This window comes from Vigna unguiculata, chromosome 11 (genome assembly GCF_037176805.1).
Source record: "Vigna unguiculata cultivar grain cowpea cultivar isolate G323 ecotype 2 chromosome 11, ASM3717680v1, whole genome shotgun sequence".
NCBI classification, from domain to species: domain Eukaryota; kingdom Viridiplantae; phylum Streptophyta; class Magnoliopsida; order Fabales; family Fabaceae; genus Vigna; species Vigna unguiculata.
In genome coordinates this window covers 31,642,425-31,714,513 of record NC_140802.1, presented here as the reverse complement: position 1 = coordinate 31,714,513, position 72,089 = coordinate 31,642,425, and the positions used below count along the sequence as shown (strand labels likewise).

The 72,089-nt window shown below is 33.2% G+C and overlaps 1 protein-coding gene, 1 long non-coding RNA gene and 3 pseudogenes across 2 annotated transcripts; 3 read left to right on the top strand and 2 right to left on the bottom strand.

The window, feature by feature from the left end:
• The first annotated feature begins 19,414 nt into the window (after positions 1–19,414).
• Positions 19,415–22,162, top strand: LOC146881778 (uncharacterized; annotated as a pseudogene).
• Positions 22,163–23,127: 965 nt separating this feature from the next.
• Positions 23,128–24,034, top strand: LOC146881777 (uncharacterized). Its single transcript, XM_085669339.1, has 3 exons — positions 23,128–23,325; positions 23,391–23,495; positions 23,582–24,034. The coding sequence occupies exons 1-3, from the start codon at positions 23,128–23,130 to the stop codon at positions 24,032–24,034; spliced, it is 756 nt and encodes a 251-aa protein (XP_085525465.1).
• Positions 24,035–32,102: 8,068 nt separating this feature from the next.
• On the top strand, positions 32,103–35,020 carry LOC146881776 (uncharacterized). Its single transcript, XR_014986463.1, has 2 exons — positions 32,103–32,775; positions 33,249–35,020. It is a non-coding gene; the product is annotated as an uncharacterized LOC146881776 (long non-coding RNA).
• A 16,990-nt stretch (positions 35,021–52,010) lies between these two features.
• On the bottom strand, positions 52,011–52,597 carry LOC146881775 (putative UDP-rhamnose:rhamnosyltransferase 1 pseudogene; annotated as a pseudogene).
• Positions 52,598–52,605: 8 nt separating this feature from the next.
• Positions 52,606–53,478, bottom strand: LOC114170287 (putative UDP-rhamnose:rhamnosyltransferase 1 pseudogene; annotated as a pseudogene).
• Between the last annotated feature and the right edge of the window lie 18,611 nt (positions 53,479–72,089).

The window sequence follows — 72,089 nt, the reverse complement described above, 5'->3', positions numbered from 1 at the left end:
ATTTCTATGAATTTTATTTTTTCATGATTATTGTAAATGCATATACATACTTGATCAGTAATAAGAAAGGAAATTATTTGTTTTTACTAAAAGAAGCTACTTGGACAAATAGTGAGCCCAAATGCATGATTCTGAATCTTTTTGTGAACCTTTTTTAGCCTTAATGAATTGTTTTGTGATCCCTAAGCCTATAAAAGAAAAATATGGGGGCCTATAAAAGAAAAATAGAGAGAGAATGAGATAAAGGCAAAACAAAAATGTTGCTTGAAATAAAAATGGGATTGAGTTATAAGAAGAATATGGGGGCCTATTTTGTATATGGGGTAGAGGATATTGATGAATGACTTATGTATATATTTGTTCTCCTCTTCTCAAAAGATTTCTTTGAATGCATGAAAAACCACGTTTCTTCTAGCCAAGCCATGCTGAAACGTTTAAAGATCTTTTGATATAAATCAAGTTGTGCGAAGTTTGTGTGAGATGATGTGCGAAGTAGTTTTATGACATGTTGAGTTTAAGTTATATTTGATAAACACTTTTATGCTGAGTGAAACACTGACATGGTGTGAGCTTTAATGATTCTCTTCTCTGGTTCTCATATCTCATTTTGGGTTTCAGGATTTGTGTTGACAGAAGCACCATGCCATGCCATTTTAACTCTTTGAAATGCAAGTGAGTTTTCTCTATTTTGTGAAAGGGATAATGGATTGGATATCATATGCGTCTCTATTTCTTTTGATCAAACTGACCTTAATTCTTTTTTTGATTACCTTTGCTTTTCATGAGGACATGAAAGAGTTTCAGTTTGGGGGAGTTGATAAGTTAGATAATTACCTATTATTTTTATCATGTGTTTTCTATTAGTTGAATGAAAATATTTTCTATTACTTTGTAATTATTTTTCAAACACCGATTTGAATTGCTGTTTGAGGATAATTTTGTAGGAAAAATGGAAGATTGGAGTAGAATTAATAGTAGTTACCTGGAGTTGCTCGTCCAGTCGCTAAAATCTCTCGCCTAGTAAGAAAGACTTGACCGTCTAGTGAGGATACCTAGCCAACGTGTCATGAAAGCTAAAGCTCCCAAAGCGAGAGGATCTTTTATCTCAACGTGAAATCAATTTTTGGAAAACATTAAAAGTGTCAAGACTTGAAGAGAAAAGTAGTTTTTGGTAGGGAAACGCTATTGAGACTCAAGACATGGGCTGAGGCGCTTCTAAAGTTCAAAGGATCCATCTTTCTTCATCCATTCCACCATTTCAATTCCATTTTCTATTCTATATGTATAGGAGTAGCTAAACTCCATGTCATTGGGGTTGGATGTAATGTACCTAAACTCATTGTAGTTTCTTCTTTGCAATAGAATATCTTTTGTTACTTTTGTGTTCTATCTTCATTATTTATGTGCATGATGGAATATCTATGCATTTTTTGTGGTACCTAATCATTGGAAAGTGTTTTGGAACCTAGGCATGGATATAACATCTAAGAGATTTGGTTTTAGATATAGACTTAAGCTCTTGTCCATTCTAAACATCTTTTATTAATGTGTATCTTATGTTTAAATTTCTAAAGGATTAGTATTTTTAGATAAAGGTTTAAAACTTACCTCTAAGGGATTAGGGCTTCAATACCTTTGATGTCAATGCTTAAGTATGTTACAGATATATTGTGTAGATGATTGCATAGAGTTTTGGTCATGAAATCTAACCCTAGTGAGTCTTTACCTTGATCATTTTATAAAGTTTGCATTTAGTAATTTTATACGCTTTCAACTTATTTCAAATCAATATGTTCATATTCATTGCTTAAATTACTAACTAATCATAGTTAGCTAAATAAAACACAAATTCATTGGGAAAACGATACTTGGACTTACTACTTTTACTACATGTACTATTTAGTATACTTGCGAAAAAGTTAACACTATTGTAATTTATCGTGTTGATTATGATCACCGAGTATAACAAATTTTAGGAATTCCACACAATTTTCCTCATAGATTGCCTACTTGAAAAGTTTGAGAGTTCTCATTTCCTTTCATTTCTAAATTGACCTTTATGATTGTGTTGTTGTTGGTTTCCCATTTTATTTGGAGTTGATCATTAACTTGGTTCGCTTGGTTCGCCGAGGATAACAAAACCAAATCACTCTTTTTCTCCTCCCCCTCCTCCCAACATGAGTCATCACCCAAAATCAAATCACTTGTTGCATGCCTTTGTTCTTTGTTCACACTCCTTTCAACAATGGGCTATATAGTGGAAAGCCATTTTCTACATTCACACTCATATATTTCATTTTGCACTTCTGCTTATGCCACTTAAAATTCTCTCCACTTTAATAGTGACAAGTGTTCTTACGTTTTCTCTCTCCCTAACAAACTCTCACCTTTTCTTCGCTCCACTCTACACACAGGCCAAAAGAAAACACACATTGACCTCACAAGTTTCTTCCACACCTCCATCAACTTCACTCTTGCACACATAAACACAGATTGGACTATAGTGGGCTAGACGACAGTGGGCTGGACTAGAGTCGATTGTTGTTGGGGCGGTGTTGGGCTGGACTAGTGTTGTTGAAGACGAGTGTGGCCATTAAGAGGCAAAAAGGTCATGAAAAGATTTTGGAGGATTTGAAACTCCTAGATCAAATTTTCATAAGCCTGATCACGTTCTTCTGTTCGTTGTGTGAATCAATTCACGACCTCCTCAACACTAGTGGAAGAAGATGCTTGTTGTATGTGGATACCTCTTCCAGCAGAGTAACTTTTGCTAAGTTATCTAATCCCATAAAGTTTTCATTTATTTATCCACCGACAACGTCAACCCAGGAATGTGTCCCAATGATGTCTTCTTGATCAACATTATCATTATGCTCTAACGCATCAGCACCTGCCCTTGGCTCAAATCTGTCCTGTGAAAGTCTAATTAAAAATTCTTCCTTTTAAAGAAAACAATGAGAAATTAGTTAAATATGGTATAATATTTAACTTTTAAGGAAATAATAGTAAAATTATTTGCTTACATGTGTCCTTCGAGACCTTTCATAAATAAATTGGCCAGATCCCTTGCGAAGACAACTTTGGTAAAATACCTCATCAAATATGCCTCCCGCCCCAACTCTTTTGCCTTTAAAAAAATAAAGGGTTATATATATACATGGGTTTTAAAAGACGTAATTTATATCATAATATGGAAATAAAAAGAATTAAGGTTTATATCATACGAAGGGCATGCTCATAAGTGGTAATGGAACCACCTATGTGTAGGGTCCCACCTTTTCTAAAGTTCTATTCCTTTAGGTTGTAGCACATTTTTTGTGACAATTGGGAGAATTCTAATGTTCTCACAATCTATTCCAGATATGGTCCCCAATCCAAAAAGGATGCTCTCTTGCAATCTTAACATCTCTAAACATCTTAGATAGCCTATGAGATGCTCTACTATGTAAATTTTTTCTAATTTGAGCTTCGTGCTCAGATCTCCACTGAACCTTTATTTGTAAAAATAAATAAATTACAATTCATCTTGACAACACAATATGCATGGTAATTAAAGTCTAATAGTAGTGGACATCTATTTTGCATTAGAGTTAAATACATGAAAGTAAATTTGTTATTTCTCTCTTTTATTTCCCATTTCGTATTAAGTGATTAATTATCAAAAGTAAACCCAGTTAATTTGATAGGTAGACTTAATTATATGCTACTAACACACTTTACGAAATTATGCTAGTGTATTTGAGATAGTTGAGTTCTTATAACTATGTTTGGGTCCAATCCTTACATAAATTTTAAAATAGATAACACTTGTTTTTGAAAGCTCTACCCTTTAAATGATAATTTTCAACCATCAAGTGGGAAACATCGAGCGTCGAGGCAAACATAAATATTTGTGCATAAGGTCTCAGATCTAATCACTTGCATAGTGGCCTGTATGCTTACATACGTCGTTGTAATGAAAATTTTCAATGGCCCATATTTCTCCCTAACAATGTGACATCCTATTTAATAGAAATTTCTTATAAATAAAACATATTTTAAGGTTTGGGATTGATAAAGATGGACTATATTAAGGTTGGTCAAGGTTTAGGCTTAGAGCGGGGATACTATAGGGGAAAGATTGAGTTTTATGAAGAATGAATTGAAAAAAGACATCCCAAATTTAGCTTAATTGCTTGATTGCTCATGCTAATTTTGAAGCTTTGAAAATATCTCTGAACACACTTTTTCAATCTTTTTTTATCATTTTTTTTAAAACAAACATATTAGTAAATCAAAATTTTCCTCGAAATTAAAACTTTCGAAAGATAATAACCAATCTTTGATTTGTGTGAACTTTATTAGGCTTGTATCGTGGTCAAGGCTAAGGGTGTGAAAGAAAATGATAGTAAAGGCCCAAGAAAGTGATGTAAGGGTTGTTTGGAACAAGGATATATAGATAATGTTTCATTAAATATTGGTTTGACTTCTTTTTCTTCATAATTTTTTTTTATATTTTTACCTTCTATTCCCATTCTCAAACTTTTGCTTCTTTTCTTTTTCTTTTCTTGATATGACCATATAATTTTATTTAGTTTTCTTCTTCTTCTTTCGTTTGATATTTTGTATTGGTGAACTACTAGTTGAATGAAACAAATGCAAACATTATGTCAAATCTCAGTGTGAGGGTGACCCTTATTTAGGGTAATTTGAATGAAACATTTTATTTTCCTTTTTCAAAGCTCAAATGGGGTAGCAAAGGATAATAATTTTTTTATATAGAAACAAGTCCACACATCATTCAAAACATGATTATTTAGAAAAAAATTAATTTACAGGAAAATAATTTATTTCATGTGACAAGATGTCCCTTGTTTTGTTCTCTTTTTTTTTTCTTTTTTTGTCTTATGTTTGGTTAGACTATCCTTCAGAATTTTTAGTCTTGCAGACATTTCTTCATTTTTTTTTTCGTTTTGTTGTGTGTTAAAAGAGTTGTTTGTAATCATCCTAAGGTAGTGTCCCTTTTTGTGATAATCCTTCATGAATAATGAAAACATGGTTGATGGTGGAAGAGAGATGGAAAGGGAGATGGATTCGAGCAATTTCATGTATGCAAGATTAGATGGATGTTTCAAAAGAAATGATAAAAAATAATATTTTCTTCCCTTATTCAATCTACTGTTTTGACCAAAAAAATGTTTTATTATTTTCTCATTTGTCATAAGAAAGATTCTAAGAATTTGATGATAAGGAAAGTGAAACACAATTTGAACTTATTGTAGTGCAATTTTTTTGCTTTGTTTTTAATTATGTCAATGCATGTTATGTGTTTGAAAATATGGATAGGGTACCATGAAGGACCACAAAATGGTAATGCAATGCATGTTTGTGCATCATAGGGAATTTATTCACTTGATATGCTAATGAAATGCATGTTTAAACCTTTGGGAGAATTTTTCCCTTTTTTTTAAATGGTGTGATGATAAAAATTGTTATGAATTTATTATTATATACAAGGAAAGGTGAGGGTAAAGGATGCAGATAGTCTCCCTTTGGTGCCTTAATTTAACAGAGGTTTGATGCTTAAAGTTATAAAGCAAAGTATACTTACTCATAAGGATAGTTCCCTAATACCTAAAGATCAAGGTCACTAGAGTTATGACCCAGTTCATGGCATTTCCCACGATAATTGGTAAAAATAAGAAGTGAGAGTACCAATGAAGCAAAGAGAATCTAGTTGGGATTCTCATAATGACCACTTCGGAAGTACATACATTGTGGCACTACTACACAATCCCGTCGAATTCTAAGCAACTTAGACCTGGGTATAGGGGCCAACTAATGTAATGAACAAAATGTGTGTGTGTGTGTGAAGGGAGAATGCAATGTATACCCCCACCTCACACTCATTCCAAATACAAAAATAAAGAAGAAAATACACATACAATTATTCCAAATATGAAAAAGAGATAAAAATATACATACCCAAAAAGAATAAAAAAGGGAAAGAAAAAATATAAAGAAAAACTACATTAATTTTCCAAAATCAAATAAATGGCCTAACTCTCTAGCATTTCCTAGTGGAGTCGCCACCTATCGCAACCAAAATTGCGACGAGACAACGAACCAAAAGTAAAATTTGCAAAAAAAGAGTTTGAAGTTGCCACCCATAATTTATTTTGGAAAACTACGAAAAAACCAAGAAGATAACACAATGTCTGCAAAAAATCAGATTTTGGTTCCGGGAGTCAGTTACGCGTAGGGAAGGTGTTAACACCTCACAACGTCTGTCCTAAGACTGTACCTTTAACTAAACATGGAAAAGGATGTGATTTTAAAAAAAAATGTTATTTTTCCCAAAAATAATAATAAAAGAATGTACAAAAGGAACAATTTTTTTTTGTTTTTTAGGCACGACAAGGATTAATCCTCGCTCCTACTTATCTCCATTCACAATGGAGAATCAGGGTTACATAGTTCTTTTTGAAAAACCTATTTGAAAAAAAAATAGATATTTTTTTTTTTTTATAATTTTGACAACCCTTTTATGTTCTTTTGGAATTTTTTAATTATTTGAAAAAAGGTGTCATGGGACGCGAATGGCTAGATAGACAAAAAAAAGTAAACAAAGAAAATTACATTTTATTTTTGGTTATATATATATATATATATATATATATATATATATATATATGCATATATTTTAGAAAAAAATAAATTTGAATATGGGTGTAATGCAATGCGATCTGCCGGATAAACACGGAAAGAAATAAGAAAAAATATTTTTTAATGATTTTGTAAAGTAAAATATTTGTAAATAGCAGAAAATAATGTCTTTAACAAAGAAAGGCCAAAGTTATGTGTAAAACAAATACGTACAATATTAAAACAAAATGTAATAAAAATTAAGAATTCACAAATAAAAGAAAAAAAATAGGAGTGTCGTACCTTCCAAACTCTTCAATTCCTCTTCTTCCTTATCGGTCTCACTCTTTTGCTTTTGTTTTTTTTTTACAAAAGAGAGATAAAAGGGAGGGAGGTGTGTATGTGGGAGTGGTGATGGGAAAGAATTAGAGAAGTATAGAGAATATTTTCTTTCGATCCCTTTTCATATGACAGACGGTGTATTTATATCCACACATTGCAATACCATTGTAATTTTAGCCTTAACTGTAATGAATAATATAAGGAAGGAATTGATCCTGATAATAGTACATTACAGGAATCAAATAACAACAAATCATAGCATAAAATCAATCATCATAATCAATAAAATTGATTCTAATCATTATAAGAAATATTGCTTCTAATTATTAAAATCATATCACTATTTCCTCTACCAGGAACAAAGGGTAGATAAAGAAAGAGTGAGGGTTCAAATATGTTAGGTTGTGGGGCTCAAAAGAAGGAGTGCGATAATTAAAAACAAATTGGATTCTTCCTTCTTCTTTTTATTTTTCTTGTTTTTTTCATCTCTTTTTGCTTCCTTTTTTGCTAAAATTAAGGCTTGAAAATCTTTGAAGAAAATTTTATTTCACCTTTTTTTATTTACCATTAAGTAAATTTTTTTTTTCTTTTGAAAATAAATTTATTCACCCACACGAAATTGGATGTTAACATATATATATATATATATATATATATGTTAAATCATATCACATATATTTGACTTTACTTCGAGAAGACTCGTTTGTTAAATTAAACTCAAAGATTTGCATATGTCATACTCTTCACTAAGTTGTCACTATAACAACGCTATACAATAGGAACTCAATCCACTTATATGACATGGTAAATCTTTATGATTCATCAAAAACGTTTTCTTTCACTCCGTAGACTAGGTCAAAAGAACCCTTCTTCATGTAATAACAGTGTTAGGATCATCTCCTTCAAAATCTCAAATTGAATATCCAACCTAAAACATCTAACCGTAATAATTCATGCGTAGAAATAACCATGTTCATCAAACACCACATGTCATATCAGAATCATACCATCATAGATTTTTATTTATACATATTAATCAAATGTAACAACGCATCAACAATTCAAATACATCTAAAATTCTTTTGTAACAAAAAATATCCTAATCAATACTATTGTACATTTGAATTATAAATTTGGCACATGTTATCCTACCAAACTTTATGGACTTCGCGGGAATTGGTGCAGTACTCTTAAATGTCTACAAAATAAGACATTAACTTAAGTTAGTATATAGAAAGACAATATTGCAAAGTATTTGTTTCAATCCAAATATATATTACTGTTTTCTAATTAGTTGTAATACGAGCACTCACAATGGTTGTCATCTATTGCATTATATAGTATCCACACTCATAAGAGCCGGTTTGTCTATTACACCACATTATATCAAAAAATATTACAATTAATTAAGGAAGAAAATAAAATCAAACAACTATACATATATGGATGAAAATTCCAAACCTGGAGGGAACACCATGCAAGAAATTTTTCCTTAGCTATTGATCTCTCTAACAACATGTTATGTCCAACAATTGAACTATAATAAAAGGAATGTGTTAAGATATTGTTATATAACAAAGAATATTCATAAGATTGACATTGAGGTTCTTACAATCAATCACTTGTCTAAGATGGTTGGGGGGAGGGCGGTGCAAAGAGCAAAACCACTCAACAAGTTTTTCTCCCTTAGAGAAACCACAAGTAGCTTCCAATGATGCCTAAGAAGAAAATAAATTCATTGTTATGCGTTAAAATGACAAATTATATCCATAAGTTAACAAAGATGACTTACCCAACAACAAAAGGGACAAAATAAATTTCTTTTCCCCGTTGAAAGCCTTTGGTCCCATATGCCTAGGTGTCATCAAACTTGTTGCCTTCATGAGTGAGTTGATTGTCTATAAACCCATATAGATCATTCAACCCCATATTTTCAATGACACTAGACATATACCTAGACAATAAATTGATATGATATAAGTAAATATATAAATACATCAAATAACTATAAATAATGACTGAAAGGATTACATCATCCATAACAAAATAATGGTAATATTCAATTCCTCTTGTCCTTGTGCAAGCTCCAAGACATCTTGGGAATGCAAGTAAAGTGGGATCTCAAGGTCTCGCCGAAAAATGTTAAAATCTTAAAGATCCTGCATAGGCTTATCATTTATGATTTCAGCAAGTTGGAGTAATGCACCTGGATCGTCCAAAGACAGAGGAATCTTCTTTGGTTGAGGATTTTCCTATCGATGCAATTTGATTTAAAATAGAATATAATTTAAGGTTGAATATAATAAACATATAAACTTAAAAATTTAGTATATGGTAGGTTTGAGAGTGCGTATCGAGGGGTTAGAATCAACCAAATCTCCAGGCCATGGGAGGAAACATTGGAATGCTTGTGCTATAGTATATACATCATTTGTTGACACAAGAACTAAAGTAAATGGCACAAGAACCTCCTCTACCATGACCTTAATCTCATCCTCTGATAACTCCATGCCATCAAGAATTGTGGTTGCCTTAAATGCTTTTCCGCGAGCCACTAGTGTCTTCCATGTACCATCCCAAATATATAGCTGACATGGATGTGTGTCGTCCATGAACACCTCCCCTTTCAGCTTCTACCTGTTAAAATCAATGATTTATTAATGTTTGATTAAATATCATTTATTCAATTCATAACTTATAGAAAAAAGTTTGTTAATTTTATCTAACGGATGCCATAACTCTCGAATTGGCGCATAACTTTTACAATCACCTTCTTAGTGATTTCTTTCGTTAGTCTTTTTTCACAATCAGCATTGTTACTGCACGAAGACTGACAAGAGGAAAAAAAAATTTGGCGTATGCCGACTCCTGATCCAGCACCACGCACACGTCCAAGGTGCTTAGGCCGTCCAATTACAACAACAAGTATGTCATGATGACCTTTTAGAGCGAATATTCTTTGGGAGCTTTGCTTAACCAACGAATCCTGCAATAGAACAAAGAAAATTTATAGAAAATCCTACATAATAAAAGACAAAAGAGCTATTTAGAGAAAAGTTGTATCTTACAATTTTCTCAGAGATTTCTGGTGTAAATTCAGAAGTGTAGCTGCCCGATATGCGTAGACGAGCTAACTTCCACTTTTCATGACGCGATGATAGCGAAGGAGGCTCTAAATATTCATCCTCAAAAGGTGAGGGCCTAGATTTTTTCTTTTCTTATATTATCTTCTGTACTATAAGTAGGCGGTAAGGATCGACACGAACTTAGTACCTAGCTTTAGTCGTTGTACTGTACTGCGTAGATTGAACTAGTAAAGTGTTCGGCCCTGACCACCAACTTATAATCTTGGCCACAATGCACCATTGATCAAACTATATAGAAAGACAATGCATACATAGCGGCTAAGATTACATGCCAGTAAAAGCTGCCTACTCCAAACTTAGAAAATAACGGCTAAAGTAACAGAATCAAGTCATAAGTTTGATGTTATATCTCTAACCACATTTGAACACTAGAATAGTAAACATAGTATAATCAACCTCCTATATCTCTTGTATTACACTATAGTATGTCATTGATCCAAATACAGGATTTTGATCTTTAGATGTAGAAAATTGTAGTGACTCAACTTCAAGATTGACTCCATTATTTTGTACTGTGCTTTTATCATCTAAAGACTTCGTATAGAATGTGCAATTATTAAGTTCATAACCAGTACAACAAATGACATCAAATTTCAACCCATTCGCTAACCACATCAAAGTCTACATTTTTATCATCCAAAGACTTCGTATAAAATGTGCAATTATTAATTTCATAACCAGTACAACAAATGGCATCAAATTTGAACTCATTCGCTAACTACATCAAAGTTTGCGCTTTTATCATCTAAAGTCTTCGTATAGAATGTGCAATTATTAATTTCATAACTTGTACAACAAATGACATCAAATTTCAACCCATTCATTAACCACATCAAAGTCTCAGAAGATTGCGAATCTTTCAAAACCTTATATTTAAACCCATGCATGAATGTTCTTGTTATGCTCCATCAATTGCCATTTCTCTAATTACCTACGGATTAGAAATTACGTCAGTAATTACCGACAAAGATATTCGTCGATAAAATCCAAAAATTTGTCCATATTTTTTTATTATAATTATTTGTTTAATCTTGTACTGATATTTATTTGCTTTATTTTGGAATTTTAGATTTTTAATGTCCAATCACTGAATTGATTTTTATTGATTTTTTTTCCTTCAATCTTATTTCTATTTTCATCTCAAAACAAAATTGTAAGAAAATTAAATCACATAAACATAAAATTCATTTCCTCATTCAGAATTACAAAACAAATTTCAACAAAGAAGTTTCATCACCATTCTTTATTTTTGTCATATTTGCCTTCACTACAAAAAAATTCATAATTACATAGTTACATACAAATTTAGGATAAATTTCGTATGTAAGAATATATGAATCTGCACATAAACAAACACATACATTACATATAAATTTTATATACGGATTTTAAATAATAAAATATTAAAATATTAAATTTTGAAAATATCTTTCTTTTAACTTTGAAACCCTTTTTCTCGTGCTCACTCTACATTAATTCCTTTCGCGCTCTCACAGTCATTGAACTTCAGTTGAAGGAGATGAAGCTTGGTGGTAATGGTTCGTTTTTTTCTTTTTTCACTATGTAGAGGTACGTGAATCAAACCCAATTTTAGTTCCGAAAATCTGTTTATGAAGAACAATGTTGTTGTTCTTTATTTGTATCAATCAAAAATTGTTATTCGTAAGTTGTATTAGTAGTTCTGAAAATCCCCAATTTCCAAACCTAGGGCACTGATAACTCCAGCTATTTGATTGTTGGACACAATAAATTCCTCTAATGAGCGCATCTCTTGCAAAAACAAGGTCAATCCACGAATGAGTTTGTTATCCAAAGGGTTCGATTCTTAAAGGTACCATATGTGGTTTCTCTAATGTAAAATCCATTTCAGATTTTCACTTTCCATATAAATTCTTGTTCGCCACTTCTAATGCTAGATACCATTTTGTGGTTCAGGGAAAAAAATCAAGATTGACATCCACCGGACCAAGGCAAAGTGGAAGGGCAAGTATGATAAGATTTGAACTCCGCTGAACTCCTCGATCCAGAGTTGTAGATAAACAAAAGGTACACTGGGTTGGTATAAGTATTTTTTTGAAGTTGAATGTTGGACTCTAAAATGCGTGTTTTGGTTTAAATATATTGATATGCAAAATCTAGAAATCAAGAAAATGATAGATCAAAAGAAAGATGCATTTGGCTTCATAATATGCTCGAAGAGCAACACTTAGCCAATGGAGCTACTGTTAATATTGTATATAACGAATTTTTATATAACTGGTTCTACATAATTTTTCAGGAAGACAAAAGTCTTTTATATAATGAATTTTTATATAATTGGTTCCAAATTTATTTTAATTTTTTATCATTTCTTGATTCCTATGGCATATATAATATTTTTGCGAACAAGAGTTGTATATATATACATTAACATATAGTAATTTGGAGGTCTGGCGAAGGGATTGAAGTGTTGGTGAGGAAAGTGTAGAATGGAAAGTTGTGTTGTGATGTGAGGAAGAAAAAAAGGAGTTCGTAGGAGACGCAGACTTGTAGATAAAATGATAAAATGCTGCTAAAAGAAAAATAGTGAAAATCCTGAATTCACCTTTAATGCAAAGCGCTACAATGTAATGAAATTATGCAAAATAGTCTTCGTGGATTTAGATTTTATCTATTAAAATTCTAAATTTCTTTATTAATTTATTTGTGATCTGATATGCAAGACCAACTTGGGGGCCTTTGATTTTGATTAATGGAAGCATAATTTATGAATTAAATGAAGATTACAGAGTGAGTCAAAATGAAAATTACAATCCATTCACTTCTTCTCAAATTACTACAAGTGACACTTATTCTAGCTTTTGAAATTTTAAGAATTTTAAATTTATTAAGCAGTTTCATGAATACCTTTAATGCACTATAACCTTGAATCTATCATTTAAAGCACCTTTCAGAGTCACTTTAATTAGTGAAATGATTCTTCATCCTAAATAGTTACCGTAAATGTAAAAAAATCATATGTTATTATTATTATTCAATTCTTTTATATTTTAATTAAACAAGTGTTTTCAATTTAAATTTAAATTAGATAACTAGTGTTGTCATGGACGAGCATATCAATTTGAATGAAGATGTTTTTAGTAAACATGATAATGTGCAGGGGAAGTGTATAAAGTTGTTTCTAATTAAATGTTCAGGGTGATGATTCTATTTTATTGTAAAAAATCTGTGCAACCAAACTTTGCGTTTACAGCTGTTTTTGTTCCATGATTTGGCATAAGAAAGGTCTTCATAACTTTGATGTAATTTAACATCTTAATATTTGATGAACTCTACTGCAGGAGTTGGCAAAGATGGCAAATATATATACATATATATATATATATAACATCTCGAACATGTATGAATGTATAAATGAAAAACTTTTTACAGTGAGAACTATTAAGAACTAGTATGCGGATTACAATTAAAAAAATGCCAGTTAAAATAAAAACATATTTTTAGATTACAATAGGAAAAATTATAGTGTAATATAAACATATAGTGATGTAGTTTTAGATGTACTAATGATAACAAAATGTTAAGGATAATTAAGCATTAGCGTATATAAATACAATATTCTACAACACAACATTATTCACTTTTGTTTTTCTAAGAAAAGAATAAGATGATAGCCACTTTAGTGGAAAGTTTGATAGTTCACAGATTCGGGAAGCTTCTATGTATGAGATGCAGCAAAAGAAGGAAGTGTTAGGTTCATAACAGCTATGGGGGAGGCTAACCATGACCTCCTATAGGTAATGGAAAACCATGGAAGAGGCATATTTGCGTATGCGGTTCTTCATCGCAAACACCATGTGTTCCAACTCATGCATTGGACTATTTTTACTCTCTAAAACAGAACCATGGTTGGTCATTGGTGCTGTATATGGCCTTTTAAATTCAAATTAGATTTTTTTTTCTTGGGAAAGACTTCAGTTCCTTAATCTTGTTTTTGAAGAGTATAGAAGTCAAACATGTGTTTGCTGATTTATGCTTTGATCTTAACCTTTCAGATATACATATATGTTAGTGTTTCTATATAGTGATTTCCTTTAATACATGTTTTGCATGTAATGATGCTCATTTTTTGTGTTAGAATTTAAAAGTGGTCTGTTGAGAGGCAAAAGAATTTGCTTTGCATACTTTTATGAGGTTGAAGAACTTATAGCTTGCATTTGAAATGATTTTTCATGACTTTGATTTGGTGATTGCGTTGGATCTTTTTGTGCTCTATATATAAATTTTGTATTATTATTATGGGTTTTAATCATACAAAGGGATTAAACAGTCAAACAAACATTAAGGACTTGCACAATAGCTAAGAATTTAGGTTGGTTCATCCATTTCCTCAACGTTGACTTTGAGTTAAATCTTAAATCATTAGGACACTACTCCAAGACAATTGCACCTCTTATCTTTTCCTCCATCAGCACTGGATCAACTAGCACCGACAGTTGTTGCTCCTATATAGGTACTTGAACTTAGCCAAAAGAGTTGTTTAAAATACACAATTACGAATAGTTTTAATTCATTCTTTTGCACGCTTTTTAAAGTGGATTAATTTGACTTTTAATTGCATTTTGTAAATCTGTCATTACAGTAGATTTGGTGGGAGGTGGAACAATCATATACGAAACAATAAAGTCATGTTCTCAATCTAAATTCTTTTTGCCTTCAAATCACAACATTCACCATAATTCATCTTCTCTTGCCACGGTATGTAAACTTCTCAAGAGTTTGATTTAATTTACAATATTTAAGTATTTTCTTGTTTATGTCAAATAATCTTCAGCATAAAAATTCATAATACTAGTACAATGACTTAAATAAGATGATATTTTAGTACAACCTTTTATGTACAATATCATTAAATTTATGTTCCTTAGGTGCATAACTAATGTGTAATTTAAGCTTTATGGTTTAAATACACAGAATATGAAATGGTTTCATACCAATTGAGATTGGATGTATGATAGATGTTATATTGGTAGAAGGGGTTTGAAAGAAATTTTTGTAAGTGGAGTTGAGGAGTTTGTCATCAAAGCTTGTCAACAAGAGTCTTACATGAATGAAAGGAAGACTAGATGTCCATGCAATAAATGTCATTCTACGCATATTTTTCCAATTGAAACAGTTAAGCTTCACCTTTACAAAAATGGGTTTATGCCTAACTACTATGTTTGGATTGATCATGGAGAACAAGTCCCAAATGCTAATGACAATCGTATGGGTGCTCCAAATGAAGAGCCTCCAAATGAATAAGCTCAACGATTTTATAAGCATTTGTTTAAAGGGGCATCTGTAACATCCCTAAAAGATATTACTTAATTAAATATTTAAATATATAAAAAGAAGCTTGAACGTCGCAACTTCATTAATATCCACCGCGGAAATAAAACAAAATTTAATGTTCAACTCGACAATCGTTTAATAAAGAAAAATAATTCCAAAAGCTTTTACAAGTTTCAAATAAAACTTTAAAGCATGGTAAATCCCTAGCTCTAATTCCCAGCTAGTCCCTCTCTCCATCTCGAGTGTTAGCAGCACTACCTGTATCATCAACTGCTCCCGTGTAAAATTACACGATCATCGCCAAGCACATACAAAAAGGGTGAGCTCAACAATATATATAAAAATCACATAAATTAAATAATAGAAAACACCCAATCTTATTATCATGATTACATCTTGGTTACATTCTCAACACGCCCCAATGTTGTTCAACTACTAACATACAACAAGGTTAGTCATGCACTCAGGATTCCTGATGCTCACACGAACCTGCCCGCTCGTGGTCCTGCCTCTACGAACCTCCCCGCTTGTAGTACTACTCTACGGACCTACCCGTCCGTAGTCCAACACATGTGATCCACAAGCTACGTACCTCCTCGCACGCAGCATCTCTCAACTGTGAGCACGGAACATACGAACCTACCTCGCTTGTATCCCCACAAGAGAGTAATCGAGTATGAACCTCCCCGCTCATACCACCACATGTTATCCACCATCCATGAACCTACCCGCTCATAGCACAACATCTCCATGTTTCATCAAAGTGTACAAACAATACACATAAATTGCACTAAACTCGTTTGGGCTACAAGCCTTAGCTTAAGCGACCAGGCCTGTCTCGCTCAAGCTAAGATTCCTCGCCTGAGCTAGCGTGCAAACAGGGTTCACGTGCGAAGGCTCGCTTAGGCGAGTTCATCTCGCCTGGGCGAGATCCCACTTCGCTCAACACAACAACACTCGCCTAGGCGGCGAGACATCAGATCACACAAGCATCAACCACGATTTCTCGCTTAGGCGAGTACCTCTCGCCTGAGCGATGTACTCTATCGCTCAAAACATGGGCTCCTCGCCTGAGCGAGACCCTCGAGCACAACCCCACGTTTTCACGAATCCTCGCCTAGGCGAGCAGCTCTCGCTTGGGCGAGATGTGCAGACACAACCCAAAATCTCTTTTATGCTATTCTCGTCTAGGCGAGCCTAGTTAGCTCGAGCGAGAATAGAGGACCTATTCTTTGTCACACACACAAAGAACAAAACCAATTGCCAAAAATCACACTCCACTATGCTAAGTAATTCATCACTGATTGCAAATGTCAAGAGCACGAATTATACACCAAATTGATCCCCAATCAAGCGAAATTGAACCACAATCCATGAACAATACCACCAAACCCCAACATTTCCATACACTCTCATAAGGGTTTAATTACATTACAACAAAACAACCCAATACCCCAATTAACAGCACAATTGTTAAAAAATTCACATGGAAGAGTTACACAAATCAGTGCACATTACAGAATACACCAAGTTTCTCAACAAACGTATAAATGCATGGAAAGGAGCTCCCCTAACCTGGAAATCCTTACTTCTAATGGTTTCTCAACTTTGGCTTTGTGGTACCCAAAACCTTTTCTTTTCTCTCCCAAAATAAAATGCAGTTTTACTCATAATTCCCAACTCACCTTTTTCTCTCAAGTTCGTGCTCCTTCCCTCTCTCACAATTTTCAATCTCCAAAACCCTCTAATTGCTTTGTTTTTACCCTTTTATATGACCCCTAATTGTGACTAATAAAAAGAAACCGAAATTAGAGTTAGGGATGGTTTGATTGTTACTCAAGGCTATTACTTAGTGACTTTTCAGCCCCTCTTGGTTTCTGCTAGGGTTTTTAATGCCCTTTCACTTGCAACCCACAATGATATTTACCAAAAATAAAGAGATTAATTTCGTTTTAAACAGGATTTGAACACACACCCCTGAAGTTCCAAGATCAAAGCATAACCACTTCAACCAAGTCATGTTCGTGTTAATTCCTCAAATTCTATAATTATGTTATCACACATTTCCATACACTCTCATAAGGGTTTAATTACATTACAACAAAACAACCCAATACCCCAATTAACAGCACAATTGTTAAAAAATTCACATGGAAGAGTTACACAAATCAGTGCACATTACAGAATACACCAAGTTTCTCAACAAACGTATAAATGCATGGAAAGGAGCTCCCCTAACCTGGAAATCCTTACTTCTAATGGTTTCTCAACTTTGGCTTTGTGGTACCCAAAACCTTTTCTTTTCTCTCCCAAAATAAAATGCAGTTTTACTCATAATTCCCAACTCACCTTTTTCTCTCAAGTTCGTGCTCCTTCCCTCTCTCACAATTTTCAATCTCCAAAACCCTCTAATTGCTTTGTTTTTACCCTTTTATATGACCCCTAATTGTGACTAATAAAAAGAAACCGAAATTAGAGTTATGGATGGTTTGATTGCTACTCAAGGCTATTACTTAGTGACTTTTCAGCCCCTCTTGGTTTCTGCTAGGGTTTTTAATGCCCTTTCACTTGCAACCCATATTTACCAAAAATAAAGAGATTAATTTCGTTTTAAACAGGATTTGAACACACACCCCTGAAGTTCCAAGATCAAAGCATAACCACTTCAACCAAGTCATGTTCGTGTTAATTCCTCAAATTCTATAATTATGTTATCACACATTTCCATACACTCTCATAAGGGTTTAATTACATTACAACAAAACAACCCAATACCCCAATTAACAGCACAATTGTTAAAAAATTCACATGGAAGAGTTACACAAATCAGTGCACATTACAGAATACACCAAGTTTCTCAACAAACGTATAAATGCATGGAAAGGAGCTCCCCTAACCTGGAAATCCTTACTTCTAATGGTTTCTCAACTTTGGCTTTGTGGTACCCAAAACCTTTTCTTTTCTCTCCCAAAATAAAATGCAGTTTTACTCATAATTCCCAACTCACCTTTTTCTCTCAAGTTCGTGCTCCTTCCCTCTCTCACAATTTTCAATCTCCAAAACCCTCTAATTGCTTTGTTTTTACCCTTTTATATGACCCCTAATTGTGACTAATAAAAAGAAACCGAAATTAGAGTTAGGGATGGTTTGATTGCTACTCAAGGCTATTACTTAGTGACTTTTCAGCCCCTCTTGGTTTCTGCTAGGGTTTTTAATGCCCTTTCACTTGCAACCCATATTTACCAAAAATAAAGAGATTAATTTCGTTTTAAACAGGATTTGAACACACACCCCTGAAGTTCCAAGATCAAAGCATAACCACTTCAACCAAGTCATGTTCGTGTTAATTCCTCAAATTCTATAATTATGTTATCACTAACATAATCCTACATATTAAAACTAGTATAACTCAAAGAACACACAATTAACATACATAGGACTCGAACCCAAGTCCTCTCACACAATCAAAGTACTCTTAACCACATGAGCTAGCACTTTTCCACGTCACCATAATTAGCATTAAATACCATAAAGGTTTATACTACCCACATTTATTAAATAATTATTAATTTAATTATTTAAATTTCTCGGGTCTTACAGCATCTAAATCAAAATTATCAATATGTGTGAAATTATTAGCTTGGAAGTCTAATTGGAATGTCCCTAATCAATGTTTGGATTTTATTACAAAAATGCTTTTAAATGTAACACCCATGAATGAGAATTTGCCAAAAAGTTATTATAATGGTAAGAAGTTAGTGTCAAAGTTGGGATTAGAAGCTAAGAGGATTGATTATTGTGTGAAGGGTTGTATGCTTTTTTATGACAATGAATATGGGAAAAATGATGGAGGTCTATTTCAATGCAAATATTGTAACAAACCGAGGTATCATGCCCCAAAAGCTGGAAAACATAGAAACAAACCAATCCCAATTAAGTCAATGTTCTCTTTCCCTATAATTTCAAGGTTAAAGAGATTATTTGCATCCATGGAGAGAGTAGATCAAATGACATGGCACTATGATAATAGAAAGGATTCAGATGTCTTACGTCGTCCATGTGATGGTCAAGCCTGGAAACATTTTGATCGAGTACATGCAGATTTTGCCGTTGAACCGCGTAATGTACGACTTAGTCTATGCTCTGATGGATTTAACCCATATATTCAAGCATCTGCCAAGCCTTATTCTTGTTGGCCAGTAATTGTTACACCATATAATCTTCCTCATGAAATGTGCATGTCTAAACCATATATGTTTTTGAGTTGTCTCATTCCTGGACAACGTAATCCAAAAACAAGTATTGATGTTTATTTACAACCTTTGATTGATGATCTTAAGAAGTTATGGAGTGGTGTTGAAACATATGACATTTCAAGGAAGGAAAATTTTACGATGAGAGCAACTTTGATGTGGACTATTAACGATTTTCCTGCATATGGCATGTTATCTGGTTGGGGGACTCAAGGTAAATTTGCATGCCCATATTGCATGGAGCATACAAAGGCCTTTAGATTACATAATGGAAGGAAAAATAGTTGGTTTGACTCACACCGTAGATTCTTGCCCCATGATCATACATTCAGGAGGAATAAAATAGCTTTCAAAAAGGACAAGTTGAATTGGGTGGGCCACCATCTTTCTTGACCTTTGAACAAGTTTGACATGTAATTAGGGATGTGCCTAAAGTTATTGATAATCCTCCTCTATCAAAATTACTAGGATATAGAGAGTGTCATAATTGGACGAAAAGAAGCATATTTTGGGATCTTCCATATTGGAAAGATAATCTGTTAAGACACAATCTTGATGTTATGCATATAGAGAAATTTTTTTTTGAGAACATCTTGAATACTGTGATGGATGTTAAAGGTAAGACAAAAGACAATGATAACGCAAGGAAATATCTAACATTGTATTGTAGGCGACCAAATTTAGAGTTAAAGTTGCATACTAATGGAAAGATGTTAAAACCAAAAGCGAATTACACTTTAACTACTGAGGATGCAAAATCAGTTTGTCATTGGATCAAAGAGCTTACAATGTCCGATGGTTATTCTTCAAACTTGTCAAGATGTGCTTATGTAGATAAGGGGAGGATGTTTGGGATGAAAAGCCATGATTGTCATGTGTTCATGGAGTGTTTACTTCCTATTGCATTTAGTGCATTACCTGCTCATGCTTTGAACCCACTTATTGAAGTCAGTAATTTCTTTAGAGATTTGTGCTCTACAACATTGAGTGATTGTTACTTGGCAAAAATGGAAGAAAACATTGCAAGAATTATTTGCAAGTTGGAGAGATTATTGCCCCTTGCATTCTTTGATTCAATGGAACATCTCCCTATTCATCTTGCACATGAAACAAGGCTTGGTGGACTAGTTCAATATAGGTGGATGTATCCATTTGAAAGGTAAGATCAATATCATAGAATTTGTTTAATGTTTATTAATTCGTTCACACAACAATACACTTATCCTCTCTAATTTGATAGATTCATAGGTGATTCTAAACGATCAGTGTAAAATAAGGCTCGAGTTGAAGGATCAATTTGTGCGTGGAGCTCTGCCCATGTTCAGGGAAGAAGTCAATTCATTGGTTAACCCATAAAGAGTGGAGCTCTGCCCATGTTCATGTATTGATCAATTGCACTAAAGTTAAGCCATACCTTGAGTGAGTATTCAAAACATTTGATTTCATTTTAGTTATCAATTTACATCACTTAAAAAATTGATCTTCAATATACTATTAAAAATTTGTAGCTCATTCTTACAATCTTAACAAGTACACGAATCAAATCAATCAACTCATATACATGTACATTTCCCCGAGTGGTTCAAAGTTCAAGTATGTATCTTTCAAATTCAAAAAATAAGTTTTGTATTACATGTGTAATAAAATTTCACAAGTAATGTTTGTTACATTGTAGGTTAACAAAGAGCTTTTAAGTGTACGAAACATACACTTACGAGAATTATCACATGGTCCTTTTACATGTGTTAATGAATGGCACACATATTTTGTAAATGATTATAAGTTTCACACTCATGCATGGAACAAGGGGAAAAAACCATAAATATTGGTGTTTATATCAAAGGACTTATAGAAGGAGGTGAAGATGATTTTTATGGCATCATTCAACATATATATGAGTTAGAGTATAATAGTTCAAGTTCTCCTAAAAGAGTGGTTGTATTTTATTGTGATTGGTTTGATCCATCACGTAGAGGTACAATAGTGGATCTTAAATATGGAATGGTGGAGATTCAAATGGATAAAAGGTATTTACCTTTTGACCCATTCATTCTTGCGAGTAATGTAAGACAAGTATATTATGTGCCATATCCCACATCAAGAAAGGACAAACAAGGTTGGTGTGTTGCAATCAAAACTAAGCCAAGAGGTCGTATAAAAGCTATTGATATGGAAGATGATGTTCCTTATCAAATAGATGAAGTATCACATTTAAATGAAGTTATTGAAGTTGAAGGTATTTCGGGATTCCAACATTCACAAGTTGGTCTTGTAGAAGTGGATGAACTGGATCAGGAGTTTGAAGGCAATGATCTAAAAGATGACAATGAAGAGGAAGAGTTTGAAAATTATGAATCAGAACAAGACTTTGACATTGAAGATAATTATTTTGAAGTAGATAGTGAAGAAGGGGAACTTGAAGAAAATGATTTTCAAGAAAACAATGAAGAAGAGGAATTTGATGATAATGATGATGATGATTGAAGAAAATGTTGTTAAATACCTATTCCTTAAAGTTATGATTGTTATTGAAAATGTTTATACACTATGTTGTTTGTTTATAATCTTGTTATGTTGCTTTCTTTCATGATTGATAATTGTTTTCTTATTCCATTTTGTATTTATAGATATTTTGTATTCATAGATATGTCAGCAGGAGGTTGTAATCCACCACAACCGTCGTTGCCATATGGCAATAAGAGAAAAGTGGTAACAAAAAAGAAAAGGCCAAACTATGTACTTAAAATAGATGTCCCACCACCAACTCCAACACCTCTACCTTCACCATCCCCAATTGTGGTCAATAGACCCACCCAATTAGGTGTTGATGCTACAGCTATATCTTCCCCATCCCCAATTGTTGCATCAGCACCTTCTCCATTACCTATAGGGCCTTCGACATCATCAGTACCGTCACCATTGCCAGTGTCTTCACCATTGCCAATGCCTTCTGGAGTCCATCATTCACTTATTGAGGAAGGTCTTGAAGTGTCTACCAATCAAGCTGATGTGCAATCAAACATCCAGGAGGAACCCATACGTCGTGCAGACCTTCCTATGATTTCACCTCAAGCTCATGGGTAATGATGAATATAACAAGTTGTTTGTATTATTTGTTTTATCAATTTATTATATACTAATTTTTTCACAAAATTCTCTTCTTAAGGTTTTATCTAGGTAGGTTAGCAACCAATGCCATCACAATGACCATTAGGCAACAATACAGTAAGCCAAGGCCTACATGGGGTTCACTAACTAGTGAAGAAAAAGAGAGATTCTTCCAACGTTTTAAAGTAAGTTTTCTCATATTTAACACTCAAACATGCAATTGTCACATTGTTGATATTTTTTGAAATTGTCTTTATATAGAGGACGGTCAACTGGAGACCTGAAGATGAGGATCACATAAAAAAAACTTTCACTCAAAAGCCTCACATAGGCTATCTGAGATGCTTATGATAGCGCGAAAAAATGGAAAAAAATTTGAGTGGATGTTTGATGATATTTGGAATTCTCTACTAGCAATTTGGAATTCTCCTCAGTATCATACAAAGTGTTTACAAGCCCGACAAAATCGAGCATCTGAAATAGGTGGGAGTTTGCATACAGGTGGATCCATTACTATACATGAGCATGCAATTCGCATGGTAAGTGTAACAAACAAAGTTTGTTTTTCTTTCTTTATAACATATATTAACCATATTGTTTATAGGAGAAGGAATTGGGTCATCCACCACATATTGATGAAGTTTTCAAGCAAACTCATGTACGAAAGACTAATGGAGAATTTGTGGATGAACGATCTAGGAAAACACATGTAAGTCTAGTATTTCAATTTTTGTTGTTGTTTCTTTTATTAGGTTATGAATTGTATATATGAATAAAATTGTCTTTGAATAATAGGACGAATTTAAGAGCATATATGCTCAAGCTAGATCAGAAGCTACATCTTGTGTTGGGCAATCTGAATCATCCCCCATGGATCCTATAGAAGAAGAGAGAATAAGGACTGATAGTTGGGTTCTTGCTGCAGGTGGAAAGAAAAAGGGTTGGATCTATGGGATTGGAGTGGTTACTCGTACCAAACATGTGGACAAACTCACATATCATGGAAGTTCAAGTCACTCTTCAGAAGAGATTGTCCAGCTAAAACAAGAAGTTTTGAATTATAGGGAGGATAATGAGAGGTTAAGCCAACGATTACAACAACAACAACGACAATTTCAATCCTTTGTTAGTGTTGTCCTCCCTTTCCTTCCACCAGATGCACAAACTACATTACAACAACAACAGCATCAAGAGCAACAACACCAACCACAACAAAGCCAACCTCAACAAGACCAGGAGCAACCATAACTAAACAATCAACAAGAACGACATGACCACTCTGAATATTAGGCCTTCAGATGTTTGTACTTCTTTATTATGTTAGCACTTTTAGGTTATGTTTTGTTAGAGTTTGATTACCATTATATCTGTGAACACTTTTTGGGGACTACATTAGATTATGTTATGTTAGCACTTTTATTAGAACTATATTAACACTTTTAGACCGAATTGTTGACACTTATTTTGTTTATAACTTGGATTTGGATTATGTTATTATCTTTGATTTGGATTTTGTGTTTTTTATAATTAACTTGGATTTGGATTAAGTAAATATTGCTTGTTGGTGAAATTTCATTGCAATTGACAGGAAATGTAAAAAAAAATTGAAAATGAAAAAATATAGTTTTCAATTTAAAAAGTATATTATTACATACAGATTTACATATGGAATAAGCTGTATAAAATTGCACCATTATTATATATGGATCATTCCGTATGTAATACATTTCATATTACATACGGATTTGGTTCGTATATAATTTACATACAGATTATTCTGTATGTAATATACACATATGTATCCTGATCAATTACATACGAATTTTTCTGTAAGTTACATACGAAATTTTCCATATGTAATTCATCGAGAATTACATACGGAATAATCCGTATGTAAATTACATACAGATTTTATTTCTTACGAAAAATTTCGTATGTAAAGTTACATACAAAATATTTTCTGTATGTAAATTTTTCGACGCCTGGTTTACATACGGATTTGTTTTCGTATGTAATCCGTAGATAATATCTAATTACATACGGATTTTATTCATTACATATAGATTTTGTCCATAGAAAAAATTAATTTTTTTTGTAGTGCTTGTGTTTTAAACCAAAATCATTGACACAAACCATCTCCAAAAACATTTTTATCCAGAAAAATAAAAAAAAATACAAAAATTCATCCTAATCCCATCACTATTCACCTACACAAATCATCATCAATTCATCCCCTAAACCAAAAATCAAAAACTCAAATATCTCTGTTTATTAATCTTCACTACTATACAAGAAAAAAGTCACACAATATGTAAGACCCGATAAAAATTAAATAATTATTAGATAAATAATTATTTAATATAAGTGTGGGTAATGGAATAATATGACACTTAATGCGAGAGTTATGTAAGGAATAGTACTAGCCTAAGTGGTTGATAGTACTTTCTCATGTTGAGAGGACTTAGGTTCTAGTCCTATGTATGTCATTATTGTGTTAATTTAATTGCTTGTTATTTTTAATAATATGTTTGACCATGGTACGTGATATTATATTCCTAGATGTGTAGGAATTATCATAAAACATGAATTGGTTGATTGGTTGTGTATCTGTTTGATAATTGAGTGGACGTGGGTTCAAAACCTTGTTGGTGCGAAGTTGATTTTTTTATGCGTTTGGAACATATGTTGTGTGTATCTTTTCTATTTACAGAACTCTATGCTTCGTATTTGTTCTGTACATATGGTCCTCATTTACTTTATCTTTTGCGCTATTTTGTTTTGTTTGTGTGCTTCCTTGAAGTCTATCACGTTTTGCATTTTAATGGCCTATATATATGAAAAATCATGGTGGTTATCTTTTTTCCTTTTTTCTTCTGAGGCTTGTGCTTGTCACGAGTATCAATTAAGAAAAAAAAAAGTTATGGAATTTAATCCTCACGATGAGACCCACAGTGATGCAACCAAAGTGTTGTTTGGAATTAGGTTTTGCTCATGGCTTGGTACATTGGAAGGACCCATTGCATTCTTTTATTTTTTTCTTTTTGTTTCATGGTACAGACAAGAAATCCACCTTAGCTTCTTGTTTTAATATTATTTAATGCACATATTTGCTTTTCATGGGACTTTTGTACATTCTAGTGTGGTGCAGTACACACCTTAAGTGCTTAGCAATATATTCTTTTAGTTTAGTTGAAAGAAAATTCAAGAAGTTCAATTGGTGGATTTTATGCAAACGAAAGTGACTAAAATAGGAGTATTAAAATAAAGGTTCAAGTTTGGGTGCCAATTCGTTTGAAGTTTAGGTGTTTTTGGCAGTGTGTATTGCTGAATTATAAAGTGAAACGAGTTTTATTTAGTGGTACTAAAATAAGGATTATATAGTATATGGAATGTTTAAGTCATGTATTTTATAAATGGTGTTTAAGCCATTGGGAAATCTGGTCATGTTCGGGAATTTTTGTGGCATTTACGCCGTGACGTTGTCTTGCTACTGTAACTATGATTTTGTTCTCATAATACCATGGAAAATATAAGCGATTGCGGGTTAATAATTTTGTATCTTGTATTAGTTTTGGGAATTTGGAGTTGAATGGTTAAGTGTGAATTAGTGAGGTACAATTCTAATTGGTGCATTTCCAAGTTAGGGGTTTAAAGATTCCTAAAATTGTGCTGTTTCATGTTGATTTTTGTATTCAAGAAACGTCAGTGGTCGCTGGGCGAGTCACTTGGTCGTTGGGCGACTACGTTTATTTCTGATTTTCGTAGTTGTAGTAAAATTGACTTTCCCAACTCTTTAACCGTTGGATTAAGCTCAAACATGGACACTTGGTCCATAACATGCTATTCTTTGTTTTGACAGATCGGATTGTCGATTTGAGGTCTGTAGTTTACAAAATATGTAACACATTACTACAGTATTTTTGGTTTTATAATGATAAATTTTCTTAGAAATTTTGGTGTAAGAATTATGGTTGTGCATAGTACTTGATTGCATGGCATTGCAGGTACTTAAGTGTTGGCACTCACTCATGTGGGATGAACACTATTTTGTGTTGCATGTATGTCATGCTATGGTGAATGCCTGTACACTTATGTGATTATGTGAACCATATGTGCATATGTATGGGATGGTATGATGTGATGTGGGACTTGGACCAGGAGGTGCTTGTTTGTGTCATGAGCGGGTAGGTTCATGGCTAGTGGTGAACACTTGATAATATGAGCGGGGAGGTTCATATTATGATGCTCTCATGTGAGGATACAAGCGAGGAGTTTCGTATGTTCTGTGCTCACACTAGAGGGCTGTTACGAGCGAGGAGCTTTGTAGCCATTGGATCACATGTGTTGGACTACAGGCGGGGAGGTCTGTGGAGTTGGACTACGAGCGGGGAGGTTTGTAGAGGTAGGACCATGAGCAGATAGGTTCATGGATGCATGTTTATCCTAGGTCCGTGGTCAAGTAATTGTGCGACTTGTATGTTAGAAAACCTTCGGCCAGTAAGGTTTTTGACTAAGTATTAACGAAAATTAGGTAGTTGGATGAATTTCTATTTTATTAATTATATTTTTATATTATTACGAGTTCACCCTTTTTGTTTGTGTTCGGCGATGATCGTGTGACTTGTCACACAGGAGCAGATGATATTCCAGATGATGTTGTTGATGCTAAGAGATCGAGAAAAGGCTAACATGAGACTTTTGGCTAAGGATTCTGATTATGTTTTTTTTAAATTCAGTCGATTTATTGGAACTTGTAGTATATTTATGATTTGGCTTATTTAAATTTAAGCGTGTTGAATAATAAATTATAACGTTTGAGTTTTAATTATAAATTATTATTTTTATTTAAGTAATTTCCAGTAGGGACATTACACAATAAACCATAAAGGGATCACCAGCTTCAAGTCAGGTCTGCGCCAAGTTATAGTATTGCTTCTTCACTACAGGCCCTTAATTGAAGATGCTCACTATCTTGTTCACCTTGCTTTTGTTTTGCCCCTCCATGGCCATGAACATCGGCCCCTTGCAAATCCTGCTCTATGACGACGTTTAGTTGAAAACCCCCGTTGATTAACAAAGATCGAAGATTGAACTCGTTGACTTACGAAGAATGCAGCAACATCATGGTGGTTGTTCACCGAAGAAAGAACAAGCTCTCGTATAGGGATGGAGATGCAGACAAAAGAAGGGCTCCCGAAGCGACAACTTTTTGAACGAGGAAGGCGTGATCGAAGGCGAGGAGACATTAATTTCCTATGCAAACATAATTGTGATGTCTCATGAAGTGTTTGTGGTGTTGGTATCGCGCAGCGGAATGACTAGACAATGGTAAAAAACCAAAAGGGGTGAGTATTTATACTTGTTTGGATGAAAAGACCCTATGTCCAGTTGTTAATCTCTCAAAAATGAGATTAACTCAATCACTAAAATAAACCAAACTTACAATCAATGATAAGAAAGATTATGGTTTAGAAAACTTAAATCACACAAGAGATGAAAACACCTCCCTTGAAATCCACAAGGGATGAAAACACCTTCCTTGAATCACACAAGGAATGAACACCTCCTTTGAATCACACAAAGGATGAATGACTTCTCCTAGCAACAACATGAGTACTCAATCACTCAAGATCCCACGTGATGAAAGTTATCGCTCTACCTACACTAGGTTTTTCAAAGTCTTCCCACAGAGACTTCTCAAGTACTTAGACTTCTTTAAATTTTGTATTTGATAATGAAAGCCTACCACTCTATTTATAGAAGCCTATTTACAAAAGCTTGCCTCACTGTCAAAAGAGTCATGGTAAACAATTAAACATAGATTTGCTTCCTCATCAGATTCATTAGAGCTGGATGAGCTTGAAGAAGAACTTGAATTGTTATCCTCCCATTTATTTTTCTTGAAAACATTTTTGCCCTTCTTCTCTTTACCCTTTTTAGCATTTGGGAAGTTCGCTTTTACGTGACCTACTTCCCCACATCCATAGCAATTGAAATTTGAAACAAACTTTTGGTTTTCATTTTTATACCTTTTGTGATGTCCTCTATCTTTGCTTTTCATAAAATTTGTGAACTTCTTTATCATGAGACTCATATTCTCATCATCAGAGTCATAATCTTCTTTGGGGCTTTTGCTTTTGACGACCTCAAACTTAAAGGCAATAATTTTCTTTCTTTCTTGGTCTTTTTCTTCGTTTAATCTGCCCAGTTTAAGCTCGTGCTCCCTCAGTTTTCCAAAGAGAGCCGCCATGGTCATTGTTGCAAGATTTTGTGACTCAGTGATGGTTGTTACCATTGGCTGCGAAGTCCTATTCAAAGATTTAAGAATTTTTATGTTAAGTTCATCAGTATCAAAGGTTTTACCTAGCCCACTAAGATAGTTGACGATGTGTGTGAATTGCTTCTACACATCGTGGATGGTTTCTCCCTACTGCATGAGAAACATTTCATATTCTTGAATCAAAGAGTTATTTCTAGCCCATTTGACATCATCAGTTCCTTCGTGAGTCACGTGTAAAATCTCCGACATTTCTTGGGCACTTGTACAAACTAAAATTCTATAAAATTCATCAAGAGTTAGTGCAGATGATATTATATTTCTAGCCCTATAATTATATTGAGCCCTTCTATTTTCTTCCATAGTCCATTGTGTAAAGGGCTTAGGTTCCTTCAAATTATTAACAATAATAGTAGGAACAAAAAGACCATTTAAAATAGCATCCCAAATACCTCTATCAATAGACTCCAAAAAAATTTACATCCAAACTTTCTAGAAAGGATAATTTTCACCAGTAAAAAGAGGAGGTATGTCAATAGATGCACCTTCAGCAAAAGTTTGGTTTAACCCTACTATTTTCGAAAAATTTGAATAACGAAGAGTGACTAGACAATGGTAAAAAACCAAGAGAGGGTGAATTGGATTTTTATAAAACTTTTCCCTTTTAATATCACAATAAAATAAAGAGAGTAAGGAAGAGAAAATTGCACACAAAGTATTTATACAAGTTCGGATAAAAAAACCCTACGTCTAGTTGTTAATCTCTAAAAAATGAGATTAACTCAATCACTAAAATAAACCAAACTTACAAGCAATGATAAGAAAGATTATGGTTTAGAAAACACCTCTCTTGAATCACACAAAAGATGAAAACAACTCCATTAAAATCCACAAGGGATGAAAACACCTTCCTTGAATCACACAAGGAATGAACACCTCATTTGAATCACACAAAGGATGAATGACTTCTCCTAGCAACAACAGCAACACTCAATCACAAAAGATCCCACTTGATGAAAGTTATCGCTCTACCCACACTAGGTTTTTCAAAGCCTTCCCACAAAGAGTTCTCAAGTACTCAAACTTCTCTAAATTTTGTATTTGATATTGAAAGCCTACCACTCTATTTATAGAAGCTTATTTAGAAATTATGTTAAGAATATGAAAAGTTAAGTCACAATTACCAGTGGTAATCAATTATTTTGAGTCGTTTTTGAAGAGCCAAGTTATAACTGCCAGTGGTAATTGATTATCGTTCGTGGTAATAGATTATCTTAAGTGGATTTTTGAAAAATCAAAGTTTTGAGTTGGTAATCGATTATCATAAGTTTTGATTTTTTCAAAAATTTAGTTTTTCTTAGAGGAGTTGCGAGCTGGCTGTTGTTCTAACAATCTTACAACTAACTAAAGAAAGTTAAGCTTATTACAATAAGAACTTTAAATATAAAATGTACTAGTCTTCAATGTATCTCTTGAATCCAAGAATTCTTTTAAGTCTTCAACATTTTTCCATGAATCATCATTAAGTCTTCCATACTTTATAATTCATCATCATCATCAAAACTCCTTATTGAAGGAAGATGTCCATCTTCTTCCTTTTGTCAACAATCTCCCCCTTTTTGATGATGATCAAAATTTGTTGAAGACTTGTGATATGTAATAAACTTTCCAATAATTAAAATTTGAATAACTGCTCTTATAATTAAAGTTATTTTTACCAATAAAATTTAAATAAATTAATTAATTGATTATAACAAAAATTAATGGTCAAAGAATATTTTATTGTAAAAAATGAAATTTGGTACAAATGTTTTTCAAAAATTAAAATTATTTGTATCAATAAAATTAAAAAAAAAATAATTAATTAACAAAAAAATTTGACAAAAAATAAAATATTAATAATTGGTGATTAAAAAATTATATTATAAAAGAAAGGAAATTTAGGATAAATGTTTTCTTATAATTAAAATATTTTTATTAAATATTTAAATGAATCGTAAAAATATTTTATATTTTCACGGATTGGCTCACCACGAGTCGAGTTGAAAATGAGTGAATCCAGCCCGACTCACTTCATGGTGAGCCATAAATTTATCAACCTGGCTCAACCCATCATGGGTTGGTAGGTCAACCCACATAAAAAAATTATTTATGTGTTTATTTTTAGGTATTCAAATATTTAAATAATTTTTTAAGCAACCCATAAGATGACAATCATAATAACATCAAGAACGAGTGTCTTCATCATGCTCACCACCAATATATGATGAATTATTTTCAAGAAAGTGTCCACATAGTCCAAGAAAACATGACTAACCTTACACATTTTCCATCATTACTATTCAACAAAATATAAAGAAAAAAACTTCACATTTTTGTCATGCTAATTTAGAAAAATTTATTTATAAGACGATTGTTCAAGTAATTTACTATAAATATTATAGTTAAAGATTAAAGTATCAACATATATAACTTGACAACCAATTAATTAAACATTAAAACTATTCAAATATTATTGAAAAACATTATAACATTTAAAAATATGAACTTGTGAACCTATATAATTAGAAGGAGTAAGTAATTATTAAAAAAATTTAAAAGAAAATATAAATGTTATAATTAAATAAAGTTATTTTTGACATCTTTATTTACGATAAATATTGTTATAATTAAAGTTATTTTTGCCAATAGTGAGAAAATATCTAAAATATATGAAAACAAACACCTTTGGAAAAGACCCTTATATACCCATATTTAAATTTTTGATACCTGTCCAATTTTTTGGTTTTTTTGTCATTCTCCTCTTTTAACCCTTTTAACTTTTCCCGCTCTCCATAGATTGAGATTCATCTTTTAGGCTTTTTGACTCAATTTGAAATTTCCTGTCTTTTCTTTCCTTTACATACTCTGCTCCTCATTAGGTAAAATATGAAAGTAGCCCTATCTATTATTTTGACACGTGTCCAAACTTTGGGTTTTTTCGTCATCTACCACTTTTAAGCAATTGATGATTTTAGCCTTACTGTTTTGATGGTCAGCCACTACTCTACTGATAGGACAACAATGAAAGGATTGATGGACGTTCCCAAATCGGTTTCCCGCTCCTTTGGCATTTGCATAACCCACTCAAATTCCCAATCTCCTTTCTAACACAAAAAAACCAATTATCAATCTTCGCGCATAGAACCCCTCACCTTCCATCTCTTTTTCTCCCCAAAACCAATCTTTCTCCTTCTCTTCTCCAATCACACCTTCATCTTCTCCACTTTACAACCAACAATGGAGAAAACCTCCTCTCTATTCACTCAAACGCCGACGAGAGTCCAACGAGCCTCCACGGTCAGTCGAGGTGACGACTTCACCACGCGACCACCATGTTCACTCATCTTCTACCACAATCGACTCCATCCCTAAAATTGCCCACTACCAGACCTTTGTCGGACAGAGACTCCTTTAGTTTCACCTCCATTATCCTTTAGTTTCATTTTTTTTTCTTTATTTTTTGTGCTTATTTTTCCATTATCCTAATTCAAAAATCGTTTCATCGGCCGCAACACGGGTTTGCTGCGTTGCACATTTCAACGAAAAGGAAAACGATGACAATGAGCAGTGGTGGTTCCTTTTGTGAGCGATGATGGTGGAGAGATCGTGGTTCTATGGCAACAGTGGTTCGAAGGGGAAGAGAAGAAAACCCTTTTCTGATTAAAATAAGGTTTGGGTTGGCTGTTATGAAAACCCTTTTTGAAAAACCCTTTCTATTTCGTATTTGTGTTTTCTTAGTTTTGGACGTTGGTGTTTGGTGCTTGGTGCTTGGTTTCTCTAGACCATGTATGTATCTTAGTGTTATGTTTTTAACATTTGTATGTGTTCTTTTTGTTAAAGGTTTGTGTTGGTCAAATGTTTGTGCTTTATATATATTTCTTAAGGGATATGGTATTTAGGTGTTAAAATAGCATGTAAAGGTACATTTTATAATTTATTGTTAAAGTTCTTAACTTTTTAGTTGCTTCTTGGTTCTTTTTCTTTTTATTTTTCTTCCTGTTTGATGGCTTTCATGTACTTGAAGAGTAAAACTTTTTGGGAGATAGTTTTTGAATGTTTCTATCATGTGTTTAGATTATTAAATTTTAAAGTTCTTAACTTTTTCTTTGTTGTTTCTTGGTTATTCTTCTTCCTGTTTGATAGCTTTCATGCACTGGAAGTTTTAGGAAGACAATAGATGCCATTATCGATTTGATGTCATCGTTGTGGACGAGAGTTACAGAGTTATTGATTCTTGATAAGAATCTAAAAATGGAGGTTTATACTGATTATAGAGCCAATGGTTTGTTCTAGCGATGTTGTAGGGGCAAGTTTGCTTGAAAGCAATTTTATCAACAACACATTAATGGTGTTTGGCTTATGCATAAAAGTATGTAGCCTATATCTCAAGCTATGATTCCAGGTTATTGTTCTTTTAATAGTTATACATTTTAATTATCTTTATTATACTATTAACAAATTTGAAAACTTTTGAATATATACTTTAGTTGTCATTTACAATTCTTATATAATAAAAATAAGCTAGAATCTTATTCATTTTATCTACTTAGGAGTCTCTTTAAGAACATGAAATAGGGAAGAGTTAGTAATTAACAAATTTGATTTTGTCTAACGCTACTAGAGTCAACCAGGTACCTGCAAGATTATTTGGAGGGCAAGAAGTGTATGTCCTTGGTATATATGTACTACTTTCAAACTTCATTTTTCTCCAAGCTGATCAAAGTTATACTTATCATATGGGGTTTTTCTTTCATGAGAATCCTATATATGTATTTGTGGTATATTTTTTTTTTCAAAATCATGAATTTTACTAATTCCTTTTGTTAACCTTTACTTACTGTTTTCATAGATTTTAACACCAAAACCTGGAGAAGAAGATTATCTTGATACTTCTTATCTGATGTTTACGCTTTATATCCTATGGGTAAATTTGGTTTAGTTGAAAATATATGCATTTAATTTGTTACTGTAGTTAATTTTTGCTTTCTAATAATGTCTTTAGATGTTTCATATAATATATCAATTTCATATTGTGGACTTTTGATGGTGATGGTAGCTGGTATAACTTCTGGTATTTAACTTACTTAAGTTACTTGATATTCAAATTGTTTGTAAACATATTTAGGTAGAAAAATGATTTCATTTTGGTATTCTTTTCTAATATGTTTTGTCCTTAAATTTGATACCAAAAAATTCACTATTTCTCTCATGTTGGATTAGTCTAGAGTTATTTACTAATATCATTGTTGTTTTCAAGGTGGAAGGGAATCTTATGTGGCTAAAACTAATGAATTGTACAAGTTTGTCTTTGTTGCTTTTTCTGTTTTGCTTCTTTTTTATACATCTAGCAGTGGAGGTAATATATGAATAAGATTTCGTTGATCACATAATATATTGAATTTTAATGTTATACCATGTGGATACATTAACTCCTGGCATAGTGAATTCATAATATTTATGCTATTTGTTTGTTGTTTGTTTCAATGGAGTGGAACCATGGATAATCTGAAGATGGATCATTATTGTTTTTCCCTTGGTTACCACAAATTATGTAGACAATCCTTACCCCACAATTTATTATTCAATGCTTTTTGTGTCAGGTTTATTTGCAATAGCACAAGACCAACCATTCCATTTTCCATCTACTTTTGCCTTTATTCTCAGGGCTTTTTAGGTGTGCATCTTCCCAATTGGCAAATTATCCAACCATCCCTCTCTCTTTCTCTCTTCTCTAGGGGTAATTTCTACCAAATAAATGAACTTTATAGTTATGTTTAAATTGAGGATTGAGATGTTGTAACTAATTTTTGAGTAAAATTATATTTAAGATTATAGTTATGTTTAAAATTGACTCTTTTATATTTCTCTCATGTAATATAAATAATATAACGATAAAAATAAACTTCTACCGATTATTTTTTCGTTGCTTTTAATATTTTTTAAGATTCAATTATCCAATTCATCAAAATTAAGTAGATTAATTTTATTATTAGATTTTGCAAACAGGACTCTAAAATAATTTGATAAACATGTTTCCCTACGCAAATAGCCTTCCAAAATTCCTTTCCAAAAATGCAAAATCATAATAAGAACTATTTACAGTTTTGCAAGATTTATATTTGGACATTCTGCTCTTTATGCTTTTTCTTTTCTTTTCGTAGCCTTAGTATTAATGGGTTTATTTCACGTATTTTGACATGGTCCATTCATGGTTATTTTATATTTTTGTACGTTCTATTATTTTGTATTTTCTAGAGAGCTTACTTTTAAATTTTGTAAATACATATTAATTTTTTAAATTTATAAATTATTTTAAAGTTAATTCTATTTGAAATTTAACTACAAGTTAGGAATGACAAATAAACCTGTTCCATGGGAATTGCTTGAACCTGTTTCTATTTTGACGGAAAATCTTCGCATTAATTGAGTATAGGTATGAAGAATCTCCGATATTTTCAATTAGTCATGGGAATGGTTACGAGGATGTACATATATGTCCCATCCCAACCAAAACCAACTAAAATTATAAAAATATATCATTTATACAAACCAACTAAAACCAACAAGGATCAATACACACGTTAACATTATTATTATTATTAGTTTAAGTATTTTTATAAGTCGCTACTATGAATTTAACTTAAACTTTGTATTTGACAGCTACTTTCTTAACATCAATTTTATGATGTATTTATTATATACGAGACCATAATACACAATATGCCTACATTCTATTTTAACAACAATGGATACACATTTAATTTTAATATAATATACATCTATTTATTTCTACATGTGTTTTTATTTTAACATTTTAACAAATATCATGTACTTATTTTTTACAGGACCATATTACATAATCTACCTACATTGTATTTTAACAACGACTTTGCATGTATATTTTATTTTAATATAATATATAACTCAAAATTATAATTGTAAATTTTAACAATATAACAATATTATTTTATTACACATTACTAATCAATTAGTGAGTTTTATGATATAAAACAAACAAATTCATATTTGATTATTATTTTTTAATCTTATCATTATTATTAATAATATTATTAGCATAATCTATTATTAATATTAATATAACAATAATTATATTATAATAAATTATAATTATATAAACAAATAATTTATTTTAAAAAAATTAATCCAAATAAAAAAAACAACAAAAAAACGACCCGTGCGTAGCCACGGGTCTTATACTAGTTATATTATAAAATAAGGAATTTTGAGATAAATGTTTTTCAATATTTAAAATTATTTTTATGGGTAAAATTTAAACAAATCAATTAATTAACACAAAAATTAAAAAGAAAAATATAATAGTTAGTGATTAAATGCTTTCGTATAATTAAACTTATTTTCATCAATAGAATTTATATGAATGGGCAACAATATTTTATATTATAAAAGAAATAAAATTTGCAAAATTTTTTTTTATAATTAAAGATATTTTTACCAATAAAATTTAAATAAATTAATTAATTAACTATTACAAATATTAAAAGAGTAATAAAATCTAATACTATATACAATTTTGAACTAACAAAATGAAAGTTTTTCAATTAAATAATATATATGACCTACTTCTCTTTTTATTTTTTTTATCTACAAAAGGAATAAACGCTGATGTGTCAAACTCTCAAAATTTTGAACCTAGAAAAAAAATTGAAAAACAAATTAATCTCTCTCTTTTGTAGTTCTCATCGTCCGCTCCTCTCCCTCTTTCGTAGATACCTAATATTTTAATTGAAACTTCTTTCTCTCTCTTTCTCTGTCTTCTCACCTTCTGCCTTCTCACTTCTTTCTCTCTCTTTCTCTATCTCTCTACCTCCGCCTTCTCACTTCTTTCTCTCTCTTTCTCTGTCTCTCTACCTCCGCCTTCTCACTTCTTTCTCTCTCTTTCTCTGTCTCTCTACCTCCGCCTTCTCACTTCTTTCTCACTCACAGACATCCTAAACTGTTCATCTTCTTCTCTGTCTTTAGGATTTCTCTGTCTTTTTTAGCTTCTTCTCTAACATCTTCTTCTCTTTTTATATTTACTTTGATGTTCCGTTCATCTTAAGTTTCTTTTGTTTACAGGCTTCAACTGAAGAGTACAAACACATGCACCTGACATTTTCCGTTCATCTTATGTTTCTTTTGTCGACATCTTATTTTTTTTTGCTTTCTCAAGCGAACAAGTATGGTTCTTTTTATATTTACTGAGATCTAAGTGATTCTTGCCTTGATCTTATGTTTCAGGTGTTTAAATGCTTGAAATGAAGAGTACAACCACATCCATCTATTTTAAACCGCAAAAAATCAAGTATTGGTCGAGCTTTATATTTTTTTTTAGCTTTCTCAATCAAACATTTATTTTTCTTTTTATATTTACTTTGATGTTTCGTTCATCTTATGTTTCTTTTGTTTACAGGCTTGAACTGAAGAGTAGAAACATATGCATCTGAGATCTTTCGTTCATCTTATGTTTCTTTTTGTCGACATCTTATTTTTGTTGGCTTTCTTAAGCGAACATGTATGGTTCTTTTTATATTTACTAAGATCTAAGTGACTCTTGCCTTGATCTTATGTTTCAGGTGTTTAACTGCTTTAAATGAAGAGTACAACCACATCCATCTATTTTAAACCGCAAAAAACTGAGTATTGGTCAAGCTTTATATTTTTTTTAGCTTTCTCTATCAAACAGGTATTTTTCTTTTTATATTTACTTTGATGTTCTGTTCATCTTATGTTTCTTTTGTTTACAGGCTTGAACTGAAGAGTAGAAACACATGCATATGAGATTTTTCGTTCATCTTATGTTTCTTTTCTCGACATCTTATTTTTGTTGGCTTTCTCAAGCAAACATGTATGGTTCTTTTTATATTTACTGATATCTAAGTGAGTCTTGCCTTGATCTTATGTTTCAGGTGTTTAACTGCTTTAAATGAAGTGTACAACCACATCCATCTGTTTTAAACCACAAAAAACCGAGTATTGGTCGTGCTTTATATTTTTTTTAGCTTTCTCTATCAAACAGGTATTTTTCTTTTTATATTTACTTTGATGTTCCGTTCATCTTATGTTTCTTTTGTTTACAGGCTTGAACTGAAGACTACAAATACATGCATCTGAGAATTTCTGTTCATCTTATGTTTCTTTTGTCGACATCTTATTTTTTTTTCTCTTTCTCAAGCGAACAGTTATGGTTGTACTGAGATCTAACTGATTCTTGCCTTGATCTTGTGTTTCAAGTGTTTAAATGCTTGAAATGAAGAGTACAACCATGCAAGTGTTTTAAAGAACAAAGAACTCAGTCTTTGTCGCTACAAAAATGAAGTGTTATTTAAAGTTTATGAATACATTCATCTTTGTGAAGGAAACAGGTAAATTTTGTTTCTGTATTTAGTTTGCTCTAAGTGATTCTTTCGTTCGTTGTTGGTTTTTGTTGTTTACAGGCTTGAAATTACATGTTCAAAGACTGACATCTTTTTTAAAAACAAAGAACTCATTATTTGTTGTTGCATAAATGAACTTTATAATAACATTATGACTACATCTCAGCTTTGTTCATGTCGTTATTTGTTCTTATTTTTAATGTTTTTCGATTCTTTGTTTAACATGTTCACAAATCTTTGTATTCTCTTCTCATGGCTACTTTCCGTTTTTTACGACATCTGAAATATTTTTAGATATTTGATTTTATGTAAAAAAATCAGTTCACAAATCTTTAATTATTTATTTATTTATTTTATTATTTCAACCATATTATTTTAATTCGTACTTTTTATTCACTTTTATATTCACAAGTAATTGCATTAATTATGATGCACGTTGTCCAGTAAGTACGAACTCTTCCAATAGTAATGACTTTTCCTTTTCTCTTTCTATATATTGGCGACTACAAAGTGACAAATCTTATTTCTCTTTTGTGACCCATTTTCTTCTCTTAAAATTATTCTTCATCCCCACTCTGTTCTCAAACAATGGAATCCGTGCCCACACCACAATCCATACTTTCTGGCAAAATGCTTGGCAGATTCATTACTATGTTGTTGAAAGACCAGGTATTATTTTTATTCCTTCACATTCCTTTATATTCTTTATTTGTATTTCTTTATTCTAAACTTCCTTATCTTTGAAGGATTTTGGACACGTCGACCGGCTCTTCATAATACGTAATTGGAAGGACCTTGGTTCACAGTGGACCATTGTTGATTACGATAGGAATGTTCATAATGTTACATACAACATGAATATTCACACTCCAATGATCACCCAAGGCTGGAATGATTTAATATCTTTTTATGCAGATCAATCTGACAAATTGATTGTCTTCAAATATTTCGAAAATTCTTCTTTCCAACTCCACGTCTCTAAACGTGCTTGCGACTCAACATTGAAAGCCAACTTCTTCAACACTCTTTCCATCCGTCGTCCTCTACATATGTCAAACTTAATTCATTTTGAAGTTGAACTATCCACATACTATTGTCAAGCCAGCCACTTGGTTAGTTTTAATTTTTTTTTTATTTATTTACATGGCTTCTTAATAAGTAAGATCTTTTATCCTTTTTTTTGCAATATTTGAAAAAAGAATTTGCTAGTTATTTTAAAAACAGTGGACTTAGATCTGTTGTTCTACACAGACCAAGGGGAGAAGTTGAATGTAAATTGATCATAAGACGTAATTCTGTTAAGATTGGAACTGGCTGGAAAAAAAGTTGTAATCTTCAACAACTTTCTGCAGAGGATCATCGTGAGCTGTTTTTTGAAGTTGAAGGTGACAGAACAAGCATCCATATCAAAGTTTTGTATCCATTAATTTGGTTTTAAATTTTAACATTTTGTATTTTATTTTTGTTAATCTTATATATATATATATATATATATATATATATATATATATGAATATATAAGAAGATTTGAAGTGGACTTATATTTTGTATGCACTTATTATATATATTACTATCTATGTTTGCTTTTAAAGATTTATTGTGTATGAAGTTAATTGTTTTTTTTCGTTTTATGTTGACGAGTTTTTTAAACGTAATTATTATAATTTTTAAGTTTTTTATCAAATAGATTAAACACTATTATATGTTTATCAAATAAATCTAATACATTTAAAAATCAGAACTTTTAAGAAAGTACTAATTATTGTTAATTAGATAAATAAATTCATTCAAATTAATTGTCATTAGATATTAGTCATTAATTTCTTTGCAGAGAACCATTTAACGTAAATATTAATTATAAAGTTTTAAAACATTCGCATTCCAAGATCATTGTATAAAAATCTTTAAATCTTTAATTTTTAATATATTAGAGAAGTATGAAACATTGTAACGCATTGGAAATCACAATGTATCATTAACACGACTCACTGCAGCCCTCTTCGTTTTACCAAACATTCTATATTCCATGGAGTAAAAATAATTCTTTTAATTACTTTAAAATCAACGTGTCTATTAGTATTTCCCGCATTAATTTTTGCACTGCTCGAGATAATGATGATTAAACTGCTCCATCATCTCCCACACTTATTCATTATTTGAACGGATTCAGATCATTAAATTAATTACGATTTCCGATTCCAAGAGACGTTTAAGTTTTTTGTCATTATGTTTTTCACTTCTCACGAGAATGATGATTGCACTGTCTGTTGCACCGCCATACCTTTCTCATTGTGCAGACTCTTCAACTGCTATACTTAATAGTTTTTTCACGATTACTCCAATTCACATTTCAGAAGTCATATACATCTCTAAATTTGAACTTATCTTCTCTGCTTCACATTAACACCCATACACTGCGATTACCAGCCATACACTACGATTTCAAGAACTTCTTATCCATTACAGAAAGGTATCACTGTTAAACTCTTCAATTTGTATGAACAACACCCTTTTATGAACTATACTTCTCTTCATCTGCTATATCTTCTCGCCATCTTTCTTTCATTTTAAAAGACTCGTGTTTTTAACCATTTCTTTCCAATTAACAAAACCTATGCATGTTTTTATAACCAGACGTTTTTATAATCGGTTCTGTTCATCATCTTTCTTTCATTTTTCTAACCAGACATTTTTATAATCGGTTTTGTTCATCATCTTTCTTTCATTTTTTTAACCAGACGTTTTTATAATCTGTTTTGTTCATCATCTTCAACAATTTCTTCTACATTTTTAGAGTTTGGTTTTTTTTTGCCAAAAAAAAAAACCTATCTTACCAATTTAACAGATGACCACTAAGCAATGCATCCTTGGTGAACAATCCATACTTGCCTCAAAGTGGAAGGGTGGATTCTTTACAATTTTCATCGAAGACCAGGTTTTTCTGAACTTGCTTCTTATAGATTATTTACCATTATTGTTCTTTGATTTTCTTTAACTAATATTTCTTTTTTATATTGCTTTTATTTACAAGGATTTTGCGTTCGTCAACCGATTGTTTGTCATTCAATTAGGCCATGAACTAGGGCCACGTTGGACTATTTCTGATAACAATGGTAATGTTCACCATATTACCTTCAACATGAATACTTATGGTCCGCGAATTACTTATGGCTGGGTTGATATAAGAAAGTTTTATCAAGTAAAACCACCCAAACTATGTTATTTAAGGCATACTAGAAATTTTGCTTTTGAAATACACTTTTACGATCACTGTTCAGAATCAACTGTCCATAAATTCCTAAGTCATGTTTGAACAAATGCTCCTCTGATAAGGTCCAAGTTAATTCATTTTGAGTTCCAGCTTTCTAAGTACAACTGCAAAGCAAGCTTTTTGGTGATTTTTTTTCTTTCTTTTGTTCAATTTTTAGAATCTGTACACAAAACTTCATGTATTCTTTTTAACTTTGACACATCAAAAATCATTTCTTTTTTATATTATTTCTTCTATTTTTTATTTGCAGGATTTAAATTCAGACTTACGTAAATATTTTCGCAACAGTCAGCTCTCAGACATTGTGCTTTACGGTCCAAAGGCACGAGTTGAATGCAAGTTGTTGATTAGAGCTAGATCAGTGAAGATAGGAAGTGGATGGAAACGATTTTGTGAAGTTCATGGACTGGAGGCAAAAGATTTAATTCTTTTTTAGGTTGACGGTGAACAAGCAAGCAAGGATGTCAATGTTCTTCTTAATATAAATGATTATTATTATCGCCTATGAAGAATCGATAAACAATATTACTTAACAGATTCATAATCTGTAATTTTTGTATCAATTATTATGGTTTATTATTATATTATATATATGTATATGTTTAACTATTTGTATTTTCAACTTTTGCAAAGTTATTTAATGTTAACTGCTCCATATCTTCTTCCATATACGAAAATATTTGGCATTTAATTACTGTCAGACACAAAAATGTCATATCATCTCTCTGCATTTTTAAAATTTATTATATTAATTTAAATATAACACTTTCCAGAAGATTTTTCATACACATCCCTTATAATACTTATTTTAATTTCTAAATATTTCAAAAACTTTTCAAATATGGTTTTTCAATGTCAATTGATATGACATTTTCCAATGCTTGATTATCTTTGTGTATCTTCCACCTTCCACGAGATTTTTTTTGCTGTAACCATCCGTCATTTCATTACATATTTAATTGTACGATTTATATTATTTTTTATTAAAATATTTAACGTTATTAACTTAAATAATCCAACACAGTTGCTTCTCCTCGAAGTTTCTAGGTCTTTTGTACACCACACTTTTTTTTGACTTTTTGTAGAATTATTCATCCAGACCACGTTTCACAGCCATTAATGGATTCTTACAAGCCATTAATGTTTCCAGTCATCAAAGGTATGTACTTCATTTGTTTTTATATACAAATATAATAGTTTTGCTATACAGAAGAAAGGAAATGAGCTTTGCAGTTCTGAGTTTTCGTCTAAGTAATTAGAGTTTGCTATAACTTTTTTCTACATTTCTTCTTTCGTGAATGCTTTATACACTAGTATGTATTTGCAGATTTTCATTCTTTCCACATTATTGATTCAATTAATGGTTCACTGCTCAATGCATCATGCCAACAATTTATGTAGACACTTTAAAGTAATTTGTTTCATGCTTCATCTTCATCAGAATGCTTTTCTATTCATTTTCCTTTTCTATGAAACCTGTGAATAAATCAATATGATTATTTAATTTCTTCTGACATCAATAACTGTTTTTTGCAGTTTTCACCAATATATATTGGCATATGGTTATCAGCGTATGGTTATCAATTTCTCAAAAGGTTACTACTCCATGTTTGAAGAGTCCTTATTTGAATATTTTGTACTTTTTGCTTTCTTCTACCATTTCAAATTTTATCAGCGACTAACATCTGAACCTTTATTTTTTCAAAAATTGTCATATCCATGTTTTGATTAATCCTTACACTTCTTTTACTCTCCTTTGACCAATCAAAAATATATTCTTCTATAGGTGCTTTGAACCTTTTATTTAGTTCTATTTTTTTTAGTTGTATGAATTACATTTTTGTCTTATTAGTTCCTATTTTCTCTATGTGAGTATAAATATGCCACGAATCTAATACTGACTTTTTTACTTCTCATTTTTCAGTATTGTTGTTGTGAGTTCAACATGTCTCTCTGTGAAGTTCCAAACCAAAGCCAGAACATAAGCGAAGTAACTCCATAGAAGGAAAACTGGAATATCATCATTAGGGTCATTTGTTCATGGTTTGTTCCTGATTTCAGTAAACAGAGGTGTCCTTTTTCCATGGAGTTGGTTATTCAAGACAAAGAGGTTATTATTCATGTAATTCTTGACATGCTTCCATCAGACGTACTTTAGTTTACAAATTCGAATGAATAAAATATATGTATGTTAAACATATTTATAGTTATATTTATATATCTTCTATTGATCTGTTTCAGGGTTCTAAAATACATGCTTCAATTAGACGTACTCTAATTTACAAATTTCAGAATGATATTTCTGAAGGCCATGTTTATGCCATACAAAATTTCAGTGTGGCTCCGAATTCTGGAATATACAGAACTATACACCACCCTTATAAGATAAATTTCCAGTTTGGTACAAAAGTTTCTTTGCTTAATGTTAACTTGGTTCCTGATATGAAATCATAATACACACCTTTGTCCTTATTGACAACCACTGGATTTGATACTGATTATTTAGTTGGTAAGTTAATATTTTTAGTTCTTCTACCATTCATATTTTTTTTAAAACATTTATTGTTAAAGTATATGATATAACATTTATGAATGGTATTTTAGATATCTTTGGATTACTGGTCGGAGTGGGGACTGAAAGAGAATTGCAAGTTGATGGAAAGACAACAAAATTAAATGTCATAGCAATAGAAGCTGATGGGTATTCTATATCTATACTATACTACATTCCTTTTATATTTCTATTCAAATAATGATTTCACATAACATTTATTGAATCTTTAGGTTTCGAATAGTATGTACTTTGTTTGGTATTTATGTAGATGAACTGAATGTATTTCTTTCAAGTGGATAAGTACAACATGCTGCTGTAAGTATAGAATTTACGAAAGTCAAAACTTTTCAAGATAAAATTTTGTTATTACTTTTACAAAGTAGTTAGTACTACTTATTCCATGTTACTCTCACATACACTATATTTTTAAATATAGATAAGGTTCAAGTTCAAAATTGTAAGTTCTGCACCCGTATTAAGTACAATGTTAACTTCAAGGAAGCATCAGAACTTAAATCAAGGTAATATTCAAATTGTTCTTCAGTTTTGTCAAACTTTATAATCCATTTTGGTAACTATATTTTGGTATCTTTATAATGCAAGATTATCCTTCATTACCTCAACTTGATCTTTCAGATCTATATACATGCAATAATAGATTTATTGTTTATGAGAACAACTATATTTTGTATTCCACAAAATGTTTTGAGAACAACGAATCTCCCTCTCAAGGATTAACGCAACTTTCTCAGAGTTCCAAAATTAATGTGGAAGATGACTTTTTAACACTTACACCTAAGACCATCATTCAAGGTCTAAAAGATTGTAAAGAGGTTAGAATCATTTTTTTTATTTTTTTATCAATTTTTGTTGTTCATAATAATGTCTTCATTAATCTTTTTTATATTGAAAGGTCACCACTTACATATTGTTTGGAACAATTAAGCATATTTTGGGTGACGATGACTGGTGGTATACTGCTTGTTTGTGCAACAAAGCTGTTTATCCAGATTCCAAGATGTTCTTTTGTGAGAAGTGTAACAAACATGTTATAAAAGTCTTTCCAAGGTTAACTTATGATTTATTAATATTAATGTGAATTAAAAACAACATTGTAATTACAACTTTTGTTCATTAATTTTTTTATTCAATTTTCAGATATAGGATTAAGATCTGAGTTATTGTCTCTTCCGATTCAACCATATTTGTCCTGTTTGATAGGGATGCAACCACCATTTTCAAAAAAACTTGTGCTAATATGTTAGACACTTATGATAAGGTATACTCTTCAATATATCCACTTATATATGTACATACACAATTTTTCTGCAAATGATATTAAATTATTTTGTTTTTGTAGATTAATGCTTCTGGAAATTTGCCAAAGGAGTTTGATGAGTTAGTTGATAAAAGTCTGTTGTTTAAAGTCGAAAGTAGGAACGATCAAAATTTCAAACTTGAGCAGTCTTTCAGAGTGAAGAAAGTATGTGTTGATGATGATATAATTCAACAATTCAATGATTCTTCCATGAAATCTGTGGTAAGATATAATTTCCGATGTAATTTGGTAGATTAAAGATTTCAGTTATCTTTGTCTTTTTTATAATCTCATTTTTTATACCTATTTGAAGGATGTTTATGCTGAGAATGGTGAGTTTAGCAGGGAAAAAATGCGTGTAGTCAATGAGTCCACCGTTCATATTGCAGAGGTATAGAAATGATATAAATTTTATTTTTAACGAATGTCTTATTGTATTAACTTTATTAATGTTATCAATTTTTAACATGTACTGTAGGATTTATTAGTCCGATTTACCAAAGAAACAATTGAGTCTGCATCCCAATCACCTCACCTAATCGAAGATAATCCAACCAATGATGATGCTAACAGTTCACTTAAGAGAGAATCTGGAAAGAAGACTGCATCACTTGACTCCATCGAAGAAGACAATGTTCCATTGAAGCTTCTAAAAAGAAATATTAAGAAGGAAAAACCAGTTAATTGAGATATGATTTTAGTTATTCTATTTCAAGACATTTTTTTTTATGTCTTTCATTTTGGGGCTGTAATATGTCTACGCATCATTTTGTCTTTAATTTCATCTGAACTACAACTTCTATGATCAATTTGATGATAACTATATTATGCGCTTATTGGTTACAATATTTAGAATTATATTTTTTTCATACGTTGGTCCATAAGATATTGTTGACATTTTTCAATTTTTGTCAACAAATATGACTGCCAGCTACATCAAAACTTATCAAAATTGATGTTATTTTGTAGCATGATGTAATTAAAGTCATAAACACAAAACTTTAGTGAAAAAGGAACATATATTTTGTGAAAAAGATATTTTTGTGAAAACTTTTGTGACTCATAAATAACATATATCTATTTTTTCTGAAAACAGAATTTATAAATGTTGATTTTTTATATAAATTCCTTTTCATAAATAAGATAAATCTGACAAAGCAATTATCTGTTGACAGATTTTAAGTTGTCACAACAGAATTGGATGCCATATACAATTTTGAGTTAGTTATCTTCTATTCATTCCTAACTTATTAAATATTGTCCATTCAAATTATATATATATATATATATATATATATATATATATATATATATATAAATTGGAATGAAATATTATATTTTAACTTAGTACGTCGATTTATATTAGATTAATCCTAATATTATATTTTAACTTAGTACCTCGATTTATGTTATTGTATTATATTATCAAGATTTTATGTTATATATAAATATCTAAATATCTAAACTTCAGAGGTTGAAATATAGTTGGAAAATTGTTATATATTATTATATTATGATATTTTATAGCATAATAGAATCATTTAATATATCTTTAGTAACGTTGTATCTTTGTAATGTTATATTCTCTTTTTAATCGTCTGCTTGTTTGCCAAGGCAGTAATAATTACATTACTGTTTAAGAATCTAATTGTAATCGTCCCGTCTTTTCATGTGTCATTTATCTTTTATAAATATTCATCTCCATTCTACCATCAAGATCACACTTAAAGATCAGTTCAATCATATTCTACATTTCCAACTCTTTTTGTACTATCACTCTCAAAGTCGAAGCAAATGGAATACAACTTCAATGAAGAAGACGTTATTAATAGAATGAGTAGGTACCGGTTCTCTATTATTCACCTTCAGGACGAGGTACGTTCTTCGTCAATTCTTTCAGACATTTTTTCTTTTACAAGAACTCTTCTACTCTTTTTATTTGTGTGACGGATTTCAAATGAATATCCTCATTTTGACCTTAACTAATCTATGTTTTTGTTAAAAAAATTCTATCTTTGGAGGCTGTTGGTTTTGTGGATCATGCATTCGCCATTCTTTATGATGACGATCTTGAGCGTCAATGGACTTTAACAGATGTCGAAGGGAATAAACATATGGTCACTTATAACAAGAATTTACAAAAACCAATGCTAATTGGAGGATGGACTGAATTAAGGCACCTTTATCAACTACACAATTTCCACACTATTTATTTTGGATATGTCGGTCATTCTTGCTTCCACATCACTGTTTTTCCCAGTAAATGCAAACCTTTGTCTATTGCACAGTTTCTTAAAAGAATTGAGGCAGATGAACCCTTTTCAATGGACTGAAGTTACATTTCTGCATATTTCTGAATCCAAACCAATGCAATGCTAGCCATCTGAATGTTTTAGGATTTGCCAGTTGATTTTGGCAATTATCTTCGTCAAGGAAGATTTAAATACATTTTTCTTTATGGACCGCGCAAAATAGTCAAGTGCAAACAATTGTTGAGAAATCATCCCAAGAAGTCTAGCAAAATTGGAAGTGGCTGGAAGGAATTTTGTACTGCTCATGGATTTCATCAAACTATTGACTTGGTGTTTGAAGTTGACCACATGAAAAGCAATCAGAATGCCAAAGTGCTTACATATTGTAATTTTTAATTTACAGTTAGTTTTTTGGTGTTATTTGGAACTGCCGAGTATAAATAGTTTTGTTTTTATGTCTGCTACTTATGTAGTTGTCAACCTACAAGTTTTTATATTTTTAGCAATGCATATGTATAGTTCTATTTTCTTATGAATGAAATTTCTTTGAAGCTTCTCTCAAATTCTATGAATGCAAATAAAAATTTAATTAAACATTGATTTAAAGTGAGACATGTTATGGTATGATATTCATAAATATAATAATTTACTTTTATAATTAAAATGAAATATATATGATGGTATTGAAAGATGAAAAGTTGGACGATGGATTTTGGTCTGTTCTATATAATTATTGTATATTTCATTCCTATATTAACATATAAGCAATATTAATTGAACTTCTTTTAATGTAAATATTCAACTTCAATTCCGATTTATGTTTCTGTTGTCTGTTATTATATTTTTAATACTTATGTATCAGATGTATGGATGTATGTTGCTTTAGTATGTGCATACACTGATTGTATGTTATCATTTTCACACATAATGAGGTTAAAATTCCAGATACTTCCTATGAAGCAGTCCTCTTTGTTGTACTATATATAGTACTGCATAAAAAAGACGTCTTATTGTACCTACATAAAAAGCAAATGTTTTGTTAGTTGCAAGAACAAATCAACTCTGAAAGAAGTGCTATATATATGAATGATTCTGATCTATTAACACTCAGCACTGCATGCTCTTTCTATTTTTAATCTTTGTCTACTGCTAAAAACTTTTTGTACTCTTACAAGTGTTTCCTATTATAATTACAAATATTTCTGTTTCCACAATTGTGATTAGAGGTACAATGTACCCCAAAAAGTTTAACAAAGACATTCACGAATATAGTAATAAAACAGTAAACACTTTTGCATCCATTGAGTCAATTTATCTTTGTTTTTGCTTCTTCCATTATAACCTTTGAAAGTATTCCATATTTTTTTGGTACTGTAATGGAGCAAAACGATTGTAAAAATGCAAGGCTAAGAAGGAAGCTGGTGATACAACAAATGTTCAATGCAAGAAGTAATCAAGATTCATGTAAGTGTCTAACATCTTACTTAAAGCATTTATCTTCCCAAATTCTTCATCAAAAATTTATTTACAAATCATGCATTTCTATCTTTGTATGTTTTTTTATGTTGCAGATGACAAAGAAAAGAATGCAAGAGAGAAAACTAAATTTGCAAACCATTCTTCTCAAAGTAACAAAATTTCAGGATTTATTTTTATAATTATATTTGTAAATGTATGTTTTGGATTGTAACTTTACAACACAAATGCATAATCAAACATCTTTGTTGTTTTAATCACAGTTCAAACAATTGTATCTGAAAAATCATTTTAGAAAAATATACACAGGAAGCCATTACAAGAGTTGGATATTAGTAAGTATTCTTTTTTTAAGCTATCTCTTTACAGATTGTTGTTAAATGAATCACTGAAGTATTGTTGTTTATTGTTTTAATGACAATGCTTCTACAATAATCCTTTTTCAGATGTTGACAACAACAACCTTCATAATATGAATTCAATATTTCACAGAGAAATTGGTCAGTTTTCAAGTTCTTCCAGTACTTTATTTCAACATTGTTTTTGAATAATATTAATTTAGTCTCACTTTAAACTAAGCTTCATTTCAATGCAGTACTTGACAACAATATATCAAGTTGTTCAAGTACTTTAGTTCAACAACACATCCAAAAAAAAATTGTATCACTTCACAATCTGCAGCTTCTACTTTAACATACAATAGTCTTTTCGGTATATTTTTACATTCATCTTAATTTCTTATATACCTATTGTAATTGGATGAAACTGACAAATTTTAAATTTATATCAATGTTTTTGAATGACTACAGTTCTTAACAATAACAGTCAGAGTTATGGACAAAATAATTACAATTGCAGTGCAGGTAAGTATTCATACTCACAATGCCAAGTTGTAAGACAATTGTTTTCTGCTCTTTTGCATAACCAACAAGTCATCACAAGTTTCATGACCTCTCATCCCTCCATTTATCAAGCATATGCATAACCAACAAGTCATCACATGTTTCATGACATTTTATGCACACATATAATTATAAAATCACCTCACACAACCACACATACATGCAGAATAAAATATTTAATTAAAACATCACACTAATGGCATACACAGGATTCAAACCTAAGACCTCTCTACACTTCTCATCACGCTCAACCACTTGAGCTACCATTACTCCTTTGCTATGATTTGACAAACTAATTCTCTTATATTTATCTATATTCCACAGTTATGGATAATGAAATATTTGTTCTTTATTTAATTTTTCCTGGGTCTTAAAGCTATTTCATTAGTTTTAGGGTTTTGATTTAGGATTTTGCTTTTTACTCAATTGTTTGATATGATTTTAGTTACTATTTTCAATTAAGATCAATTTGAATCATTTTGTATCATTACATCATTGATTCACCCATTCCATGGTCATATACAAGCATGTCCTGTACATTTCACACATGTACACTCATTTGCCCTTTTTATATTGTGATTTTATGAATATAATTCTTTCATTTCATTTCTAGTAGTTAATTTAATTTAATTCGTCCATTAGGAGCATCTCACATGTTTAGGTTGTGTGTAGAATAGTTGCATTACATATCTCACATCCATAGCTTACTTTAGCATTTTCTCGAAACACCATGCATGCATTTTGATTCTCAAGTTTTTCATCAAACAGTTTGCATACATGCATTTCTATATCAGTTTTAGTTAATTTTAGTATTACTTTGATTAGATTTAATCCAATTACACAAAACACACAAAAAAGTCATTCAAAACTCATCGAACTTTAAATGGTATTCTGCCTTGGTTCTATTCACAATTGAAGCATAATGTAGACCTTTTTGTCTCGGATTGGAACCGAGGCAGAAAGTCTACCCTTTTTTAATTCGCTCTAATATGCCCTGGGTATGGAACTGGTGCCAAAGAACTAAAATAACCGCAACCAAAACCCTTTCCTGTACTGTTGTTGTAAGATTGGCCATAAAGACAAACTTCTCAAACAACACTCAAACACTAAAAGTCTCTACATATGTTGTCGTGTTATTCATGCAATCAACAATACAGTTTATAAACTCACATTTGGCTTCTTTTTTTTCCAAGTCTTACTAACTACTTACTATGACACAATAATGACCATCAGCCATACAATAAACTCCTGATCGTTGTTTTAAAAACAGACAAAAATGAATAACACATTATTTACCCATAAAACTGCAACCGCTAACACATTAACTTCCAATATAACTACCCATTTAAGTTTATTCCAACCCAACACGTTATGTGTGTTTCCATGTTGATATTAGAACATACCCAATGATAGATTTAACTGATGGGAGAAGTTCATCTTCACCATATAATATAGGTGATTAAGAATGTTTTTACATATTGTTTTTTAATTACTTATTCCAGATTACGTTACAAAAAACATAAAAGACTACTAAGTTTTAAGTAAGAACAATATAATGATAAGCTTCGTAAGATAACTAGTCTCTAGTATGTCTAAATTCATTCACTACATTCATTTAAACACATCAAATGCGACAAATTTATGAAATCCACAGAACGACAAACAACCCAAATAAAAACAAATTATTCTTGAAGTGAAAACTGACAATATTTAAGAAAAACGAAGACATAACTAATATAGAAAAAGCATTGTAAAGATAGGTAGGCTTCTCGGTTCCTTCTAGGTTGGACTGAGTTGCTCTTAGATAAGCTAACTCTTAGAGCAATCAAAGTTTTCCTTTAATTATTCAACTTGCCATTATACTAATTATAACCAGGCCTATTGTTTTTCATGTAATCAACGAACTGATTCACGTATTTTTCTTGTAGTTGTTTGTCCCCAACTATTTTACTCATCTCTTGTGCTTCACTTCTAAAACATTTCCCTTCCTCTTCCAACATCACTGATGTCAGTGCCTTGGCCACTGAATCCCTAGTGAACTTGAAATCATGCTCATTTCTGTGTACTTTAAGCCCTACCTTCTTCTCCTCCATAAACGTTGCAATCGGCCATTGATCATATTGGAAGGGCAACATAACAAGTGGGCACCCAACTTGGAGACCCTCTATCACTGAACTCCAACCACAGTGAGTGAAGAATGCTCCAACAGATTTGTGTGCTAAAATCCTGGACTGAGGTGCCCATCTTCTCCACATCATTCCCCTTTTTGACTCATTCTCAATCCAATCCTGTGACTCATCACTACCACCTGAAGTGTTTTGGCTTTTATTCTTCACACTCCAAAAAAAGGAAAACCAGACAATTCTAATCCCATAGCAATTTCAGTGAAGTCTTCATTACTCATTGGGACTTCAGTTCCAAATGCTACATAGATCACTGACCCCTTTTCCCATTTATCTAACCAATTAAGGATAGTGTGCCAGTTGTGGTCATTGTTATCTTCTGGCGAAGGTGGCAACAACCCAATTGGAATTACCAACTTCCCTGATGAACTTTCAAGCGATTTGACAAACTCACCATCAATCTCCATGCAGCTTCTTGTAGCGATAACTTGAGCACCTTTCAGGGTTTCGAAGAACCGATTCACTTCCTTAGGCTTGGAACTCTGATCCACTTCGTTCCTCTGATGCACCCCGAGCAAAAGTTTGGCTTCCGGAGATTGCATACTCTTGTTTCCCTTAAACAACTCCAAAGCAAAAGACGTTGCACATGCAGCATAAATGGAAAGAAATATACATGGGATACCTAGTTTGGAAGATAATGGGGGCAACCAGTGTGGTGCAAAGTCGCATATGACCCAATCCGGGGTGCTCTTCTCCAGAAATTTAGTTAAAGGTTCTTCAAGCGCATCATAAGCCTGGGAGAGATATCGACCCAAGTGCTGAGGAATGTCCATTGTGTTCTCTGCATTTTCAGGGAGTTCATCAACGTGGGGAAGTGGGAATTCTATCAGATTCAACCAAGGTTTCAAACTTTCAGGTAGTTTAGGGAGGCGATGGATGTTTCTAGGTGTGGAAATGAAGGAAATTTTGTGACCCTTTTGAGCTATGAGCTTTGCAAGCTCCAAAAATGGGACAAGGTGTCCAAAAGCTAGCCATGGAAACACAACAATGTGCAGTTCCTTATCCGCCATGGATATGCTACTGGTTATGCACGCCTTTCGTTAACATATATATTTATATGAATATTAGAAGAAATAATATTGGACAAAACAGGTGCATTTATGTTTAGATCGATATTTAAAAAAGCTTTGTGTGATATCTTGGACCTTCTAGGTTGAACCAAACTGATCCAATTTGATTTAGATCCCCATTTTTAGGATCTTGGTGGTGTTGCACTTCCTTGAAATTTCCACCGCTCTGCATATATATTTATTTATCTATATGAACGTTTTTGTTAGGTGGTGCTTGACTTTACCTTTAGTTATTATTTTCTCTGTTAGCATCTGTCAAAGTCAATCAAATTGCGATGCTTAACGGTCAAGACCAAGTCAAAGCGGTTACTGCAGAATAATTTCTTTTCTGCTCTTCTGTACCAGTATATATATATTTTATACTTTTCCCTTTCTTACTCACTTTTTTTCGCTGTAACGACAAAACGTTTACCCACTCATAATACAAAATTCAGTTTCATTTTCTTCTCCTTCCTGTTCATGACTCTCGTAACCTTTCAACCCTTATGCAATGTCAGCCAACACCTCTATCCACAAGAATCAGGTTAAATAAGATGGTATTAGAGCTCTTCCCTTGAAGAGCTCTGCTGCGTATCACTCTGATCCTTTACCCTCTCTTTCCTGTTTCTAGTTTACTCTGTATTTTTTTTTCCGTTGTCTGTTTCTTCCTTTCTTCACCATGGCGTCGCAAGATGATTCCAAGATTGTTGCTGGAACTAGTGATTTCAATGCTCCGCACAGTTTTCTCTACCTTCATCCCAACGAGAACCCAGCAATTTCTTTGGTTTCACCTGTTCTGGAATCTCACAACTATCATTCGTAGAGCAAGTCGTTTGCCACTGCGCTCAGTGCGAAAAACAAGGTCGAATTCATTGATGGCATCACTCCTGAACCTGCCAAAACTGATCCTTCACACCAAGCCTGGAAGAGATGCAACAATATGGTTGTGTCTTGGTTAACCCATTCCGTTTCACCCTCTATCAGACAGAGCATACTGTGGATGGATAAATCTGAGGATATATGGAGAGATCTTAAATCCAGGTTCTTTCAAGGAAACCTCCTTCGTATATCTGAATTGCAATCAGAAGCTTCTTCCCTTAAACAAGGAAATGCCTCCGTGACTGAATATTTTACCAAGATGCGCGTTCTTTGGGATGAATTAGATAGCTTTCGCCCAGATCTGATTTGCAGTTGTTCAACTAAATGTTCTTGTGATCTTGCTGGAATTTCTCATCAAAGGAAGACGGAGGACCACGCTATGCAATTTTTGAGAGGCTTGAACGAACAGTACAGCAACGTCACGTCTCATGTTTTAATGATGGACCCAATCCCATCTATTTCAAAGATCTTCTCCTATGTTGTTTAGCAGGAAAGGCAGATCGGAGGACACAACTTCTTTAATGGGGTCGAAGCCAAGATTAATAGCACCTCTGCTACTTGTAGCTATTGCAAGAAAGCTGGTCACACTGAGTCTGTCTGCTATAGGAAGCATGGGTTCCCTGGCAACAACAATACTGAAAACAAAAACACAAGGTATGCTAAAAAGGTTTGCTCTTTTTATGGTCGCAATGGGCATACAATAGAAAATTGTTACAAGAAGCATGGCTTTCCACCTGGATATAAAGCAAACAACAAGAACAATGCTGTGAATAGTGTGGACACCATTCAAGAAACTAAGAATGAATCTGGTACAGAAGACCAAGATTTTAAATTGTCAAAGCAGCAATATCACACACTCATGAGTCTACTGAAGCAAAACAGTGGTAATAACACTGATAATGTATCTGTTAATCAGGTTGGTCCTATTGTTTCCTACAGCATGAACCAAGGTAAAAATAATTGTTTTTCTTTGACTGGTTTGAACAATCATAATAATTGGATTATAGATTCTGGTGCCACAGACCATATAAGTTGTTCCCTTTCGAATTTGATTTCTTCAAAACAGATATCACCTATAAAAGTTAGTCTGCCTGATGGAACAAAAGTTCAAGCTACACATTTAGGTGTTGCTAAGATTTCTGAAAGATTATACATAAGAGATGTTCTTTTCGTCCCTACTTTTTCATATAACTTGATATCTATCTCCAAACTTGTTTCACACTCCGACTACTCTGTTATCTTCAGCACTAACACTTGTGTTATCCAGGACAAGATGTCAATCAAGAAGATTGGTATAGCTGATCTTCAATCAGGATTATACATACTAGCGGGTGATAAAGAAGATGGAAACAGTCTCTCTTCACAAATTTGCAACAGTGCTGTGAGTCAGAATGTTTGGCATATTCGGCTTGGACATCCTTCTCGTCAAAGGATGGCTATTCTCAATAAGAGGTTCCCCTATATAAGTCTTCCTGATACTACAAGTTGTGATGTATGCCACCTAGCTAAACAACGTAAATTGACTTTTCCTGTTAGTACTTCATATGCTTCCTCTATTTTTGATCTTGTGCATGTAGACATTTGGGGCCCATGTGCTATGACTTCCATGAACGGTGATAAATACTTTCTTACCATTGTAGATGATCATTCTCGTTTTACTTGGGTGCATATCATGAAAAATAAAGCTGAAACTCGTGTCCACCTAACCAATTTTGTTTTCATGGTTAAAACTCAATTTCAGAAAAAGGTTAAAATTATCAGAACTGATAATGGTTTGGAATTTAACATGTTGCAATTCTTTAACACTGAGGGCATCACTCATCAGACAAGTTGCATTGAGACTCCTGAGCAAAATGGGTTGGTTGAAAGAAAACACCAACATATTTTAAACGTCACTCGTGCCTTATTGTTTCAATCAAATTTGCCTAAAAATTTCTGGAATTATGCTGTCCAATATGCTGTAACTTTAATAAACTGCTTGCCCACTCCTTTTCTTAAAAATTCTAGTCCTTTTGAGATTTTGTATGACCATTCTTTCAATATGAATCAGCTGCACATTTTTGGATGCTTGTGCTATGTTTCTACTATATCTGCCAATCAGACTAAACTTGATCCCAGAGCAAGATCAGGCCTGTTTCTTGGACTCAAACAGAATGTAAAAGGATATATTGTGTATGATTTAAAATCACATAACATTCATGTTTCTAGAAATGTTGTTTTTTATGAAAGTCAGTTTCCTTATAAAGCTCAAAATCATGAAAACTTTCCTGAAAATGACACTGCTGTTTCTGTTCCTGAACAAATCAATACTTATGATTTAGATCTTCCTCAAACCAGTATACCCAATAATGACTGTAATACTGAAAATGATGGTGTTCACACTCAAAATGATATTGATGATATTGTTTCCAGTGAAACTGACGCAACCTAGCTTGAACAAACTATTAATTCTGGTACTGAAGATAATTTTTTGAGGAGATCTAATAGGCATAAAACTGTTCCTGCCTATTTAAAAGATTTCCACACTTCTTTTACGACTAAATCTGATAGTAATTCTAGATACCCCATTGATGCTTATGTTTCCCTAGCAAGGCTATCTCCTTCCTTTAAACAGGTTATCTGTTCCATTGACTCTCATGAGGAGCCTGATTCATATGAAGCTGCTTCCCAACACAAGCACTGGCAGACAGCCATGAGTGAAGAATTGACAGCCCTTCAACAAAACAAAACTTGGACAGTGACTTATTTGCCCAAAGGGAAACGTGCCATTGGATGCAAATGGGTATACAAGGTTAAATACAAAGCAGATGGCAACATAGAACGCTATAAAGCGCGCTTGGTGGCAAAGGGGTACACACAAAAAGAAGGTCTAGATTACTTACACACATTCTCACCTGTGGCCAAGATCACAACCATCAGGTTAATTCTTTCCCTAGCTTCCATACATAATTGGCATTTAAACAACTAGATGTTAATAATGCTTTTTTACATGGTGACTTAGATGAAGAAGTTTACATGCATTTGCCTCCAGGTTTTAATGAACACGATAAAAACCTTGTTTGTCACCTTCATAAGTCTTTATATGGCCTTAAACAAGCTAGTAGGCAATGGTACTCTAAGCTTTCTGAATTCTTATGTTCCCATGGATATAACCAATCCTTTGCTGATCATTCTCTATATCTCAAATTTAACAAATCCTGCATCACTGCCTTGCTTATTTACGTTGATGATGTTATCTTAGCGGGAAATGATATAGATGAAATCAATGCCATTACTGATTTGCTCAACTGCACTTTTAGAATTAAAAATGTAGGAAACTTGACATATTTTCTTGGTTTTGAGATTGCAAGGAACAATAAAGGCATTCATTTATGTCAGCGGAAATACACCATAGACATTCTAAAAGAAGCTGGAATGCTGGGATCTGCTCCCATGCCAACGCCTATGAACTTTTCAAGACACAAGAGCACAAACATAGGAGAACCTCTCGCAGATCCTACTCCCTTTCGTAGACTTCTTGGTCGTCTTATATACCTCACGAACACCAGACCAGATATCACCTTTGTTGTTCACCACTTAAGTCAGTTCATCGCAGCCCCTACCACCTTACATCATCAAGCTTCCATGCGAATTCTGCGTTACTTAAAGCGTCATCCAAGACAAGGGATCTTTTTTGATTCCACCAGTAATCTTCAATTAAAAGCCTTCTGCGACTCCGATTGGGTTGGCTGCCCTACAACAAGACGATCAGTAACTAGCTACATCATCTACATTGGCAACTCTCTCATTTGCTAGAAATCCAAAAAGCAACAAACTGTCTCTAGAAGTTCTTCCGAGGCAGAATGTCGAGCTATCGCTTCCACCACATGTGAGATTCAATGGCTCCATCACCTTATGCAAGACTTAAAAATTGATCACCAACAACCATCCATTCTTTACTGTGACAACTTATCAGCAATACAAATTGCTTCCAACCAAGTCTTCCATGAAAGGACAAAACATATGGAGATAGATTGTCATTTGATAAGAGAAAAGATCAAGAAAGGGGTCATCAAGCTACTCCATATCAATACTCAACACCAACAAGCGGACATTTTGACTAAAGCTCTCTCCCCTGCTATTTTCCACAATCTTATGACCAAGCTTGGGCTCCTCAATATATACGCCCAGCTTGAGAGGGGCTGTCAAAGTCAATCAAATTGCGATGCTTAACGGTCAAGACCAAGTCAAAGCGGTTACTGCAGAATAATTTCTTTTCTGCTCTTCTGTACCAGTATGTATATATATATATATATATATATATATATATATATATATATATATATATATATATATATATATATATATTTTATACTTTTCCCTTTCTTACTCACTTTTTTTCGCTGTAACGACAAAACGTTTACCCACTCATAATACAAAATTCAGTTTCGTTTTCTTCTCCCTCCTGTTCATGACTCTCGTAACCTTTCAACCCTTATGCAATGTCAGCCAACACCTCTATCTACAAGAATCAGGTTAAATATGAGCATCCCAAATGCAAAAGACTGAACAGATTCCGGAATGATTCCAATGTTGTTTCTGGGTTTTTTTTTTTCGCTGGATCGGTTTTGAACAACATACTATACCAACTTATTATAAATTAGGTTCACGTCGTACTGGTTCTTAACGACTTTACTTGTGAAATCCTATGAATGAAGACGATTTCTGCCTAAATAATTAAAGTAGCAAAGTCGTTAGGAGTTTCAGAAGTTTCTCTTTTCTAAGCAAAAAAAGTCGTCATAAGTCCTCTAGTAACTTTAAGGTAAAGTTGCCATGAGTCATAAAAAATGGTATCAATCCTCATGACTCTGTTTAGATATCGTTTTGGTTCAACCGATTTCGCCTAGTTTTATAATTTTTTGTCAGCCAACTTCTGAAAAAAACTGACCCACTATTAAATTAACCTTGTTTCTGTGATTGTCACCGGTATTAATGATGGGAAGGAAATGGTTTCACCAATATATATGTAAATTTATTATATTTCTTTCCTTTATCTCCCATTCGTATTTAAGTGATTAATTATCAAAAGTAAACTCATTTAATTTGATGGGTAAACATAATTATTTGTTAATAACACACTTTACAAAAAAATATCTTGGTGTATTTGAGGTAGTTGAGTTCCTGTAAGTGAGTTTGTGTTCAATGTGTGTTTGGATAGAGTATTTTAATGAAGCAATTCATTTTTTTGAAGAATTTAGATTTCTTTGTAATAAAATGCTTTGTTTGGATAGAGAAATTAAAAAGCATTTCAAATGCAAGCATTTTTTTGAAGGATTTCAATTAGCTAAATTAGTAGAAATTCAAATACCCTCAAAATACGTGGAATTTGAAATTCTTCTCACTCAACCTCACATTCTAGACGATCTGGACGGGCACGACGACTCGGACGTACCCGACGACCCGGACAGGCCCGACGACCCGGACGGGCTCGACGACCCGGACGTACCCGACAACCCGGACGAGTCCGACGACCCGGACATGCCCGACGAACCGGACGGGCCCGACAACCCAAACGGGCTCGATCACCCAGATAGGTCTAACGACCCAAACGAGCCCGACAACCCGGATGAGCCCGACGACTTGGACAGACCCAACGACCCAAACAAGCATGACGACCCAAACTAGCCCTTCCAAATCATTAGGCCCGACAACCCGAACGAGTCTGACGACTCAGACATGCCCGACGACCCGGAAGTGCGAGACAACGCAGACAGGCTTGATGATCCGAACGAGCCCGACGACCTGGACGGGACCAACGACCCGGACAGGAACGATGACCCAGATGGCTCCGACGATCCAAACAGGCCCGACGAGTCGTACGGGCCAGACTATCCGGACGGTCGCGACGACCCGGACGAACCTGACGGTTTGAATGGGCCCGTACGAGTTGTCGGGCCCGTCTAGGTCGTCGGGCCTGTCCGGGTCGTCGAACGTGTCCAAGTTGTTGGGCCCATTCGTGTTGTCGGGCTTGTCTGGGTCCTCGGGCCCATCCTAGTCGTCAGACCCGTTCAGGTCTTCGGGCCCGTCTAGGTCCTCGAACCTGTCCGGGTATTCGGCCCCGTCTGGATTGTCGGGCTCGTCCAAGTCGTCGGGCCCGTCCAGGTCGTCAGACTCGTCTTGATGTCAGGCCCATTCGGGTTGGACCGGGCCAAATTGACGAACTTGACGGCACAATCGTGCAGTATGGGCCATAAGGCCTCTAGATCATCGGGCCAACCAGCTTGTCTGGGCTTCCCAGTCGGTCCAGCTCGGGTGGGTCATCGGGTCTAACCAATCTGGTTGTGTAGTTGGGTTTGCCCGACTCATTTGGGTTGTCAAGCATGTTTCCAAATTTATCATGAACTCACAACATAATTAAGCGTAAAATAAATATTGTTAAACTTAAATTTTATCTCACAATAAATTCAATTTGTTTTTTCCAAAGAAGAAATTGAAATGTTAGGTATTTTAATGTCCTTATCCAAACAAGTTATTTAAAAAATAAATGGAATTTAATTACAAGCAATTCAAATACAAAGCATTTCAATTTCTAAGCATTGTTGAAATGCTCCATCCAAACACAACGTTAGGAAATACATGAATTTTAAAATAGAAAACTTGTTTGCGTAATCTCTACCTTTGGAATAATAATTTTACAGCCATGAGGTAGGAAACATCGAGTGCTGAACCAAAGATAAATATTTCTGCCAAGGTCGCAGATCTCAGTTGCGTAGTGGCCTAGTGATGCTTACAGTTCATCATAGTTACATTGTCCCAATCATATCATAACCCAAGACAAATATACATAGTATACGATATGTGGCCGGACTAAGTCGCCTACTCTAAGCTATAAGGTACGCAAGCAGAATACGGCCAATACATAACCCTCCTGAACCGCATATTCTATATAGAATTCACGGCAGTATGCAGCCACTATCAACTCCCTGACCGCTAACTCCGTACTAAAGCCCCTCACCCAAGTATAGAACAGACAGCCTATGACCAGCAACCATTTAAACGATTAGGCGGCTAGGAGATATTCAACCATTCAAATCTATATGGCCAGTTACCGAGTACCGCATACTATGGATGCTCTTCGAGGTATGTGGTGCTCAGCGTTCATGGCCAACAACTGCTTACCGATAACTCTTGAGGGACTTCTTGGTATTTTCATCCCTTGCTAATGGATCTAGAAACAACTAAAGAGGTATTCGGGCCTTCAAAACCCACCCAGGTAGTACCCACATGTAAAAAGGTATATATATATACAATTATATACATTTATTACATTTGTTTGAGTTATTCAAAAATAGATAACTCATCAAATTAACAAATTATATATATTTTTAAAATAGGTTTATAATGTACATTTACGGTTTACGGTATATAGGTAAAAGATTTCTCCATCTATATATTAAAGATGGAGGTAAATAAAGAGGGAGGTAAATGCTCACAACGTACTATAAATCTATTCTATAATGTAATTTACATGTTCCTTTCCAAACCATCCCAATACAAACGTTGCCTCTTTCATGATCATTGCAAATCCTCTAAATCTTATTCCTGAAAATATATGTTCGTGCTTTCTAGAGCTATTGTAGCCCATGAATTTTCTGTCTTCCTCGTCAAAGGAGCGTAATAGTCATCATACATACAACTCAGCAAAAAAAAAAAAAAAAAAAAAAAAGCATACCCCATTAACATACTATGAATCAATACCCCATTTGCATTCCACCATCTGCATAAAACAAGTAACTATATGCTTATTTTTATCCAGAAACACTATCTAGGTCAGTTAAGTAAAAGGGCATCGAATCCAACAAGAGAATCTGCCATTTTCGCGACTAAACCACAATGCACCACACAAAATTCTAAATTCCACCACCACAAAAATTGGAGATAAGAATGACTTGACTAACCTCAGATAGATTGAAGTGGCAACAATGAACACTATCTTGATCCGTGAGGAAAAAACTAAGTGAAACCAAGAAGTAGAAGAAGCACATGGAAGGTTTATAATGTGCATTTACATTAGATTGAGATTTTACATATACAAGACATACTAAAATTTTATATTTCTCTCCATATCAACGAGTATTAAATAGATTTCACTAAATTGGTTATTAGGAAAGCATAATGTGGAAAATAAAGGTCCAAAGAACAAACTTCTAGTTAACACCAAAATTTTCACCTGTCAAAAATCAAATCAAAACGTACTTCATTCAATTGCACTGTGCTTTCAGTTGTTTAAAGTAAAGTCCAACCATAAGTAATTTATGACACATCACATAAACACTATTCTTTGATAACATTTATGCCTAATCAGAATATACTACTAAATAAAATCAGACAACACAGTTCAGATATGTAATCAATAATTTGTGTTATCCATGTGGTTTTTCAAGGCTATTACACTACACAATATGTTGATATCTAGGATGATGTTATAAAATAGAGTGGAAATATGCCTTACTTGTGTTGCTGAAAACTGCTTATTGCCTTAGAAAAACAAATCCACTTAGTAAAGTAGAAGAAAGAATATTCACATGCCCCATTAAAATCACCTCCTCAGCATTTTTATTTATGACATCAAAGAACATCAACCTCAACATGTACAAATACTGTGAAGTAGTTACCCATTAAAGTCCAACTTGACAGCAAAATAACTTCCTAAAAATAATTGCTTTCATAATTTTTTACATATATTCCTCTTGACAAGTGAAAATCATATAAGGTATGTAAAACCATCTTTTATTCTGCCTTAATTTTTAAAGGGCTGTCCCTAATCTTTGTTGTAAATAACTGACAAATCACGAACAAAAAGGTACTTCCTGAGGCGTGTAAATTCACTGTCCTTAAGGACTTATCGGCAGTGTGTTGCGCAAGCCCCCTAGGATACAACAGGAATTTCTCAGATCTTCCGAGGATATCAGAACTAGCAAGTACTCTTGAAAGAGTATTTAACCCAGACAAAAGAAGAAAGAAGGAAAAAATTGAGAGATGGTATGTTTTGGAGAGCACCAAAACCACCTATTTATAGGTGTGAGAGGTGAATGGTGAAGGGTTGAAATCCATAGCATTTATGGAGAAAAATTCAATGCATGGCAACGGTAAAAATTTTCCTGCAACGTACACAAATGGCAGCCCAACTTTCAATTTCAAGAATCAAAACAGATGCACCTCTATTAAAAACTTGAAACTGTAGTAGAGATAATAATGGCATGCAACATTTAGAATCTTTGCAATAAACAGAATATTTTATAATAATCCCCCACATATTGCAAAAGATAAGAAAAGAAAGAAAGAAGAAATTATGGGTCTCATAAGATGTAAATGCATCGGAGCTGGTATAGCAAGCTATATGAACCAGTCCTAGACAGATAAACTTAACACACAGTGTAGTTGGTATAGCAAGCTATATGAACCAAAGACACTTGATGAGTGTTAGTGATTTATCGATCACAATACACCCCCACAATCCTTGCTGTTAACGTTGTGCTGCGCTTACTAGGTCATGTGCATGCCCGGTATTCATGAGTGCTCTAGAGATCATGCCAAGATCTCATACAAGCGGCCCCACTTGACACTCATATAGGTGATTTCATCAAGTGTATGCTGCAAATCATACACTACCTATAAAGGATATGAAAATCATTAAAACTTTGTTTAAACTAAAATTCTTACACCACATAGAATTTTAATTTACAAAGTTTAACCTCTCAAAAATGCAGCCTTTAGCACTTTCATGCACACCATAGGAATGGACATAATTGATTTAAGGTATAATTACTTATTTGGTACCCAAACTTTCTCGTTAAGTTCAATTTGGTACCCAAACTTTTGGTTTGTTCAATTTAGTACCCCAATTTTCTAAAGAGATTCAATTTGGTCCTCTCTGTTAAGTTGGAGTTAACACCGTGTCCGTACGGGACACGTGTCAAGCCATGGAATTTTTAATTTTTAAAAAAAAAATTTTTTCAATTTTTTTTTCAATTTTTTTTTTCAAAAAAATTTAAAACTGCCACGTGTCACTTTATCATCGTGCCACGTGGTAGCTTACAATCATGACACATGGCAGTGGTAATAGTTGTTTTCAATTTAGTACCCGAATTTAAATTTTTGGTTCAATTTAGTACCCCAACTTTTTAAAATGATTCTATTTAGTACCCAATTTCCAATTAAAAAATTGGGTACTAAATTGAACCAAAAATTTAAATTGGGGTACTAAATTGAAAACAACTATTACACTGCCACATGTCATGATTGTAAGTTACCACGTGGCACGATGATAAAGTGACACGTGGTAGTTTTTGAATTTTTTGAAAAAAAAATTTTGTGAAAAAAAAATATTTTTTTTAAAAAAATTAAAAATTTCATGGCTTGACACGTGTTCTGTACGAACACGATGTTAACTCCAACTTAACGGAGAGGACCAAATTGAATCTCTTTAGAAAATTAGGGTACTAAATTGAACAAACCAAAAGTTTGGGTACCAAATTGAATTTAACGAAAAAGTTGGGGTACCAAATTAGTAATTATACCTTGATTTAAAAATCAATTTAGTGTTATCAGAACTAACAAGTGACTTGCTTTTACCCATATGAATCTTATTCATGGGATCTCCAATCACAAAGGTTGGGTTACCATCACTTGTTTGTTTGCAAGTGGCTTAAGTCCCATTCCCCTCGATGTTTCTAAAATCATATTTCTTCCCAGGGGTTTTGTCAAGGATCTGCTAGATTCCGTTCTGACTTCACATAATCAATGGAAATAGTTCCACTCTTTAGCAGCTGCTTAACCAGATTATGTCTCAATTGTATATGTCTATTCTTTCCATTATAGTTTTTGTTTTTAGCTATAGCTATTGTCGATTGGCAATCACAATGTATAGATACAGATGGGGTTGGTTTCATTCCTAAAGGAATGTTTGCTAAGAAGTTTTTCATTAATTTAGAGTTAGCATCATAAGGGGTACTCACAGGTTTAAAGTCATAATATCCAAACTTCCTAAGAAGTTTCTCAATGTATTGTTCCTGGGATAGTAATATACTATCTCCCTTCCTTATGATTCTAACACCTAAAATCACATTGGCTTCACCCATGTCTTTCATTTCAAACTTAGATCCTAGAAACAATTTAGTTCTAGAGACTATATCAATGCATGTACCAAAAATTAACATGTCATCCACATACAAACATATAATGACACATTCACCATTTTCAGATTTAGAGTACACACATTTATCAGCATCATTAGGTGAAAACCCATCACAAAGTAACACATTATCTAGTTTTTCATGCCACTATTTTGCTGTTTGTTTTAACCCATACAACGATTTTAAAAGTTCGCACACCTTATTTTCTTGACCAGGGACAACACACCCTTCAGGTTGAGTCATATAAATTTCCTCCTCTAATTCACCATTCAAAAAAGCAGTCTTAACATCCATTTGATGTATCACTAGCTTATGGGTAGCCGCTAGAGTTAACAAAACTCGAATAGAGGAAATCCTAGTCACAGGGGCAAAGGTATCAAAGTAATCTATGTTGGGTTTCTGAGTAAAACCTTTCGCTACTAATCTTGCTTCATATTTATCTATGGATCCATCAGGGTGATACTTTTTCTTAAAGATCCACTTACAACCAATGGGTTTTGCACCTTTAGGCAAATCTACTAAGGTCCAAGTATTATTTTTCTCAATTGATTCAATTTCAGTCTTAATAGCCTTATTCCATTGTTTTGCATCAAGAGCACTAGTAGCTTCTAAAAAACTTGTTGGATCATTTTCAACTAGATAAGTATAAAAGTCATCTCCAAAAGAAGTTTCTTTCCTTTGCCTTTTACTTCTTCTTAAACCCTCACTCATGGCGTCACTATAAGTATGTATAGGTTGTTTAGATGTATCACTAACCTTTAATGGAAATATATGTTCAAAAAACTCAACATTTTTTGTCTCCACAATAGTATTATGTTCAATCACATCACTTTTAAGAACAAGAAACCTATAGGCAACATTATGTTCAGCATAATCCAAGAACATACAATCAGAGATTTGAGAGCCTATTTTCCTTTTCTTAGGATCAGGTAACACTACTTTAGCTAGACATCCCCACACTCTCAGATATTTAAGATTAGGTTGATACCCTCTCCATAACTCATAGGGAGTTTTACCCGTTTTCTTATGAGGTATCCTATTTTGTAAAAAACATGCAGTAAGAAGGGCTTCTCCCCAAAGGTTATTAGGTGCATTAGAACTAATAAGCATGGCATTCATCATTTCCTTAAGAGTTCTATTTTTTCTTTCAGCTACTCCATTAGACTCGGGTGAATATGGTGGGGTTACTTCATGGATAATACCTTCTTTTACGCAAAAGTCATTAAACAAAACATATTCACCACCTCTATCTGATCTAATCCTCTTAATTCTCTTATTCAATTGATTTTTTACTTCTGCTTTATAAGTTAAAAATACATCAAAGGCTTCATCCTTACGTTTGATTAAGTACACTTTGGTGTATCTAGAAAAATCATCAATAAAGGTTACAAAATAATTTTTACCACCTCTAGACATGGTTTGTTTTAAATCAGCTAGATCAGTATGAATTAACCCTAACAATTCTGTTTGATGTTCTACATAATAACATGTTTTCTTAGTTATTTTGGATTCTACACATACATCACATTTACCACTTTGTTTATCATGCATATTAATTAATCCTAGTTGTTGCAATTTCATAACATACGAGGAATTCACATGTCCTAATCTAGCATGCCACATATCATATGAGTCAACGATATAAGCAGAAGAACATGATTCATTTATAATTTCTGAAATATTGAGTACAAAGAGACCTTGATCACAATATCCCTTCCCCACAAAAACATTATTTTTGTCATTACAATCTTGTCAGATTCGAATGACACTTTAACCCCCACTTTTCCCAATAGTGCTACATAGATTAGATTAACTCTGATAGAGGGCACATGTAGCACATCACTCAAGGCCAGAGTCTTCCCAGATGTGAGTCTTAGAAGAACCTTTTCTTTTCCAATGACTGGAGTTGTCTTGGAATCACCAAGATAAACATGTTCTTCTCCATCCCCTACACTAGTGTAGGAGGTAAAAGCACTCTTGTTTGCACAGATGTGCCTGGTAGCATAAGAGTCTACCACCTACTTGCTCACATTGGTAATCAGATTTACTTGAGAAATGACCGCAACTATAGTATGATCTTCCCCTTGGGCTATATTTGCCCTAGGAGGATTGTCGTTTCTTGCTCTACGCCTACACTGAGGTGCATGATGGCTTGGCTTCCCACATACGAAGCAATTACCCTTTTTCTTTTGTGATCAGGTTTGTTCTCGTACCTTTTTAAAGCAGGTTTGTCTTCTACCACATTTGCCTTTACGGATAAAGCTTTGGCCCTTGCAGTAACACTCTCCTTCCTGTTGGTGTCTTCTACTATGATGTGTGTAATGAGCTCTTGAAGCGTCATTTGTTTGTGTCTATGTTTCAGCTGTTGTTTATAGTCAGTCCAGGATGACAGTAATTTCTCGATTAAAAGTTCTGAAACAAACTCATCAGGCAGGAGTATGTTCTCTGCTTTGATATCTTCAAGTAACTTGTGATATTCGTTGATTTGAGTCTTTATGTCTTTGTCTTCGATCATCTCCCAATGGTAGTAATTCCCTATGACGAACCTTTGTCGGACGACGTCCTCAACAGTATATTTGAGAATCAACAAATCCCAAATTTCTTTCGCTTCCTTATATGAGCAATACACATCGAACAAATCATTAGACAAGGCGCTAAGTAAGGTGTGTCGGCATACCTTGTTAGCATAAGTCCAATCTTCAACTTGTTTGGCACTAGATTCGTCAGGTTTTGAAGTTGAGAGAGCCATAACTACTCCATACATGTCTAGAAGAGTAGACACACGTTCTTGCCAACGTCGAAAGTTCTTCCCAAAGAATACCTCAATTTTAGATACATCCGGAAATGGTTTCGCAAAGATGGTTAGAGTCCCAGAACTATTTTGATTCTCCAGCATAGTAGAGTTGTTTTTGTTGTCAGCCATAAGTCCTTAAGATTGTTGTAAATAACTGACAAATCACGAACAAAAAGGTACTTCCTGAGGCGTGTAAATTCACTGCCCTTAAGGACTTATCCGTAGTGTGTTGCGCAAGCCCCCCAGGATACAATAGGAACTTCTCGGATCTTCCGAGGATCTCAGAACTAGCAAGTACTCTTGAAAGAGTATTTAACCCAGACAAAAGAAGAAAGAAAGAAATATGAGAGAGAAGAGAGCTAGAAGAAAGAAGGAAAAAATTGAGAGATGGTGTGTTTTGGAGATCACCAAAACCACCTTTTTATAGGTGTGAGAGGTGAATGGTGAAGGGCTAAAATCCATAGCATTTATGGAGAAAAATTCAATGCATGGCAACGGTAAAAATTTTCCTGCAACGTACACAAATGATAGCCCAACTTTCAATTTCAAGAATCAAAACAAATGCACCTCTATTAAAAATTTGAAACTGTAACAGAGATAATAATGGCATGCAACATTTAGAATCTTTGCAATAAACAGAATATTTTATAACAATCTTATAGGCCTAAGGACTGGCCCATAGGGTGTCCAAGACCCCTAAGGCAGCCAAACCCCTCTCACTTCTATCATTCTTGCAGAAACAGTATTCTCACACTCTCCTTTACCCCATAGAGACTCTACTAGGGTTTAGCCCCAATCTTGGTCAAGCTAGCTCGAAACTCAACTCGTCTTCACTTCTTAGATATGATCTTGGAGCTGCCGGTGTCGTTAGTTTAAGAGTCAAAGCTCGATATTAGCTCCTTTCCAGGTAAGGGAAGTTAGGATTTTTTTTATGCTTTTATATATAATGTGCCTGTTTTGGTTTTGTTGGGTGCTCTTGATGATTTGATGTGCTTTTGATGGTGTGAAAATAATTTGTGTATTGTTTATGGATGGATTTTTGGCTTGCCATGCGTGAGAGCAGGTGAGATCTGCTATGCTCGCCTAAGCGAGCTGTTTTTCGCCCAAACGAGAAGCTCTCGCCTAAGAGAGGAGCTCTCGCCTAAGCGAGAATGGCAGTAACTCGCCCCCTTTGGTTTCGAGTGCTCGCCTGAGCGAAGGCCTCTTGCTTGAGCGAGATAGGCTAGCTTGAGCGAGAACTTGAAGTGCTCTCTATTTTCAATCTCGCTTAAGTGAAAGCTTTTCGCTTGAGCGAGAGACCCTTGTCGCTTGAGTGAGAGACCCTTGTCGCATGAGCGAGAGCTCCTTAGCTTGAGCGAGATTGACGGCAGAGTTGTTTAAATACTTGTATGCTCCCATGATTGATTTGTTTACCCTTTTAAAGCATGAAAATATGATGCCAAGTTTTATGCAACGGGTTTGTGTTTTCTTTAGTTTTTGTTATTTGAGATTTTTTGTCAGTTTAGCTTAAACGAGAGATTTTAGCTTAAGCGAGATCAGTTTAGCTTAAGCGAGAATTTCTAGCTTAAGCGAGACCAATCTAGCTTAAGCGAGAATTTCTAGCTTAAGCGAGACCAGTCTAGCTTAAGTGAGAATTGCTGCAGAATTTTAATTTCTTACTTTAACTTGAACTTGTGGATTGATTCAATTACTTTTAAAAGCATGAATTGGGCGAATGGGTATGAGTAGAATGGTTTGTGGTATGTGATTGATAAGTTTAACATGACCTTGGCATGTGGCATGTATGAGATGGTTGGTAATTAAAGTGGCGTGATATTGGTATGAGATGAAATTTTATATTCATGGTTTGGGAAGGATGAGTTGGTATTGATTCTACATTCGAATATGAATGAGTATGGTTTATAAAGGTTGGTCTGAGATTATTTGCATGATAAATATTATTCGATTGTTTGAGCATGATTGGTCGAGGGTTAGTGCATAATTCCTTGAGATCTCTAGGTGGGATTTCAGGGTCGTGCTTCAGTAGTCGGGACGTAATTCCATGGCCCTTGTTAGTGGGTGTCCATGGTGGTGCCCCATCTGTATAATTTGGTAAGGATTCAAGGTAAGGTTGCATCCTGACACTCTAAGGAGTCAGTTAGTCTCACTTAGAGCGGACTGACTCTTGTGGTGAGAGTAGCAGGATGCCTGAAACTCACTAAGGGCTAACCTTGTGTGTGAGGGATTAATTCATTGTAACACTTGTAACACATAGCTCGGGGGTGAACAACTCGGGGGTGAGCAGAGGTATCCACCACAAGTGCAAGCATCCGCTGAATCTGACCAGATTATATGTATCCGGATGAGTCGAGTCAAGTCTTAGTGTATTGATTGGAAGGTCATAATATGCTTGGATGATGTATGTATATTGGACTGTGAAAGTATATCTGATTGCATGATAAAACTAATTTTGGCTCTAGCTTACCCTTCTGTTGTTTGTTGTATGTTCTGTGATGTGGTCTTTTCTTTTGCAATGATCATCAACTTGTTGATGTGAGTAGAGGTGAGAACTCCCCGTAATCATCAAGGTGATGGAGGTTCCGCTGCATAGTCTGCTTGGACTGGATCTAGGTTTATTTGGACTTTCCTTTAGGGCTATAGCCCGTTTACCGCTGGTCTTTAGGCTTAAAATTCTAAATGTTGATGATTTATATTTTATATTTTGTTATGACATCGTAGTGTGCCCTTTTCTTATTTGGATTTTCTCTTGAATAATCGTGAGGAATAGTGTCTACACTCCAAAACTTTGTTTCTAATACTATTCCACGTGACATTTCTTTAATTAGCGTTATTAATTAAATGGGGTGTTACAAGGTAAATACTCCATTATTTGTCGATTAACTTCATAGAAATGTCTTTACATAAACAAAGAGAAACTCAGATTTAAGGATGAATACGGAACAACTCCCAAGACCATAATAAGAAAAACATTTATTTTAGTCATTCATTCTTTACATAGGAACACACAAAGAAAGAGAATTAGATTTTATTATTTCTAAAGGATATCGGATCAACTTGTTCCTATTACAACTTCCAAACCATTCATAATTTACATTTTTTAATTCTGGCTTCATTTTTAGGCTAAATTGCCAAAAGAAACAGCATAGAAATGTTTTAAGGATAAAAACACATGAAATCCCTCTAGTAGAAGAGTTACTGCATGCAACCCATAAACATCCCGTAATTGAATACACTAAAAGTTTTTCCAAGGGAAGAGAAACATTTAGAAATGTGAACCAACTTTTGCATTGAATTAGTATTGCACTAAAATAATAATGATTATATCATGTACACTGATGATAACCAATTCTAAAATAGCAGAATGAGTTAGTAGTACTGATGTATTCCTAGTGTTTCACTCGCCAACACATTCTTTTTAAGATATCTATTATTAGTTAAAATTTATCAAAAGTTATAAAATATTTAATAAGTAACTCGTCTATATAAAAATATATATTAGAAAATGTGTTTATAAAAATATACTAGTAAGTGCTTCCTATTACGATTTCATATTAGTATAAAACCGTGGCAAGATGCACCAAAAAACAATAACTCTTCGGCATTGTTTCATTGACAGTAACAAGTCTGCATAAGTTTAAAAATCATGTAGTAACTAATCAAGTCAAAATCCCACATTCTACTTTTATCTAGTGAATCCATTTAAATCATAACATCGATTCACTTTGCCTTTTCTTTTC

Coding starts and splice junctions, on each gene's coding strand:
- LOC146881777 (XM_085669339.1), top strand. CDS start 23,128: ATGCTTATGATAGCGCGAAAAAATGGAAAAAAATTTGAGTGGATGTTT. Junction 23,326..23,390: donor ATGAGCATGCAATTCGCATG/GTAAGTGTAACA, acceptor TATTGTTTATAG/GAGAAGGAATTGGGTCATCC. Junction 23,496..23,581: donor AACGATCTAGGAAAACACAT/GTAAGTCTAGTA, acceptor TTTGAATAATAG/GACGAATTTAAGAGCATATA.